The following is a 65,339-nucleotide window of genomic DNA, read 5'->3' as shown; positions in this document are numbered from 1 at the left end:
TTATCAAACCATTACTCAATTCTTAAAACCTATACATACACAAATAAGAACAAACACATACACACACACACACATACATACATATATATATATATATATATATATATATATATATATATATATATATACAAGGCAAAATTAGGCATTTACAAACTTTGCTTGCACAAATTGAACATCCAATGAGGCTTGAGAAAGCCAATTAGGGCAAAGTCACTTAAACTACCGAGAAGTATAGAGTGAGTAGTTACGTGCATTGGCTATATCATGATCCCAACTATAACATTATTGCCCTAAGTCCTAGATCCCGTTAGATACTCACCTAGGAGTAAGTCACTTCCCTAGTGCCTCTTTACCAATTTATAAAACCTTACAAAAATATCTACTTAGCTTAATTTCGTCCATCATTAGTATAAAATTAGAAATAGAAAACAAACAAAAGAATGATTGGAAGTGCAATCAAGAGCATTACACACTGCTAGATTAGGTTGGAATCCAATACCAAATACATCTTATCTCCCTGTGGATTCGATCCCGACCTTCTCGGATAAAAGCTGTATTTACCGCTCTTGTCACTCTATAGTGGTGTAGGGTTGGCTCCGATCAGCTACACACGTACATGGTGAAGACAGTCCATGTGTAGCTATTATTATGCTCATTGTCCGGGTAGTTTAGGACCCTTATCATGTTATACATGCAAATTCCTACGTCTTTGCTTGCTACTGAGATCGCTTAGGATATGCTAGGAATTGTAAATAATTATAAACGAATGTATGCACTTACTTGAAAACTTGTATGAATTTATTTGACTATAAATGAGCAATGTATGCTTACTTGATAAAAATTGCTATTTGTGGATCAGGCCGATCGCCTCGGTAGAAACAGATGCACCTATTGTTCGCGCCATTCGACCCTCTGGCAGTGCACAGTTTAATATTATGTTGGACCGGGCCGTATGACCTTGGCATAATGTGCGCATGTTATTTATGTGAAATTTATCGATGATTTACTCTGTTTAAATGCTTTGAAATGCAAATTATTATATGACATGACTGAAATTGATATATCGTTCTCTCGTTGATTCTGAGACTGTCATTATATTCATGCTATCCATGCTTAGCGAAATTCTTAAATATTATTGATATTGACCTTAGTAAGTGTCAAGTTGACCCCTCGTCACTATTTCTTCGAGGTTAGACTGGATACTTGCTGGGTACATGTTGTTTATGTACTCATACTATGCTTCGGTACTTAACTGTATAGGATCTGAGGCAGGTGCATCTAGTTACCCCTCCGGCACGTGTTCCTGATTCATGATCGAGATCTTACGAGCTGCCCCTTCTGAGTTGTTCAGCAGCATACCAGAGTTCTCTTCTTTTGTTGTTGTTATGTATTGTCTATTCTGTTTCAGGCAGTAGGATAGTGGTATTTTGTACATTTTACTAGTTGCCCTAGTACTTGTGAATTCCTGGCACACATTGTAGACTATTATTTTGGGATGTATTTATATTATTACACACTTGTTAATTATCGACTGTTTAAAAGCTTAACTGTTAAGAAAATGCTTAGGATGTGTTGGAAAAATAATGAGAACTCACTAGTTGATTAGGGTTGGCTTGCCTGACAACGGTGTTAGGCTCCATCATGACCTATAATGGAATTTGAGTCATGATAACATGGAATTAGAGCCCTAGGTTCACGTAGGTCTCACAAGTCATAGGCAAAACTAATAGAGTCTTGCGGATCGGTACGGAGACATCTGTATTTATCTTCGAGAGGCTATAGGCTGTTAGGAAATTACTCTTTGTTCATCTCCTATCGTACAGTTGATGGTATACTAAATTTCCTTCTTCTAATCTCTCACAGATGGTGAGGACGCGCGCGATAGATATTCTAGACCCGGGAGGAGCTGCTCCCCCCATTGCTAGAGAACAAGGTAAAGGAAGGGGGAGGTCACCGGCCCAAGGTAGGGACGAGGGCATCCAGAGCTGCCCCAGTTGCACCACCGGCAAATCCTGATGGGGATGCTATCATTGAGGAGCAGGGTGAGGTGCCCGTAGCTGAGCCTACCCTGCCGGACTTCGTGATAGCACCGGGTTTCTAGGAGGTCATGGGCCGTATGTTGCGGTTCATGGATACCATGACTCAGGCTGGTTTATTTCCAACAGACTCAACCATATCTCAAACGGGAGGGGGAGCACAAACCCTTACTACCCAGGCTCCTGGTCACGCAACTGTAGTGTATCAGACGCTGGGTGCACTACCCACAGATGGGGCTCAGCCAGTTGTTGTTGTGGTACCTGAGCCCAGACCAGCTGCGGATGATGATCCGCAGAAGTTGTTGGATAGATGGACTAGGTTACACCCTCCCATCTTCGGAGGTGAGCATCATGAGGATGCTCAGGATTTCATTAATAGGTGCATGGACAGACTGCACAACATGAGGATATTGGAGTCTCATGGGGTTGACTTTACTATATTCCAGCTGGAGGGCAAGGCCCGTAGATGGTGGTAGTCTTATGTTCTTGGCAGGGCAGCGGGTTCTCCTCCCATTACTTGGGGTCAGTTCACACAAGTTTTCCTAGATAGGTATATTCCACCCTCTGAGAGGGAAGAGTTGCGGTATCAGTTTGAGTAGCTTGAGCAGGGTCAGATGTCGGTGACCGACTATGAGGCGAGGTTTTCTGAGTTGTCCCACCATGCACTGATGATACTTCCTACTGATGCAGAGAGGGTGCGAAAGTTCATTGTAGGATTGCATTTTGGTATTAGGGCCAACATGGCCCGAGAGGTGGAGATGGGGACTCCTTATCAACTGATAGTGGAGATTGCTCGAAGGATTGAGGGCTACCATCTGAGAGGTAGAGCACAGATGCAGCAGGACAAGAGAGCCCAATTCTATGGAGAGTTTAGAGGTACCCCGGCTAGGGGTAGAGGTCAGTTTGGGAGGGGTGAGCCCAGTAGGCCCCCATATTCAGCACCACCACCTCCTTAAGGTGCTCCAGCGCGCCCCTATTTTAGCGTCATACCAAAGAGTTCTTACTGCCCGCCAGCTATTCAGGGTTCTTCCAGTGGGTATTCAGGTCCCCAGGGTTCTTTTGGCTCCTATTTTAGTGCCATACCAGAGAGTTCATACCGCCCATTGGCTATTCAGACTTCTTCCAGTGGGTCTACAGGCCATCAGGGCCAAACATCAGGGCAGCAGGTCACCGCGCCGCGGGGTTGTTTCGAGTGCAGAGATCTTGGTCATATGAGGAGATACAGTCCTAGGCTTCGGGCCGAGGTAGTGCAGCACGGTCAGTAGCCCATGATTACAACACCGGTTGCCCAACCTCCCAGAGGCGAAGGACAGACTGGTAGGGGCCGTCTTAAAGGTGGAGGCCAGGTAGGGAGAGGTCAACCAGCTACTGCTCAGTCAGGTGGAGGCCAGCCAGCCGGCTCTCCAGCCAGATTCTATGCTTTTCTGGCTAGACCAGATGCATTGGCCTCAGATGTTGTCATCACATGTATTATTTCTGTCTGCGGTAGGGATGCTTCAGTGCTATTTGATCCAGGGTCTACCTATTCATATGTATCATCTCTGTTTGCTCATTTTCTGGATATTCTGCGTGAGTCCTTGGGTACTCTGATTCATGTGTCCACTCCTATGGGCAATTCTGTGGTTGTGGATCATATCTACTTGTCCTGTGTGGTCATATTTTATGGTTTTAAGACTAGATCAGACCTCTTATTGCTTGATATGACCGACTTTGAGGTCATCCTGGGCATGGATTGTATATCGCTATATCACGCCGTCCTAGCTTGCTATGCCAAGACTATTACTTTAGCAATGCCAGAGTTTCCAAGGTTGGAGTGGAAGGGTTCCTCAATTAGTACCTCTAGTCAGGTTATCTCTTTTTTGAAGGCTCGACATATGGTCGAGAAGGGTTGTTTGGCTTATCTAGCTTATGTTCGGGACACTACCACAGAGTCCTTGATGATTGATTTAGTTGTAGTAGTCTGGTAGTTCGCCGATGTATTTCATTCTAACCTTTCTGGCATGCCATCGGATCTTAATATTGATTTCTGTATTGATTTGGCTCCAGGCACCTAGCCTATATCTATCCCACCGTACCGTATGGCTCCGAAAAAGTTGAAGGAGTAGCTTGAGGAGTTGTTAGCAAAGGGGTTTGTTAGACTGAGTGTGTTACCTTAGGGTGCACCAGTGTTGTTTGTGAAGAAGAAGGATGGGACTATGCGGATTGTGCATTGATTACCACCAGTTGAACAAGGCTACCATTAAGAACAAGTACCCGTTGTCGTGCATTGATGATTTGTTCGACCAGTTGTAGGGTGATAGGGTGTTCTCTAAGATCAACTTGAGGTCGGGGTATCATCAGCTGAAGATTCGGGACTCAGATGTATCGAAGAATGCTTTCCGTACTAGATATGGCTATTATGAGTTTCTAGTGATGTCCTTTGGCTTGACTAATGCCCCAGCGGCGTTTATGGACTTGATGAACATGGTGTTTAAGCCTTATATTTATTCCTTTGTTATTGTCTTCATTGACGACATTTTGATATACTCACGTAGCTCGGGGGAGCACAAGCAACATTTGACAGTAGTGCTTCAGACCTTGCGAGAGAAGAAGCTATATGCTAAGTTCTCCAAGTGTGAGTTTTGGCTAGAGTCAGTAGAATTCTTGGGGCATATTGTATCAGTAGAGGGCATTAAGGTGGATCCCAAGAAGATTGAGGCAGTTTAGAGTTGGCCACGTCCTACTTCAATGACTGAGATCAGGAGTTTCCTGGGGTTAGCAGGTTATTACTGCCGATTTGTGCAGGGTTTTTCATCCATTGTATCACCTTTGACTAGATTGACCTAGAAGGGTGCTCCTTTTCGTTGGTCCGATGATTGTGAGGCGAGCTTTCAGAATCTCAAGACAACTTTGACTACAGCCCCGGTTCTAGTGTTGCTTCTAAATCAGGGATGTATACGGTATATTGCGATGCTTCACGCGTTGGCTTGGGATGTGTATTGATGCAGGAGGGGCGAATTATTGCATATGCTTCTTGTCAGCTAAAGATTCATGAGAAGAATTACCTCGTGTACGACCTAGAGTTAACAGCGATTGTTCATGCTCTTAAGATATTGAGGCATTATCTATATAGGTTGTCATGTGAGGTTTATACTGATCATCACAGTTTACAGCATTTGTTTAAGCAGCGTAGATGGCTTGAGTTACTAAAGGATTATGACATAACCATTCTTTATCATCCGGGTAAGGTAAATGTGGTCGCGGATAACTTGAATAGGAAGGCAGAGAGTATATGTAGCTTGGCATTCATTACAGCGGAGGATAGACCACTAGTTTTCGACATTCAGTCCTTGCCTAACAGACTTGTAAGGTTGGACATTTTAGAGCCCAGCCGAGTTCTTGCATGTGTTGTTGCTCAGTCTTCATTATTGGGGTAGATCAAGGCTCGGTTGTTCGATGATCTGCATTTGGCAGTTCTCTGAGAGACGGTGCTACAGGGTGGTGCCAAGGAGGTTTCTATTGGCGAGGATGGTGTTTTGCGACTCCAGGGTCGCCTATGTGTTCCTAATGTTGATGGCTTGAGGGAGAGGATTCTAGAGGAGGCACACAGTTCATGGTATTCCATTCATCCAGGTGCTACGAAGATGTATCGTGACCTGAGGCAGCATTATTGGTGGCGGCAGATGAAGAAAGACATAGTTAAGTATGTGGCTAGGTGTTTGAATTGCCAGTAGGTTAAGTATGAGCACCAGAGACCAGGTGGCCTACTTCAGCAGATGCATATACCTGAGTGGAAGTGGGAGCGCATTACTATGGACTTCGTAGTTGGGTTACCGTGGACATTGCGGAAGTTTGATGCAGTTTGGGTCATTGTCAACAGGTTGACCAAGTCGGCAAACTTCATTCCGATAGTGACTACTTATACTTTAGAGAGGTTGGCTCAAATCTACATTCGGGAGATAGTTTTGTTACACGGTGTGCCTATTTCCATCATATCAGATAGAGGCCCTCAGTTCATTTCCCATTTCTGGAGAGTCGTACAGAGTGAGTTGGGGACCCATGTAGAGCTCAGCACAGCATTTCACCCGCAGACCGACGGGCAGTCGAAACAGACAGTTCAGATTCTGGAGGGCATGCTCAGAACATGTGTGATTGACTTTGGAGGGCAGTGGGATCAATTCTTGCCTTTGGTCGAGTTTGCTTACAACAACAGTTATCAGTCCAGCATCGAGATGACTCCATTTGAGGCTTTAAATGGTTGGTGATGTCGTTCTCATATCGGGTGGTATGAGGCGGCTAAGGCTAAGTTATATAGTACAGATTTGGTAAAGATGCCTTAGAGAAGGTAAATTTGATTAAGGAGAGACTTCGTACAACTCAGTCCAAACAGAAGAGTTATGTAAATTAGAAGGTGCAGGATGTATCATTCATGGTCGGTGAGAAAGTTCTCTTGAAAGTCTCATCGATGAAGGGTATTATGAGATTCGGGAAGAAGGGCAAGTTGAGCCCCAGGTTTATAGGCCCATTTAAGGTGTTGAGGCGAGTTGGGGGGGTTGTTTATGAGCTTGCTTTACCTCCCAGTTTATCGGGAGTTCATCCAATTTTTCACGTAACTATGCTTCAGAGGTATCACGCCGACTTGTCCCATATGTTAGACTTCAGTACTATTCAACTAGATGAGAGTTAGGGTTATGAGAAGGAGCTAGTTTCCATTTTTGATAGACATGATCGCCAGTTGAGATCCAAGAGGATTTCTACGGTAAAGGTCCAGTAGAGAGGCCAACCAGTCGAGGAGGCGACCTGGGAGTCCTAGGAGGACATGCGGAGCAGATATCCACGCTTATTTGACACTTCAGATATGAATATAATTCGTTCGAGGACGAACGTTTATTTAAGATGTGGAGAAACTCGACTAGTCGTTTTGCTTTCTAGAACCTCGTTCTCCTAAATAAAACTTCCTCTACTTGCTTTAACTGATTTATGACTTGCGAGGATAGTTGGTTCAGAATTTGGAAGAGTTTGGGTTGAAATCGGAGCACTTGGTTCCTTAAGGTTGGCTTAAAAGGCCAAGTTTGACTTCGGTCAACATTTGAGTAAACGACCTCAGAATTGGGATTTGACGGTTCCAATAGGTTAGTATGATGATTTCAGACTTGGGCGTATGTCTAGATCGGGTTTTGGATGACTCGGGAGCGTTTTTGCTCATAATAGTAAAAGTTGGTTCTTGAAGGTTTTAGAAGTTCTTAAATATTTGGTTTGGAGCGGGTTTTGTGTTATCGAGGTTCAAACGGAATTTTGAGACCGGGAATAGTTCTGTAATGTCATTTAAGAGTTGCACGCAAAATTTGGTGTCAATCAGAGTAGTATAAGTATGTTTCGGCACGTTGAAAGTAAATTTAAGAACTTGAAGTTCTCAAGTATGATTCATTGGTTTTGGGTGGCGATTCTTAGTCTTTGATGTTATTTCAGTGTTTACATCACGCGAGCAAGTTTGTACTATGTTGTTAGACTTGTGTGATTCGGTGTGGAGCCCCGAGGGCTCGGATGAGTTTCAGACATGTGTTGGGAGTGAAAACACTCCAGTTTTCTGGTATTCCTGGGTAGGTGTTGCAGGTCTCGCAAATGCGAGGATTTTTTTGCATTTGCAATGACCGCATTTGCGAGGAAGGCTTTGCAATTGCGAAGAAGCTTAAGCTGGGCAGTCGTCGCATTTGCGACATTTCCTTTGCATTTGCGAACCTAGCATGGTCCGTATTTGCGACCCTTTTGTCGCATTTGCAACCCTTTTGTCGCATTTGCAACCCTTGAAGAGGGAGCCCATGTTTGCATTTGCGATGGTTTTGTCGCAATTCCGACCTTTGCATTTGCGAAACTGATGTCGCAAATACGACATCAAAGGCCTGAACACATCTTTTAAAAATGGGACTTAGGCCATTTATTTCATTTCACTTCAACACTTGGGCGATTTGGGAGCTTCCAAAGAGGAGATTTCAACCTAGCATTATGAGGTAAGTTATTTCTACTTAATGTGAGTTTAATACTTGGGTTTTGGGTTGATTAACACATAAAGATTAGTAAAAATTATGGGATTAGTGTAAAACCTAGGGTTTTGATAAAAACAAGATCTAACCACGAAATGTGTTATGGAATGGAGTAAAAATCATATATTCTTGATCCTTAGGTTATGCGTAACAACTTTCTTCAAAACATTTCCGAAATCCGGGCACGTGGGCCCGGGGATGAATTTTAGGAACTTTGCATTTAGGGTTGGGAAATTACCCTAATAGCTAAAATATGAACTATTGAGCTTGTATTGACTAGTTCTTACCCCATTTGATTAGTTTTGGATTGTTCGGCTCAATTGAGGGTTTTGAGCACGTTCTTGAATTTAGAAGTGAGCTTGGAGCAAGGTGAGTCTCCTTTCTAACCTCATAAGAAGGAAATAAACCCCTAGGTGAATTAAATAAATACTTGTGACAATCTGTGAGGGCTACGTACATACATGGTGATGAGAGTTTATGCGTAGCTACTATTATGCTAATTGTCCGGGTAGATTAGGAACCGTATCATGCTATACATGCAAATTCCTACGTTTTTGCTTGCTACTGAGATCGCTTAGGACATGCTAGGAATTATAAATAATTATAAATAAATGTACGCACTTACTTGAGAACTTGTGTGAATTTATTTGACTATAAATGAGCAATGCGTGCTTACTTGATAAACATTGCTAGTTGTGGATCGGACCGATCACCTTGGTAGAAATAGATGCATCTATGATTCGCGTCATTCGACCCTCTGGCAGTGCACAATTTATTATTATATTGGACGAGGCCGTACGACCTCGGCATAATGTGCACATGTTATTTATGTGGAATTTATCCATGATTTACTCTGTTTAAATGCTTTGAAATGCAAATTATTATATGACATGACCGAAATTGAAATATCTTTCTCTCCTTGATTCTGAGACTGTCATTATATTCATGCTAGCCATGCTTAGCGAAATCCTTAAATATTATTGATATTGACCTTAGTAAGTGTCAAGTTGACCCCTCGTCACTATTTCTTCGAGGTTAGACTAGATACTTGCTGGGTACATGTTGTTTATGTACTCATACTATGCTTCGGTACTTAGCTGTATAGGATCTGAGGCAGGTGCATCTAGTTACCCCTCCGACACGTGTTCCTGATTCCTGATTGAGATCTTACGAGCTGCCCCTTCTGAGTTGTTCAGCAGCATATCAGAGTTCTCTTCTTTTGTTGTTGTTATGTATTGTCTATTCTGTTTCAGGCAGTAGGATAGTGGTATTTTGTACATTTTACTAGTTGCCCTAGTACTTGTGAATTCCTGGCACACATTGTAGACTATTATTTTGGGATGTATTTATATTATTACACACTTGTTAATTATCGACTATTTAAAAGCTTAACTGTTAAGAAAATGTTGGGGATGTGTTGGAAAAATAATGAGAACTCACTAGTTGATTAGGGTTGGTTTGCCTGACAACGGTGTTGGGCGCCATCATGACCTATAATGGAATTTGGGTCGTGATAGTGATGTCTTCGATTACCTTTATTTTATCGGGGTTTATTTCGATTCCCCGATTTGACACCATAACGCCGAGGAACTTGCCTGATCCGACTCTGAATGCACATTTCTCGGGATTGAGCTTCATGTTGTATTTTTTCAATATGTCGAAGGTTTCCTGCAAATGCGTCAAATGGTCCTCTGCGCGCAGGGACTTAACTAGCATGTCATCAATATAAACCTCCATTGATTTACCTATGTGTTCTTCAAGCATTCATTTTACTAGGCGTTGATAAGTAGCACCAGCATTTTTTAACCTCAAACGACATTACATTATAGCAATAAGTACCGTACTTAGTGATAAATGAAGTCTTTTCCTGGTCCTCCGGGTTCATTTATATTTGATTGTACCCGGAGTAGGCATCGAGAAAACTGAGGGTCTCGTGGCCGGCCGTGACATCGATCATGCGATTGATATTCGGCAAAGGAAAAGAATCTTTAGGGCATGCTCTGTTTAAGTCTTTATAGTCTACGCACATACTGAGTTTATTCCCTTTCTTAGGGACTACGACTACGTTTGCTAGCCATTCGGGATATTTTACTTCCCGAATGGACCCTATTTTGAGAAGTTTGGTTACCTCATCCTTGATGAATGCATGCTTAACCTCGGACTGTAGCCTTCTATTTTGCTTTACCGGTCTGAATTTCGAGCCTAGGCTCAGTCGATGAGTGGTAATGTCCTGTGGGATCCCTGTTATGTCAAAGTGGGATCAAGAAAAACAATTCATATTTTTAATAAGGAATTTAATGAGTTTTTCCTTGAGCTCGGGAGTTAACCCCGTGCCCAGGTATACCTTTGGATCAGGTAGGTGCTTAATCAGTATGACTTGTTCCAGCTCTTCAACCGTTGACTTCGTGGCATCGGAACCATCGGGGATGACGAAGATTCGAGGTATCATATAATCATCATCCTCGATGGTTTCCTATTGTTTCAATCTGGTCGAGGCCATCGACTGTGGTTGCTATTTGACTTACTGTTTTTCCTTCGATCCTGGTCCCTTTATTGATGTTAGAGTCGATACTGGTATCACCTCATCAATTGCAAACATCTCTTTGGCTGCCGGTTGTTCGCCATACACCATTTTGATTCCTTCCGGCGTTGGGAATTTCAAGACTTGATGAAGAGTTAAAGGTACCGCCCTTATATTATGGATCCAAGGTCTCCCGAGTAGTGCGTTGTATCTCATATCACCTTCGATTACATGAAATTTTGTTTCCTGGATAGTTCCGGCCACGTTTACTAGCAACATGATTTCCCCTTTGGTGGCTTCACTTGCCATGTTGAAACCGTTGAGCACTCGATCTGCAGGCACGATTTGATCCTGAAGGCCGAGCTGCTCTACGACCCTCGATCGAATAATATTTTCCGAGCTACCTGGATCAACCAACACACGTTTAACTTGAATTTTATTCATAAGGATAGATATTACCAATGCATCATTGTGAGGTTGTTCGATTCCTTCTGTATCCTCACCGTTGAACGATAAGGTATCCTCGAGTAAGTAATCCTAAGTACGTTTCTCCCTTGTGATCATCACTTTGGTGCATTTGAATATCGGGCCTTGAGGAACATCGACCCCACCGACGATCATGTGAATCACATGTTGCGGTTCTTCCTGTTTACATCCCAGTCTTTGAAGTGATTTTTAGCTCGGTCGCTCAAGAACTCTCGAAGGTGACCCTCGTTGAATAAATGAGCTACCTCATCCCTCAATTGTCTGTAGTTTTCAGTTCTATGACCATGGGTTCCATGGTACTTGCACATTTGATTTGGATTCCTTTGAGCGGGATCGGTTTGTATGGGTCTGGGCCACCTAGTATCCTTAATTCGTCCAATGGCTGACACAATACCTGAAGCATTGACGCTGAAGTTGTATTTCGATAACTGTGGCGCTTCTTTAGGCTCGACATGTTTATCGAAGCCACTCTTACTCATGAGCCCTCGGGAATTTTGACCTTAATCATTCCTTCGATTATTTCGCATGGGATTACGTCCTAGTCTGTTATTTCTACGATCTGCGCTATATGGTTGGTACTGATCCCTGTTCGATCGGGGCTCTCTATCGATGTCTCTTTGAATCCTGCCTTCGGATCTATTTGGGTAAACAGAATCGCACGGGGTTCCTAACTAATCATCTTCGACTCTGATCTTTGACTGGTACCGATTATGCACATCGACTCAGGTCGCCGCTGGATACTCAATCAAATTCTGCTTTAGTTGATGTGATGCTACCAAACTTTGCTTGTTCAAAGCCTGAGTAAAGGCTTGGACATCCCAATCATCGGTAACCAGGGGTAGGTCCATGCGTTCAATCTGAAATCGAGATACGAATTCCCTTAGCATTTTATTGTCCTTCTGTCTCACTTTGAAGAGGTCTGACTTCCTGGTCGCGACCTTTATTGATCTGGTGTGTACCTTTACGAACGAATCGGCGAGCATGGCGAAAGAATCGATGGAATTGGGCGGCAAATTGTGGTACCATATCATTGCCCCCTTCGATAGAGTCTCTAAATTTTTTCAACAAAACAGACTCAATCTCATTGTTGATACCCAATTTTTTCCTGTATATTTTCAATATGCAAAATCCTCTCAAAATAGCATGTATATGCATATATAAGTATGTCCCAAGGTTTCAATATTTTTCTCTTATTTTTTAAGATTTTTTAATCAATTTATTGCGTTATTTTAGCAAGAAAAGCCCAATAATTATTCCCAAAATTGTCATTTTGGAAATTCACTTATCAGATTCTCATATTTATACTAAAATGTATCTAACATAATTTTTGCATATTTTTACAAAATTTATTTAGTATTTTTTAAGCTAAAATTGCATATAATTGCAATATTAACCTATTTCAAGATTTAATTGTGTTTATAATTATAAAATTGACTCCAGTATTTTTTATTTTCATCATTATATGTTATTAATCATTTTAGTACCTTTAATTTACTCCCAGAAATTAATTTACTATTTTTTATAATTTTAAAAGGGAAAAATTAGCTATTTAAATAATAGCCCAATTCGTTTCAATTTTAGCCTAAAATCTAACCCCAAATTGGACCCCAATTTCAATTAAAACCCGACCCAAAACCTTATTAAATCCTGGCCGTTAATCTAAAAGATCAACGGCCCTCGCTCGTTCTTACCATTTTTAATTCCAAACGACCCCCCAATACCCCTCATTTCCTCACTCGTCTTTATCTCTCTACCTATGGTTCTCTCTAGAACCTTCCCCCTTTCACCTCCTCTCCGATGAGTTCCCTTCATCTTTTCCGACCACCTTCTGGCCTGAATCCATGGTGGTTTCACCACCCACCAAGCCACCTATGGCTCCTCGCGTTTGGCTACTGGAGCTTCATGACTCGACCACAAAGAGTTGGGTCCAGACCTATGTTGATTCACGTTCCACGGCCATCTCCGGCCTGCTCCGGCGAGCCATGCCTGTTTCGAGCCTGGCCTCGACTCCTCTTGCTTAGATCCAAGCCTTTCTCATCGTTTGGGTTCCTTTGAAAACCCTAGCTTTTGAGGTTTTTCTGATCTTTTTAGATTTATTCCAGATCTGTGCTTTCCCTAAAGTTTTTAAACGATTTTCTTTCCAAAAAAACTATGCTTTCAAAACTATTTCTTTTTTCGATCTAGGGTTTTCTGAGTTATTTAGATATTTCTCCGATTTTCTCTTTCTTTCGTGTGTTTTTTCTACTGTATTTTTTCTTTACTGTGTTCTTTTGTGTTTCTTATTAAGTTTCCTTGACTGTGTTCTGATTAATTTTCTTCTACTATGTTTCGTATTAGTTTCTTCTACTATATTTCTTCTACTAGATTTCCTCTACTGTATTCTGATTAGTTTTCTTCTACTATGTTGTGTATTAGTTTCTTCTACTATATTTTCTTTGAGCGCTTCTACTGTGTTTCGCATGTTACTCTTCTACCATGTTTCTCATGAGTTTCTGTTGCTGAAGGAACATGTTAAATGTTTCAGTTCTTTTCTGAGACCTCTGAACCTGTTTTGACTTAATTACTTGCCCTCTCATCTCCGCACTCGATTGATAGTAAAAACCCTAGAATTTGGGGGGGTTTTGCAAGTTTGGAAACCATTGGCTATGTGATTTGCTTGAACTGGTTTTATCTCAAAAGAAACCCTAACTCTTTCAAACCTATTTCGAGTCTCTGAACTGAGTTTTGAAGTCCTTGTTTTCATATGATTCTGACTTTTGCTAAACTCTTGTAAGGTCTTTTACACTAGATTTTTGTATGCAACTGGATGCTACTTCTCCTCTACATTGCTAACCTATGTGATAGTCATGCTCCTATAGTCTATTATCTACTGATTTTGCAATGACACGACATCTTCTTTCAGCTTAACATGTTTGTATGCTCTTTATATGTGTTGGACTTCCCCTCTAAAATGGCTTTCAAATCTTGATTAGTTTCAGACTTCCTTCTGTATAGGTTTGATTGATTTCTTTCCTTATTTGTTGATTTCCCTATGACTCAATTTAAGTTACTTGATTTTCCTTAACTTTTCTGACTCGGTTCATTCATGGACCATTGATTACAAAATCTTTGATCCTTGATTTACTGGCTACTAATTGATTTTTCTTACCTTATTTATGTAACCGGGTATTTCAAAATTCTGCCCTTAAGTAACTTTTTATGTATTTACCCATAATTGCATGTTTTGCACAAGATGTTTATTTGATTTCTTCCCTTAAATAGTTTTTCCGTTTGAATCTGAGTTCCTTAATTAAAGGAAGTCTTGTGTGAATGATTCTTAATTTATATTCAGTTCCTTAACTATTTTCTTACCTTATTTCTGCATGTTTTTCATACTATAAATACACGACTCTTTTATTGACACAGACAATCACTCACTCATAGTTTTCTTCTGAAACTACACTTACACGCAATAGTATTCTCTCTTATTTGCTTCCATTGTGGCATGTTTACAAGACCTACTGCTTTTCTCTATTTGTTTCTTTGAAACTGGTATGTCCTGATTTAAGCTTTAGCACCATAACAATGTGTTTATTTATGCTTTTGTATCCATGTCTACTTACTGTTTCTGTATAGTTCAACACTTAAATTAGTATGCTGATTTCTTTCTGCCTGTTTCTATTATGAATCCCAAACCCCTACCCCCTATGTGTTTGAGCTACGGTTTAAGGCATGGCAATATGTAAATTTGATCCCTTGGGATCCTAGCCTCTAAATAGTGTGTTCTAACAGGCTTATGGGTGTGCTAGCATTCTCCATTGATGGGTATGCCCACAACCTGCCCTTGCCTCTTTACAACCTCCCCATTCCCCTGTACCTCTATGTGTACTTATTTGTAGCTGTATTCATTCCCCTTTCCCCCTCTCAGAATTTTGTTTCTGCACTTGCACTTTCTCTTAGTCTTTAAGTTCTTCCCCCCTCTTGTGAGCCTTGCCTTGGGACCTTGAGTTCCCTCTGAACTTGGACACTTGAGGGCTGGCTTTTCCACATTGCACTTGTCTCAATCTGGTAATACGTTTGGGTGTGAGCACTGCCCGGGGTTCATTTGAGACTCTTAGGGAACTCTGACCCACTCAAATGGGAGAAAGTCTTTGGATCATGAATCTCTTGGAGTTGGTTTACCTCATATTTCAGACATGAAGTCTGAATCAGGCTCTCCTTGGTTGTACTTTTAATTTCTAATGTATTCTTTTACTTTATTCTGGGCTGTAATAATTTTGTAATAAACATTTGGGGTTGATTAGTGAAAAGGGCGGGTAATTATGTATACAAAAGGGTAGATACCATATCTATAAGAATTCTGAATTCTGCATTCTCACATAGATACCACGTCTGTAGGAATTTCAAATTCTGCATAGATACTACGTTTATAGGTTTTCGAATTCTGCACATTCAAATGCATATGGAAGCATGTCTGTAGGGAATTCTGAATGTCCATTTTCATATAGAAATCATGATCATAGGTCTGCTACTCTCGTCTAGAAATCATGCCTATAAGTCAATCTGAATTCTGCATATGCATATAGAAAATATGCCTATAGGTCTTTCTGAATCCTGTATATCCATTTTCTCATATAAAAATCATGTTCTTAGGTCTTAAAAAAATTTCTGTACCTAGATACCATGCTTATAGGACTTAAACATTCAATTGCACTTAGGTATCACGTCTTAAACAAAATTCTGCATCTAGATATCATGTTCATAGGTTTAAGACGAGTTTTCTGCATTTTTATACTATGTCTACAAAGTTTTAAAATCAGTAACGCCTAGAAAGCATGCCTATAGGAGTTTCTAATTGAATCTGATTCGCCTCACTTAATGTTAGATATAAAAATCAGTAACAATAGATACTGTCAGTTGCAAAGCCTATAATCAATTTGTTTAAATTCTGCCTTTCTTTTAATAATCTGAGTCCCTCACTTAGCCAGTTTAACGAGTATGCATATAGGGTTTCAAATAATTCATTTCAAGTTTTACTGTCTTTTGAATCATACCGATAGGACCTTGTCCTAACACTTAGGCAAGCCTTAGGGTAATAACTGTAAACTGAATCTGTGCAATTAACTACAACCAGCAGAAAGGCCTGACTCGGGCTTCTTATCTGAATATGTAATCAATTAGTCTACCTCAACCTTTAAGTTCTTTATCAGACCATAAATAGTATGTGAAAGTCATGCTAATTATGTGTTTTCTTTGTCCAAGGAGGTATATTTGAGCCTTTTACTTGTTATGTGCTTTCCCCAACTTGCTATATATGTTTTTGTATGTCGCCTTAGAATTTTGCCTTTGAAACTACAAATAAGCCTAATATCCCTCCCTCTTAGGATTAGTAGTCCTAAATGCCTCCGGACTGATAGGATTGGGATGGGTAATAGCATGCAATGAGTAAACGAGACCATTCCGCGCTTTAATACCTTAACGAGGTGGGAAGGGTACATATGGATATGATGACCACGCGATAATGCAACGATAACCCCTCATTGAGGGGTGATTACCGGGCATTGTGTGGGGTGATCCATATTAGTAATAAAGCTAGTACCCCCTTTCCTTTATTTCTTATCTCTTTTAAAGAATTTCAAACTCTTTTTTAAGAAAATTCAGCTTTCTTTTAATTCTTTCCAACTTTATTTTTTTGTAAACCCTTATGTAAAAATCCCCTCTTATTTGAACCTTTATTTTTTTACGTGTTATTTGCACCTAGTTCACAACAATAGTTTGGCCGGGAACCACACTAGTGGATCCTGAGGGGTGCCTAACACCTTCCCCTTGGGATAATTTCAAGCTCTTACCCTATCTCTGGTTACTCAAATCAAACTCTCTTGGTGTCCTAATACACCCTAATCATTAGGTAGCGACTCTCCAAATTCAAACCCAATTCCCAAAAGGGAATGAGTTGTCCTCCCAAATGTCATAAACCCAATTTTGCTCGAGAAAAAGGGGGCGCGACACTCATTATATTCCAAGTCATTTCCTTTTATTTCGCATGTGTACAAAGTGATGTGTTCATTAGGATCGGTGGTCCCGTTGTACTTGGGGATGTCCGACATATGGAACTTCTTAGGAATGGGCTTCGGAGCAGCACTTTGAGGAAAAGGCTTCTGCACGAACTTCTTCAAATCCAAACCCTTTAGGATCGGGGGTGCACCCGGTATTTGGTCAACTCGTGAGTTGTATGTTTTTACCTTTTTGTCATTATCCTCGATTTTCTTTTCACCTGATTCTATTCGTTTAGTGAGCTCCTCGAGCATCTTCATGGCGGCGGGTTCAGTTCCCGATCCATTATCGTTCAATTTCTCTTGTATAGGTTCGACCCTATAAACAACTTCTTGTGATGTATCAAGTTTGATTCTGCTTGGTGCCCGTATTCTGGAGTTGTGCTATTGCAGCCTACTGAGCTTATAACATTTCAAATATCATTCGAAGGATAATCTCACCTTCTTCACCGCTCTGTGCATTCTGATCGGCTGCCCGGGTGTCTTTGCGGAGGCTATTTTCGGGGTCGGAGCCTAAATTTCCATGAATCGCAACACAAGAATTAACATAGATTGGATTTACAGCCTTTGGTCCATCGAGATTAATTGAAGGTACTCCGTTTCTAGGGGCGATTACTGCTCATTCTCGCCATGAAGACCAAGACCGGTGTCTGTGTGAGTGGGCACTGCTTGAGAGTTTGACATATTGATTCCTGAAATCAAAGACACTTACAAGAACAAGTGTAAAAGCAGTGTGTGTTATGAGGATTAGTACTGGGAAATCACTATTATCCTTAGCCCCACGGTGGGCGCCAAACTGTTTACCCTAAAAATTGAGTAATAATTAAACTTGTAATGTAGTTTTAAGGATACGTGATTTCACCTGATACTAATTGATTAACTTAAAGATAAGTTATGGGAATTGAAAAGAATGTAAAACAAACCAATGCGAGGACAGTGCTCTCGAGCTTAGTAAAACAAGAACAATTAAAGAGCAACAAGTTGATAAACAAAAGAACGTGAGTTAAAGAGAGAATATTATATTGCTTTGATCTGTATGAATGTAAGGTATCTACAAATGATGGGGAATCCCCTTTATATACTAGAGGAATCCTAATTATGGTGCAATTCTATTATAGAAGTAATCTCATGATTGGTACAAATAATCGCCCTTGATTTGATCTGTTCCGAGATTTTCACTGTGATCTTCGACCGGTTATGAATATCTCATTTTTCTGTTATTGCACTTCACTCGAAGTCGGTCATACTTAGTCTCGATCGCTGTTGGCCTCGGTCTCGACGGATACCCCGATTCTTGAACTCGACACCTCGTCTTCATGCTATAGCCTGATCCATTACGAGGCCGAACCTCGACATGATCCCCTGGTCTCTATTAAATGGCAAAATCGGGCAAGCTCGATTTTAACCGTGTACATATTCTTTTCAAAAAAAAAATCTCGTTGTTTTCCGATAAGTAATATTTGTCTTTGTTCTTTTATACTTTTAAGCTTCATAATTAATTAAGGATGTTTTAATTTGGTTTGTTTATATCTAGAGAAAGAAACATACTTAGTTACAAAGCTAATTTTGTATATCGTACGTTCTTTGTGTGGAATAAAACATACTAATAAATACATGCTGCTTGTTATTTTATTCATTCCAAGTGAGGAAAGAATTTACATAAATAAAAGCTTATTAAGTTTTAAATTCTTAAATATTAGGACTTTCTAAATAGTTCAAATAAGAAAATATTTAATAATTATAATTTTAGTTGATTTCGAAGTCCTAAATATTAGGAAAATAAAAAGTCCTAACTATTAGAAAAATAATTAAATTACTATTTTGTCTAGTGTAAAATCTATTTTTAAAGGGTAAAAAAGGCAAACGACATTTCGCTAAGGGTCTTCGTGCTTTAACATAGTAATATAATATAGATAGATTGAACAAAGAGATACATGTAAACCATTATATCTGTTATAAAATATAACCCAAAATAACAATATAGAACAAGCAAAACAAACTAAGAGATATAGATAGAAAGAGAGGAAGAAAGATTCTTATTTCTTCTTCAATTGTGTGTATTTTCCTATCTATTACAAGGTCTTTATACATGCATAAAAAGTGAAGAAAATATGTCATTGAATATATCATTAAACATTTGAGATGAAGATCATGGAAGAAGAGTAGACATCCACCATAATGTGATATTTATCATAACACTCCCCCTTGGATGTCCAAAGATAATGTGCCTCGTTAAAACCTTATTAGGAAAAAAAAATTCTATGAAAAAAAAATCCTAGTGAAGGAAAAAGAGTACACATGTTTAGAAATACGCCTTTTGGTTGCCTCGTTAAAAACCTTGCAAGGAAAACCTAGTGGGACAAAACCTTGTAAGGGAAAAAGAGTACAACGCGTATTAACTCCCCTGATGAGAGCATCAACTCACATCCTTGAGTCTTCGCATCCCAATTTTGTACACCAGTTTCTTGAAGGTTGATGTTGGTAGAGATTTGGTGAACAAATCAGCCATATTATCACTTGAACGAATTTGTTGCACATTGATATCACCATTCTTTTGAAGATCATGTGTAAAAAATAACTTTGGGGAAATGTGCTTTGTCCTATCTCCTTTTATGAATCCTCCCTTCAATTGGGTTATGCATTCTGCATTGTCTTCATACAAAATTGTGGGTAGTTTTTCACACTTCAAACCACATTTGTCTCGGATAAGATGTATTATAGACCTCAACCAAATACATTCTCGACTTGCTTCATGAATAGCAATTATCTCAGCATGATTAGAAGAAGTAGCCACGATTGATTGCTTAGTCGATCGCCAAGATATGGCAGTGCCGCCACATGTAAACACATAACCTGTTTGAGATCGAGCCTTATGCGGGTCAGATAAATACCCAGCATCGGCATAACCAACAAGATCGGGATTGCAATCATTCCATAAAATAAGCCCATATCGGTAGTCCCTTTTAGATAGCGCAATATGTGTTTGATCCCATTCCAGTGTCTCCTTGTAGGAGCAGAGCTATATCTTGCTAAGACATTAACCGAAAAAGTTATGTCAGGCCTTGTAGTGTTAGCAAGATACATTAGTGCACCAATTGCACTAAGATATGGTACTTCAGGACCAAGAAGCTCTTCATTCTTTTCTTGAGGTCGAAACGGGTCCTTATTCATATCAAGTGATCGAACAATCATCAAAGTACTTAATGGATGTGCTCCATCCATGTAAAACCGTTTCAATACCTTTTTAATGTAGGCAGATTGATGAACAAAAATCTCATTTGTCAAATGTTCAATTTGCAAACCGAGACATAATTTTATCTTTCCAAGATCTTTCATCTCAAATTCCTTCTTTAAATAATCAGTTGCCTTTTGGAGTTCTGTAGGAGTTCCAATAAGGTTTATGTCATCAACATATACGGCAAGTACAACAAATTCCGATGTTGTTTTCTTTATAAAAACACATGGACAAATGACATCATTTATATTTAATAAATACTCACTAAGACGGTTATACCACATTCTTCCTGATTGCTTTAGACCATACAAAGATCTTTGCAATTTGATTGAAAATGTTTCCCGGAAATTTGAATTCTGTGCGTTAGGCATTTTAAATCCCTCGGGAATTTTCATGTATATCTCATTATCAAGTGAGCCGAAAGGTAGGCTGTAACTACATCCATTAAATGCATGTCAAGCTTTTCATGGACAGCAAAATTAATGAGATAACGGAATGTTATAGCATCCATAACAGGAGAATATGTCTTTTCATAATCGATACCAGGCCTTTGTGAAAATCCTTGTGCAACAAGGCGTGCCTTATATCTTTGTACCTCATTTTCTCATTCCTTTTGCGTACAAAGACCCATTTGTAGCCAACAGGCTTAACACCATTAGGTGTTTGGACTACAGGCCTAAAAACTTCACGTTTTGCAAGTGAACTTAACTCTAATTGGATTGCTTCTTGCCATTTTGGCCAATCAAGTCTTTGTCGACATTCTCCAACAGATTGAGGTTCAAGATCCTCACTTTCTTGCATAATGCTAGATGCAACATTATATGCAAAGATGTAATCTGCCACTATATCCATTTGATTCAAATTTGTCTCAATATCGATTGGATTTATTGATAGTTCCTTATTTTCTTGAGTCTCAGGCTCATTGATTTCCTCATGAATCTCAGGATTGGTTAAATCGTAAATTTCTTTATGAGACTCTTTCGTAGTGTCATCTTGATCATTTGTTTTTCTTTTTCTAGGATTTCGATCCTTAGAACCTAATGGTCAGCCACGTTTTAGGCGTGCTTTTGACTCATTAGCTATGACACTAGAAGATTGTCCAATAGGGACATCAATACGGATTGAAACATTCTCTGCAGGGGTATGTGATTTTGTTATCCTTTTCAAATCTGTAAATGCATCTGGCATTTGATTTGCTATTTTCTGCAAATGGATAATCTTTTGCACCTCTGTGTCACAAATAGATGCACGTGGATCAAGATGAGACAATGATGTATTTTTCCACAAAATTTTACGTTTTGTTTCACTAATTTCTCCCCCTAGTTTTGGGAAAAATGCCTCATCGAATCGACAATCTGCAAAACGAGCAGTGAACAAATCTCCCTTTAATGTTTCAAGGTAACGAATAATGGAGGGTGATTCAAACCCAACATATATTCCTAACCTTCTTTGGGGACCCATCTTGGTGCGATATGGGGGTGCTACAGGCACATATACAACGCATCCAAATATTCATAGATGAGATATATTAGGTTCATGACCCAAAACTAATTGCAACGGGGAATATTTGTGATAATTTGTCGGTCTGAGATGAATTAGCATTGCTGCATGTAAAATAGCGTGACCCCAAACAGAAGTGGGCAACTTCGTTTTCATGAGTAACGGTCTTGCTATCAATTGCACACGTTTAATTAAAGACTCTGCAAAGCCATTTTGAGTGTGAACATGAGCTACAAGATGTTCCACTTTTATCCCAATTGATAAGCAATAATCATTAAATGCTTGGGATGAAAACTCAGCAGCATTATCAAGTCTAATAGACTTAATTGGATTATCGGGAAATTGTGCCCGTAATCGGATTATTTGTGCCATTAATTTTGCAAACGCGAGGTTGCGAGATGACAATAAGCATACATGAGACCATCTAGAGGATGCATCTATTAAGACCATAAAATATCTAAACGACCCACTAGGTGGGTGAATAGGTCCACAAATGTCCCCTTGTATACGTTCTAAAAACGCAGGGGACTCAATCCCAACCTTTGTTGGTCATGGTCTTATAATTAACTTGCCTTGATAACAAGAAGTGCAAGAAAATTCATTATTTGAAAGAATTTTCAAATTCTTTAATGGATGCCCATTTGAGTTTTCTATGATTCGTCTCATCATAATTGATCCAGGATGGCCCAATCGATCATGCCAAAGTATAAAAGTATTGTAAGCAGTAACCTTTTGGTTTAAGGTAGAATGTGCCTCAATTGCACTAATTTTTGTCCAATACAGGCCACAAGATAAAGATGGGAACTTCTCAATAATTCTTTTCTAGCCAGAGACATTCTTGGTAACGATGAGATATTCCATATTATTCTCATCTATTGTCTCAATATGAAATCCATTTTTGCGGATATCTTTAAAACTCAACAAGTTCCTCTTGGACTTGGAGGAGAACATTGCATTCTCAATGATAATTATTGTTCTCATAGGTAGAGTTATAATAGCTCTTCCAGAGCCTTCAATTAGATTACTACTACCAGAAATTGTAGTAATATTTGCCTTACACATATTTAAATGAGAGAAATATTTCTTCTCTTTGAATATTGTATGTGTCGTACATGAATCAATTAAGCAAATATTTTTATAATTGAACTTTGATCCAAGTTTGCTTTGAAAGATATGCATATTTGCTTCCCATAGTTTGACATACAAAAGAAGTATATGAATAAATATTAGTATTTTTAGAGAAAAATGGAAAAGAAATAAAGTTAAACCAATAATTCAATAGTAGCCTTTAATGCATTTTCTGGCAAATTCTAATTATTATACAAATAATTATGCAAAAAAATAATACAAGTACACATATGACTAATACAACTACAACAAATTTATTTACAAGTATAAATTATTTGCATTTTCCTACACATTGTATAAAAAATAATTGATCCGTGTAAGAAAAGAAAAATACTCATAAAAAAAATTGAGGGTGAAGTAACAAAAGTTGTTCTAGGGTGCTTGTAAACCTTTTCTTAAAGAGAATTAAAGCAATGTATAGGAAAGTTAAAATCGTTAAAAGATCACTGAGACTAGAATACTAATTAATAGGATATTACTCATTGTTTGTGAAATTTATAAAATTTCGGAAATAAAAATATTCTTAAGAACTACATAAGAAGAATTGTAGAGTGCAATAAAAATTACGAGATGTTTATTCATTACATACTACGAATAGAAAAGCATAAAAATTAAATTGCTCAATCATCTCTAACCACAGATCCATCACCGACCAAGTGGTTTATTTTTTCATTAGGGTGCTCAAAAAAAGCAATTCATTGTTTCTTTCAGCCACAAGTAGAAGAGAAATCAACTGAGAGTACTTTGTAAAGCCTTTCTCTCGGTACTGCTGTTGTAAGACCATATTGGAAGCATGAAACGTTGTAAACGTTTTTTCAAGCATATCATAGTCACTGATATTATCTCCACAGAGTTTCAATTTGGAAGTAATTCTAAACATAGCAGAATTATATTCAGAAACAGACTTAAAGTCTTGGAGCCTAAGATGAGCCCAATCATATCGTGCTTGTGGAAGAGTGACCAACTTTAAGTTGTCATATCTTTCCTTTAAACCATTCCACAAAACAAATGGATCTTTCACTGTGAGATATTCAATTTTCAACCCTTCATCAAGGTGATGGCGCAAGAAAATCAAGGTCTTTGCACAGTCTTGTGTAGATGCTTTATCTTTATCTTTAATGGCGTCTCCAAGACCCATTGCATCTAAATGGATTTTAGCATCCAATACTCATGTCATATAGTTCTTTCCCGAAATTTCAAGGGCAACGAACTTTCTTTTCATAATATCAGACATTTAAAAAAAATACAAATTTGAGAAAAATTATACCTTAATTTTCTCAAAGATCTTCTTGAGATGGTAGAGCCTCGTGCTGATAACGTGTTATAAAATATAACCCAAAATAACAATATAGAACAAGCAAAATAAACTAAGAGATATAGATAGAAAGAGAGGAAGAAAGATTCGTATTTCTTCTTCAATTGTGTGTATTTTCCTATCTATTACAAGGTCTTTATATAAGCATAAAAAGTGAAGAAAATATGTCATGGAATATGTCATTGAACATACAAAATATGTCATTGAATATGTTATTAAGCATTTGAGATGAAGATCATGGAAGAAGAGTAGACATCCATCATAATCTGATATTTATCATAACAATATCCGATATATTGACCTTTTCTTAAGTATTTTTTTGAAGATAAGTTGGTCCGAAAAGTTAACTTTGTGTATCATTAAGTTTAAACCCTAATTGCTAAGGCAAGTCTAACAAATCAATCCTCTACGAATTAAAAACATTGTTGTTGTGCTTTCTCGGCGCAATTTAAGCTAACGTGCACCGACATCGTCAATGGCAGGAAAGAAGTCACGCGGACGTCCTAAAAAGCAACAGATCAAGGTTGATGACAAAATACCCAAGCTCAAAAACATCGGAAGTAGCTCGTCTGCAGCCATGGAGTCAATCTCTGGAACTTCAAAAACACAAGTAGGAGGTGGAATACTTACCCAGATCCCTTATGTCAGAGTCTCTACATTTGCAAGTCAGCAGCAGAAACGAGCAAATCAGAGCCCTATTCCTATGCATGTTAACTTGAAGGACAGTATAGAACCTCATCCATCTAGGGGTGTTACTGTTTCATTGGGTAAGGAGCTGGAAATCAAACTTCAAAATTGGTTTCTGTTTCACTGGGTAAGGAGAAGGAAGTTGAGAATTAGTCACCAGAACACAATACTATTCCATTGTCGGAAATTACTAGGGAATCAACTTGGGATGGAGTTCTTAATGGAAATCAATCAACTCCTAATGGTATGCCTTTGCACTACATTACCCCTGAATTAGTAGAAGGTAGTCTTGTGGCCAAGCATGAGAAATCAGACTTAGAAGCTGAAACTTTAAAGTGGAAGTGTGCCCTAATCATCTATGTAATTGGGGAAAAGCCAGGGTATAACTACATGCACAGATATATAAACCAGATGTGGACTACAATTACTATGCCAGAGCTCTATTCTCATGATGATGGTTACGACATTGTTAGGTTTCATTCCATGGTTGATATGAAGAAAATTCTGTGTGAGGGTCCTTACACAGTCAACAATAGGCTCATGATAATGAAATATGGAGTCTACAGTTTGATTTTGATGCTAAATTTTTCACTGAGATTCCTCTGTGGGTAAGATTTCCCAAACTTCCCATGAACTGCTGGGGAGGTAACTCCTTAAGTAGAATTGAAAGCACAATAGGGATTCCACTATTTGTAGATGAGTGCACTGCTAAACAAACTAGAATCTCTTATCCCAGAATTCTCATTGAGGTGAATGTCACTAAACCTCTTCCAAGCAAGGTTCCTATTATGGATGGCTCAGGTAGATTTTTTGATCAGATAGTGGAATACTGGAAACCTGCATTCTGTGAGAAGTGCTTGAAAATTGGTCATGATTTTACAAAATCTCGTAAGGAAGAGGTTAAACAAGATCAACAGCCCAAAAGAAAGAGGCCACGGCCTTTGAAGCAAGTGTGGAAGAGTACAGGAGTTGTATTAGCTCCTGCACACCAAGACTAACCAGGGGCAGGCATGGATTCTGAATGAACAAAGGATCACTACTTGTGCTGATGAGAGCAGGGCAGCAGAGCCAATACCTGCAGAAAGCCAGCAACAATCTTTTGATAAAGGGAAGAAAGTAGCTGACGTAAATGGCATGTCAATGAATTATGCACAAGCAGTTGTATCACCTGGTAAGCAAAGCCCTATCCAGCAGACAAATGTGGCTGGCCAATTTGTCAGTACCACCTGCAGGTGGTACATCCAAACCTACTTGGTGTCTTGGTTGGTTTGGAACATTAGAGGTACCAACAAACGATATAAACAAAAAGAGTTGGGTACCTATATTAAAGAGAATAATATTAAACTAGGTTTAGTAGAAACTAGAGTCAAAAAGTAAAAGGCAGATGGCATTGTTAATAGGGTGGTGCCAGGATGGCAAGCAAGATTTAACTATGAACATGTTGCTAATAGGAGGTAGCTCCTTCCTACTATGATATAACAGTGATAGACCAGACTGCTCAAGCTATGCATTGTGATGTTAGAGGAAGGAAGAATCAAATGAACTATCTCATGACAGTTATATATGGGTTTAACACAATTGAGCTGAGAAAGCCTCTGTGGGTGCATTTGCAAAATCTTGCAACACAGATCATCAAGCCTAGGCTCATCTGGGGAGATTTTAACTCAGTGTTAAATGTACAAAACACACTCCATGAGAATCCAGTAACGAGTAATGAGATCCAAGACTTCACACCCTGTATGCATTATTTGAACTTGTGTGAATTGCCTTGGAAGGGGGAAATACTATACATGATCTAATAAGCAGCAAGGTTCACATAGAGTTTTTAGCAAGATTGACAAAGCTATTGGAAATGATGAATGGATGAATACGTTTGGTCATATGGAGGTGGATTATAAATGCCTTTTATCTCAGATCATGCTCCATGATGATCAATTTAAGGAGAGCTAAATCTAGTGGCAAGATCACATTTAAGTTTTTCATTGTCTGGGCTAATCATGAGGATTTCTTATCATTGGTTTAGGGAGTTTGGCAGACACAACTACATTCAGACACCATGAAAGATGTCTAGTACAAACTAAAGGCTCTTAGGCTAGTACTGAAGCAACTTAATAATACAGAGTTTAGAGGAGTAACAACTAAGATGGAACATCTTAGACACAGGCTACAGGATACTCAAGAGCAGCTGGACAGGGGCTACTCTGATGCATTAGCATTAGAAGAGAAAAGATTACTTTAAGATCTGGAAAGATGGTCACCAATAGAGGAAAGCATCATTCAGTAGAAATCCAGAGCTAAGTGGATAAAATTTGGTGATTCTAACATCAAATATTTCTCAGTTGTCATGAAGGAAAGAAGTCATAGAAAAGTTATTACATAACTAAATAATGTCTTTGGAGATTGACTCACTGACCAGAAGCAGATCCAACAAGAAATAATTGCCTTCTACAAATCCATGATGGGATCTAGATCAGCTCACTTGCCTGCATTGAACAAACAGATAATGAAACTAGGACATGTCCTCACAAACTCCCAGCAGGTAAGCCTTTGTGTTGTTGTTACTGACCAAGAAATATTTGAAGCTCTATGTGCAATTGGAGATGACAAAGCACCAGGTGTTATGTCTATAATGCCTTATTTTTCAAAAGATCTTGGACACTTATCAGACCTGAAGTGCCATGCAGTGAAGGAATTCTTTCATTCAGGCAAGCTCTTTAGAGAAATTAATTGCACAGCCATCACACTGCTTCCTAAGGTTCCTCATCCTACCAGTATCAAGGAATATAGACTTATAGCTTGCTGCATTATTCTGTATAAACTAATTGCCAAAGTCCTTGCAAACAGGCTGCAATAAGTTATTACTTCTGTTGTGTCAGACACCCAAGCTGGCTTCATTCCTGGCAGAAAAATAGCAGATAATGTTCTATTGGCTCATGAGTTAGTCAAGGCTTACTCACGGAAGAATATTTTTCCAAGATGCCTCATCAAAGTGGACATTCAGAAAACCTATGATACAGTCGATTGGAGGTACTTGCATCAAGTTCTGGAAGGTTTGGGATTCCCAGTTCAGTTTACCAATTGGATCCTAGAGTGTGTGTCAACAGTGAATTATACCATCCTCATCAATGGGGAGACTACTAAGACATTTGATGCAGCTAGAGGGCTTGGGCAAGGAGATCCTATGTCTCTATTTCTCTTTGCCATAGCAATGGAGTATTTGAGCAGGAACATAAAGACACTTAAGCATGAGAAAACTTTCCATTATCATCTTATGTGTTCTAGATTGGATCTAACTCATTTGAACTTTGTTGATGACCTTCTCCTCTTCACAAGAGGAGATGCTACTTCTGTATCCTATTGCACCAAAAGTTTAACACTTTTTCAGAAGATTCTAGACTTAAAGCAAATCTAGTCAAAAGCTCAATATATTATGGAGGAGTTAGCAATGAATTGAAGCATGAGATTTAACAAGCCTTGGGGTACAGTCAAGGGGTACTGCCTTTCAAATATCTGGGCATACCTATTGATACTAAGAAGCTACCAGTCTTGCAGTGGCAACCTCTCATTGACAAAATTGTGAGCAGAATTTCATCATGGACAACAAAGAAACTGTCTTATGCAAGCAGAATATAGCTAGTCCAAACAGTAATCTTTGGCATTCAAGCTTATTGGGCTCAAATCTTCATTATACCTGCTAAAGTCATCAAAGAAATTGAAGCACATTGTAGAATCTATATATGATCTGGGGTGAATACAATAACCAAAAAGTCATTGGTGGCATGGGATAGGATGTGTGCTGCTAGAGGGCTGAACATGATTAACTTAGCCATGTGGAACAAAGCTGCTATCAATAAGACCTGCTGGGAGCTGGCTAACAAGAAGGACAAGTTATGGATCAGATGGATCCATAACTTCTATATCAAAGAGCAGGAATTTATGCATATGGGAGTACCAAAACAAGCCTGTTGGATGGTTCGAAAAGTGTTTGAGGCAAGGGGCGGACTACACCTTATTAGCAATTTGTCGCAAGTCACAGTTATAAAACAAGTGTACCTGCAACTACTAAGTGCACTTCCAAAAGTCCCATGGAAAGGATTGATATGTCAAAACCAAGCAACACCAAAAGCCATCTTCACTATGTGGCTTCAGGTGCAAGGAAGAATGTTAACAGCTGATAGGTTGAAGAAATGGGGAATGCAGATAGATGACACTTGCTGTTTCTGCCATCTAAGACCAGAGACACGAGATCATTTGTTTGTTGAATGCGAGTATGGTAAATGCTTATGGCACAAGCTCATGCAACTGGCTGAAAATTCAGTATCCTCCTATAGACTCATGGGCAGCAAATCACTAATAGAAAACTAAGGGCAGATCTCAGATGGCAAGAGTACTTAAGCTAGTCTATGCAGAGTATATTCATGCGCTGTGAATTGAGAGAAATTCATGGATCTTTGAGAAGCAACCTACTGCATGGGAGGTCCTAGCTAGGAGAGTGGTTTGCATGTGCAACTTCAGAGTTGAAGGCTATATGCGAGTGTTGCTTAGTAATTATAAATATTAGTCATTAACAGGTAGAGACTAGAATGTTTATAGCGAGACAGAGAATGTAAGGTTTTCTTTGTGATGCTTTCTTTTATCTTGTAAAGCAGACCATCTTGGTCTGCTCTGATTTGTAAATGTTACCTTGGTAGTTAATACAAAAAGTTTCATTACCAAAAAAAAAAAAAAAAAACATTGTTGTTTTCCCTCATAATCATAGTGTCCACATTTTCATTCATTGTACAACTTTCTCGAAACCAATTGTTTCAATTTTATTGAATGTCCCACAAAATACTCATCCTTGCTTTGCTTAATCGACAGCCACGAATCAAGAATTCAAGAAAAGTAATAGGAGACCATGTCATAAATAGATTTGTAATATCTTGAATTAAACACTAGGATAAATAAACTAATACAAGGAGAGCTCTTAAAATTTAGTTGAGAGATCTTCAGTGCCAACAACATTGAATACTGAGGCCCACTAAATAAGGTAATCTTTAACGACATTCACACATTAGGTCTTGTCATAGTCCCCAGATAGTACAATATTGGATTTTACCTTTTCGGCCAATACAGAGAAACACATGCATTTTATAGAAGAATTAACTCAAATGGCCGCTCATCCAATAACTTAAACTTAAAATAGTCGATAGAGATATAATAAAGTTATATCTTACGTATTATATATGTATAATTGTGTATAATCAATGTATATAGCTAAAAAAAAGTAAACAGTGAATATGGCCGGCAAAAATGCCTTTTCTATAACTGCAGTTCCCGGACTAGTTTGTGTGTGGCTTGATCATTTTACCAAGTACATCTACCTACTAGCATAGATATCAGGTAATTTTGTCCATCAATGCGTAGACAATAGATTTCTCTACTGAAATTTGAATATTGATCACCCATGATTTTTATCTCATTTCATTGATCGTTAGGCCATACTCGGGAAAAACCATGCATTTGCCTGGCCATGACATAAAATGAGAAGGTAAACATACCTGTCTTTCTACAATTATTGTTCAAAAACAATTTATGTTTCGTTATAGCCACAAAATAATCACTTGGTCAAATCAATATTTACGTGGTATTATTTTGAATTAGACTTGTCACAAGACAATATTCCTTCTGGTTCTCCAGAGTATTACTGAATTGTCTCTAACTAAGAACCAGCAATTCTCTGACCCTATACATTAATGGAATTTAAGAAGCCACCCACCAAACTCCTTCATTGTACTTCTTCTTCTAGCCACAAACTCGATTCTCACATTTACTCCAAACTGTCCTTCCTATCAAAAGTTTATCCGAGATCTATATTAATAGGTTCACAATGAGTGTGATCTTATTAAACGTATAAAAAAGGGGCAGTTCGGTGCACAAAAGAAGGGCAGTTCGGTGCACAAAATATCCCGCGTTCACATAGGGTAGACTACCCTAATGCAAGCGCCAGTGGCTAATTCTACGGCTCGAACTCGTGACCTATAGTCCGTATGCCATTGGTCCATGGGTCCCCTTCATCTTATTAAATGTATAAAACAAAGGGCAGTTCGGTGCACAAAATATCCCGCGTTCACATAGGGTAGCCTACCTTGATGCAAGCGCCCGTGGCTGATTCCATGGCTCGAAATATGTAGACGACTTTATCATTACTCCAAGGGTCCTCTTCATCTTAATAAACGTATACATTACAATATTTTCTTTTCTTGCATAGTTATATATAGTTCGAGCAGAAAACAATAGGTTCAGTAACTCACAAAATGCACCCTGCCTCCGCTTCTGCCTCATAGAATCCTCATATTCCTTCTTATAATCATAGACTTCCTTTTATGACTTAGTATGCAGTAAAAGGAAACTCGTGAAAATGCAGAAATTGATTCAACTTGATCAGCTGGAGAACACTGGAGATGTATCTGATGACACTCGCCAACTTCATGATCAACGTATAGTTGTCCCGACCATCCTCAATCAAATAGCTGATGGATTTGAGAAGAAAGAACAGTCATGGTAATACAACTCTAATATCATAAGCAATTGCAGATTTGATTCCAATGTTTCCTCATTTATGCCTTAAATACTTAGAACTATATGTGAGCTGTTGTTATATGCAGGTTTGCTACTTCTCAGCTTCCAAGTGATTTATCAATTCGAGTTGACGACATCACCTTCTATGTTCACAAGGTAAGTAAAGGACAGTAGGACATTCTGCACAAACTAATGCAAGAATTATTTATCTAAAGTTCTATGCAAGAAAATACAGAATAGTAAAGCCTCTTCTTTACTACTTTTCTCTACTATGTAGGACATTTTACACAAACTAATTAATACAAGAATTATTCAAACAATCACTCATTTTTCCTCTGCCATTGAAATCCTCATCTCTATTTCTAATTATCTACCTCTTTTTTGCTTCTTTCTTATACTCTCTTAGCATAGTTACTAAAGCAATTAACTGTGAAACTTAATGTTGTAAATAAATTAATTCTTCCTATATTTAGTTGAAAATTAAAAAAAAAAATTGTGTCTAACGTTATTAATATTGTCATTATTGTATAATTAGATGTTGAAATTAGGAGATTTAATTGCAATTTTATGTTATAAGTACTAAATTCAAATATGCTACATAGTTTTGTACTTTCGACACGTTTTGCTTCTTGTTGCCTTATTGCTTTTTTGCGCTTTTGGGCTTTTAAGAACACTGCTCCATGGTCAAATTTAGGGTTCTACACTAACATTATACCAAATACTCCTTTCATTCCAATTTATATGACGCTCTTTCCTTCTAAGTTAGTCCCAAAAAAAAAAAACTTTCTATATTTAAACCACAAGTGTCAAACATCTTCACATAAATTGGGAGGGAGGGAGTATTACATAGCTTCATAAAACATTAATCAATTAATGAGAAGTTAACTCAAGTTTATTTACTTACAGTATCCGCTGGTTGCAAGGTGTGCTTACCTAAGAGAAATCGAATTTCAGCCTCAAAATTCACACTTAGGTTATGACCTCAAGCTCGAAAAATTTCCAGGCGGATCAGAAAACTTCGAGATGATTCTAAAGTTCTGTTACGGCCTACCAATAAGCTTGAACCCTGGAAATGTAGCAGCATTAAGATGTGGATCAGAATTCCTAGAAATGACAGAAGCAATGGAAGAAGGAAACCTGATTTCAACAACAGAAGCATTCTTCACATTTGTAGTCCTTTCGTCGTGGAACGATTCCATCACCGTCCTTAAATCATGCGAAATGCTATCTCCGTGGGCAGAAAACCTACAAATTGTGAGAAGATGTTGTGACTCAATTGGTTGGAAAATCTTCAGAAAAAATTCAACAGAGGAAATAACGAACGAAGGAACCTGGTGGTTCGATGATATTGCCACTCTCCGTATTAACTTCTTCTTGAGAATTATTACAGCAATAAGAGTAAAAGGAATCAAACCAGAAATCATTGGTTCATGTATCATGCATTATGGAGAGAAGTGGTTGCCAAATATGAATAGTGAAACGAAAGGAACGGATAAATATGGTAATATAAGAAATGACTCGCAATGGAGTATCACCAGTGGGAGAATGCAAGAAAAAAGCATTGGACAGAATAATAAGGAACAAAGAATAATAATAGAGAGCTTGATTAGTATACTACCTCCTCAAAAGGAAGCTGTTTCTTGCAAGTTTCTTCTACGACTGTTAAAGATGGCGATGCTGTATGCTGCATCACCAGCTCTGATTTCAGAGCTTGAGAAAAGAATCGGCATGGTGTTTGAAAACGCCGGTCTGAATGACCTTTTGATCCCTAGTTATGCAGTAAGTGAACAAACAATAAAGTGAGTTTCCATCATCTCTGAAGTTTCAACTTTCAATTTTCATCTAATTGCAACATATACACTGATATACATATATTATAAGTATATTTATGTATATTGTATGTATATTTGCAAACCCGGTGCACTAAGCTCCCACTATGCGCGGGTCCGGGGAAGGGTCGGACCACAAGGGTCTATTGTACGCAGTCTTGCCCGGCATTTCTGCAAGAGTTTGTTTCCATAACTCGAACCCATGACATGCTGGTCACATGGCAACAACTTTACCAGTTACTTCAAGACTCCCCTTCATGTATATTTATACTTAATATACAAAACACATACATTTGCCATCTATTATTTTTAGGGCGGCCCAAAAATGTAATTATCCCCCAAAAAAACATGACAGTCTGCTCAGTCTTAACCAGTTTCTTTGATACAGTTCAACTGAAGAACAGACTATCTACAATATCGATGTGGTGCAAAGGATATTGGATTATTTCTTGCTATATGAACAGCAAAAACTGCAGCAACAAGAAATGAAGTCGTCGACAACAGTGAATATCAGTAAACTGGTTGACAGCTACCTAGCAGAAATTGCAAGAGATCACAATGTATCTATCACAAAGTTCCAAGTCTTAGCTGAATCTCTGCCTCGACACATTCGGACTTGTCATGATGGACTCTACAGAGCCATCGATACATACCTTAAGGTTATTTTAGTTTCTGCATCAAAAACATACTAGCACTTGATTTCTACAATCAAAGAATACAATGCAGCTTTATATCTTCTACAGACTCATCCTTCACTATCAGAACATGATCGCCGAAGGCTATGCAAGATCATGGACAGCGAAAAATTGTCACTTGACGCATGTATGCATGCAGCTCAAAACGAAAGGTTGCCCCTGAGAATCGTTATCCAGGTAAAATAAACATTTGATTGAATCAAATTATGTTATAGATTAGAGAATAACATAGTTGAACTTTCATCTTATAAAAATGTATCTAGTACTGCAATCTTAGCAAGCATTATGCTGGCCTCAAACTTAGGTAGATTACACTTCAGTTTCCAACTTAGCGTCGAGTATATATGAAGATGCTAAAAAGGTTAAAATATATGAGGCGAGCTGCCAGATTAGCTTTCATTCAAATTCGCAAAATTGGATGAGAAACCAGTGGATATAATAGAGCTAAACCAATCGTAGAAATGTAAACAAAAATCACAAACATCTTACAAATGACGATCTGAATGCTCATGCCCTTTGTATATTATCATACTAAATTGCTATTATCTTAATTTTCATGCTACAAACATCCCTATAGCCAAGGAGTGTACATGTAGAAGTAAAAGGTTTTTATTGAAATTATTCTAAAAACTACAGAATGATCAATGAAAGCATTCAAGAAGCCTAGCATGGATTCTAAAAGTCATAATACATAAACAGGCCCTCAAACTTGGCTGTTCAAACTTGGCCTAGCCAGCAAGTAAGCCCTCTAACTTAGGGTGTGTACAAGTAGACACCTCAAATTGTATAATGTTGAACACGTAAATACAAATGCTGATGTGACACTGACGTGTCACATAAATTTTGGAGGTGTCTAGATAATCATTTTGTAAGTTGGAGCGTTCAACTGACAAAGTGAAGACAAGTTGAGGTGCATACTTGTGCACACCCAAAGTTAGAGGGCATACTTGCCGGCTAAGGCCAAGTTTGAGGGCCAGTTTATGTATTATGCCAGTCTAAAACCAGGAAAAAAAGAGGTTCTGTTCCGTCACCTAAGCTTGTGAATGAACATAGAAGAATAAGTATTGAGTACCACCTAAAACCTTATAGACATGCTGATACAATTCTAAATTTTAAAGAGAATATTGCAGGTTTTGCTCTCGGAGCAAGTGAAGATGAGGGCTGCAGTACAAGGGAAAGATATTATAGCAAGTGATGACTATAACTTAGACAAAGAAAATAATTGGTTATCTACAAAGAAGGAGGTCAAGTCCCTTAAAGAAGAACTTGAAAAAGTGAAGATACAAATGACAGGTCTTCAGAGGGATTACTCTGAGCTGCAACAAGAATATGAAAAGTTAAACAACAAGCCTAGAATTCCATGGACATCTGGATGGAGGAAGATAAAAAAGTCTGCTCTTTTTAATAGAAAAATGGTCGAGGAAGAAACTCAAGAAGGCGAAAATAGAGTTAAACCAGGCCGCAGAGGAAGCATCAGTCGAAGGCAGTCCATATCTTAAGTCCCACAATTATAGTTCTTATGTATCTGGTAGGTAAGAACACCCCTTGGGCTTGGAGTAGGCTGCCTGCATCACACCCCTAGGGGTACGGCCCTTCCCCGGACCCTGTGTGAATGCAAAATGTTGTGTGCACCGAGCTGCTTTTTTTTTTTTTAATGTATCTGGTAGATGAACTGATAAAATTACCGAGTTTTATGTAGACAGAAGGCTAGTTTGGCATTGACGGAGATTGGATACAGCTTGTAATCAATCCTGCTTGTAAAAAATGTGTAATCTTGGTTATCTATAGTGATTGTGAATTAGTCTTTTCAATATTATGTTTTACCATTACATACTAGAGCACCATCATTTCTATTTTCAAAATAATGTACTAAGACTCCCTGGCGAGAGTCTATCGGAAACAGCCTCTCTACTCCTCCGACGCAGGAGTAAGGTCTGCGTACACACTACCCTCCCCAGATCCCACTTGTGGGATTCCACTGGGTTGTTGTTATTGTTGTTGTTGTAGTACTAAGACTCCCTCTTTTCTTGTAAAGTATAGTTTTCAATAATCACATTTGCAGTATAAATCGAATCAAGCAATGAATTAAACCTCAATTCTAAACTAGTTGGGGTCGGCTGTGGATGCTACATGAGGATGTCGGAATCATCCATCCTAGCACTACTCTTATCCAAAGACGCTTAACTTCAAATAGCTGATATGATTCAGTGCATTAGTGTTGGTATCGTCTAAAGTATTATTTTACTGGCAAAGAATTTACTCTAGTTCCTAATTTACCAGCTCGGAATACGTTATGCTTTTGAGTCATAATTCCACTAAATTTTGATAAACTTCTTCTTGCTCAACGTAAAGAACGTCACGAACTCTCTCATATCATTCCTGGCTTCAACATTATAGAGAGAAAATACTAATCCTTGATATGTCTTCCATTAGAAAATATTTCTCATTTGCATATACCATACTACTACTACTATACAATTTCAACTACCATACAGGCCATCCATGTAAGAGAAAAAAACTCATGTAGATCAAGCTCTCAAGCTACAAAAATCAGCATATCTCTAAAAAATGATAGAAGTACTATTTAATTACTAGCATAGAACACCAAAACATTTGCATAAGTACAAATAACTGGTATGTTCCATACAGAGGCGCATTGGCGGAGCCACATTCAATCAAGTGGTGTCAATCGACACTCCTTCACCGGAAAATTACACTGTATTGCTAGATATATTTTTTTATTATGTATATTTACTATACATTGACGCCCCTTGACTTTTCGATGTATTTAATTTTTTATATTTTGAAATCCCTTGGTGGAAATTTTGGCTCTACCACTACAGAGGCGGATCCAAGATTTGAACTTTATCAGTTCAGATTTGTAATTCGACCACCTTCATCTAATTTAGTGGGTTCAATATCTACTACTTGTACATATTTAGTGGATTTTTAAACACATATACATGGTCTAAGTCAAAAGTTATGGGTTCAGATGAATCCGTAACTTGTTCATTGGATACGCCCCTGTATTCCAAGATACATAGGTGAGACAGAGCCAGGATTTGATTTATTGATTCTGAATTTGCCGCGGAACCCATAGCTTGTCTTAGTCATTGGATTCACAATCAAATATTTATACATTTTTAATGGATTTTCTAATATACAGAAAGTACTAAACAAATGTTACTGGGTTGGCCGAACATATGCCAACAAACAAGCACACAAAAAGAGCTCCTATTAGCATAAGACCTCATATTGTTCTAAGGGAACTTTGACGCTAAAGCACCAAAACGATACCTGTCCTCTTCTATTCGTCAGACAAGTTCATCTTCTTTGTCTCATCACCTTCGAAAATGCTCATTTGGATTGCATGCTCATATTCTTGTTTCTCCTCATTCAATTTCCGTATTGGGAAAAGATCCAGCAATTTATGTGTTTGGTACAATGAAAAATGTCTTTTTGCAAAATAAGTTATTTCTCTGAAAATTAGTTTGGAAATATTATTTATTAAAAAAATGATCATAATATCAGCAAATTAGATGGCGTTTCGATGGATTTTTTTAAGTACTTATAAATATTACAATAATGTTTTAGTGTTGGTTGAAGCGATTGATATAAAGTAAGAGTTGAGACAAGTTGCAAAAAAATAAAATGATATCGGTCAAAGAATGAAATAAGTCATTTTTCCTATTAATACATTATATATTCGAAAAATATATTTTGATAACCAAATACTACATTTAACTCCTTGAATGAGTCGTCATGCTAAATGTGCTTGCATCTGGTGTTTACACAAAAACAAGTAATTTAATTTTAATAATAAAAAATTAAAGTGAAAATACATATTACGTTTAAGTAATAAATGTGTATACGAAAAATACTTGTTTAGCCTTTATTGATTTGATGTAAATGCCGAGTACAAATAAATAACAACCTGGTTTAGCAATCAACAACAGCCCCGCCTTTCTTCTTATGGTAGGAGTCGTTGTTGTGCTCTACTAGCACGGGTCAGTGGCTACCATCAACTTATTACTCAAATGTTTGAATAAACTACAATTGATACCGAAAAATCATATAGTCGACCCCAACAGATTTGGAATTAAGGTGTAGCCGTGTAGGGAAATGAAACTATCAGTATACCGTCTCTGATTGAGAGAGCATTTCCATTCCTTGAAAAGCCAGTGAAAGGAAGTAGACAATTTAGCTGAAATTAACACCACCTGCATTAGTGGATATGAGCTTTTACCAAATTCAGCTTTCCAATAATAATAAGATGGCAAGGGGAATTGGAGTTTGAGACTAAGAAAGTTGACAGTGATAACTATTCCACACAGCTTTTTTACTCATAAGGTCTTTAACTCCACATCCCTTTGTATCCAACACAACAAATATAATACGCAGAAAAGAAAACATACAGAAGAATAACATGAGATAACAATATGATTTGGCCTTTCTTTTTACACCCAAATTCGAGTTCAAAGTAAACCTCAACTCGTGGATTCAAACAATTAGCTGGTAACCAAAGCACCAACTTATCTTTCTCAGAAAGGCCATAAGGAGTATCCAGCTAAAGATTTCATCCAATTCCTTCTATCCAACACTGAATCATGCTGAAGGTATCAATATACATCAAATGCAGGTATATCTACTAGTAAAGCTACAGACTTTACTCAATGTCTCGGTTCTGAGGTAGAGTTGAACTCCTCAAATTGATCTGTCAACTCTCTTTTCCTGTTAGATAAGTAAAACCAATTGTCCATTTTGCCAAATGTTGGCAAATATACTTTGATCCATAATATGGCATGTTCAAGATTCACACTTGCTTCTTCTTAACACGGTATGGGTATTTTTGGTATATGCTTATGCTAGTCATAACCAATGGAAGTGCCACAAGGCAGTATGGCGAAGGAGGTTTTCCATCAAAGATGAATTGGAGCAGAGCAGTGACAAGAAGCGCAGACACAATGATAAATCCCTGCGGCAATTTAAGACAAGCAGGAAGAAATAACATTGTCAAGAGAAGTATGGTAAAGGAACCGTTACAAAAAATACAGCATGATATACTCTTTAAGGTAGCACAAAACTAATATTCCCTCATCTTATTATACTTGATCTTAACCAAAAGGCCGAGAAAGGTATATGGCTTCATCTCATTATAGGCCAGACAAGTTTAAAATAAAATAAAAATACAACCATACCATTAACTGTTTCCTTCCACCATGAACAATCAAGAAAATATGTTACGAGTTAGAAAATAGAAAATATTCTAGGGCTCCATTTTAAGTGGCATAGTAATGTGCCAGAGCTACAAATGCTACAAATAAATCAAGGGAAAAGGCGCAAAAAATGCCAAACTATAACAGAGAATATCAAGAATGTTTTTTCAAGCCTATTCAATTTCTGCACAGCTTCTAAAGCATAATAAGTTCAGTGGACACTTACCTTCCTTACACCACCAGCATACGAAGTCACAAGACCAACAAGAATTCCACCAACCGCATTTAAAATAACAGGGATCTGGAACAGAAGAAATAGAAGTATCACATAAAAATCATGAGTTGAACCCGGACGGATCTGATTCATTTCCCAAAATGAACAAAGAAAAAGAAAATGAATCCAGGTCATTTGATATTTGATAAACAAAATTATGTAAACGACCAACTCATGGGACAATTTATTTCCTCAACAAACCAATTTTGAAAGTGACAGTTGGATCTGACCAGAGGAGAAGATGCATATGACAATGAAACATCGGGTAAATTGATACTCCCTCCGTTTCAATTTATGTGAACCCATTTGACTGGGCACGGAGTTTAAGAAAAGAGAGAAGACTTTTGAACTTGTGGTGTAAAATGAAGCACATATATTTTGTGTGGCTATAAATCATTGCATAAAGGTAAACTGTTTCCAAATAGGGAAAGAGGCCATTCTTTTTGGCACGGACTAAAAGGGAAATAGGTTCACATAAATTGAAACGGAGGGAGTATAAGATATCTCCAAGTAGAAACTATAAAGTTTTTTTTCTCAGAAAACTTAATATTCAAGGCGGTTCCTGTTTCTGAATGTTTTAAGTATTGCAATACCAATTTAACCAGCACCCATGACATAAATGATAGAAAAAGAATTGTATATTGGCGAAACTGATTTACCAAAGTTAATGCAGTCCACCCGTAGAAGAATCCGTGCTGTCGAATAGCTTCTCCATCTGGAGACTTGGAAGTACTACTTATCAAGCAAAGACTCCCAATAATGGACATCTCAACAGTCATCAAGTAAGATGAATGTTTCTTAACCTGTTATAGACAAGAAGCATATCAAAAATGGAGGAAATGCAAAATACCCTTTCATAAAATAGCAGTGTTCACTTGCCTGAGATGCCCATTGACACAAGGCAGAAGCCAGACCAGAGAGCACAGATGCAAGCAAAACTGGTACAATTCCATAGAATAAGACCTCATCGGGGTTACTACTACTACTTGAAGCTTTGCTAGAGCCTTCACCAACACTTAATAGGACAGCTGCGAGGATTAACAAGAAAAGAGCCCCAATTTGTTGAATGGATTGCTTCTGCCTGAAAAAGGATAAAGCATTTTGGGGGGCAATCAAGGCTCTCAGGACTCACCTGATACACAATTAGTGTACCTAACAAGACAGTTCGTCTCAAAAAAAAAATTGAGAAATTAAAAGAAAAACAAGAGTTGGTCTACACAGAGACCTCGGAATGTCATAAAATTATTAATTCAAATGAAAAATATTGCAACCAACAGCTAAGTGAAGCAGATGATGCAGAAGAAAAAATTCTATGAAAAAAAGAGAATGATGTAAAAGAACAGTTTATGTGGAAACAGAGAATGTTTACCAGATCTGTTTGACATCCATGTCGAAATAATAAAATATTACCATATTAATTATGTACAATCTGAGAGACTAACAGCCTACGCAATCGCACTGTTGCCAAAGGTAACCAAAAGGTACACTTGTTCAATAATCTTTTTTAAGCAAGGACAAAGAAAAGAATATAATAATCAATTAAAAAAACTTTCAACAATGTTTCGGATCAAACATACTAACTTGCACAGTCACCTGGAAAAGCCTACCTCAATAATATGTAAGTAAACAAGGCTGTGAAGAACAGTTTTGTCTGGTTCAAGATTGAAAAGGTCAGTGAATCAAGATTTTTATATGAAATCTGCAATAAGCTGTTTTGGAGTGCATAGATAGCAGCAGGCAGCCCAGATGCAGTCAAAGAGCCAAATAAGGTCCACTCCCTGTACATTTTCTTCAAACTGCCTTCTTTTGCCATGAGAAAAAGAGCACAAATAACCTGCAAAGTAAAAGGAATGTATGTAAGTAAACATGTGGAACCATGGAGTGGAAAACAATGCAGAGAAGAAAGTAGAGAAATTTACCTTGACTACTTCACATGTCAAAACAGACGAAGTAACTATCACTTCACGCCTGTAGGAAGAACAGAACATGAAATATTGACGTCATAATATATAAATCTTACCAAGGAATACAGGAGCATTTATCACCAAACAATTCATATGAAAGAATAAGCACAATATTTCCTATATCAATATAGTAAAAAGTAGCAAAATAGACATAATAAAAAGCATCTTTGAGACAACGAGAAAACAAGAAAAAGGTGGAATCCAGTCAACCCATAGGTGCTCTTAATTTGATATTATTTTTGCATGCAGTTTTGCTCGTCAAACCGTTCCATTTGATGTTACCATCCTGACCTGGACCTCTAGCTAAGGAGCTCCCCCTCCCCCCCCAATTGGAGCTTTCGGGATGATTCAAGGGTGGTCCCACATGCCTCGCTAACCTCACGATGATGTTATGGATTTATTTTATTATTCTAGAGTATTCGAACTTGCGCCTAAGCCCATTGTTTAGCTAGTAGTATAAATAGGAGTAGCGGAGGATTTTTACCCAGCTTTGGATTAAAGTTTATGTAAGGCTCCATGAAGACCTTTGGGTTCTCGAAGAACTCCTTGATTTAACATTGAAGGTGGATATCTTCTTCGGTAATCTACTCCCATATCTTCGACATCTTTGGGATAATAGTTAGGTAATTAGGATGTAATTAGTGTTATATACTAATTGTGTCTAATACTATCAATTTGGTTTCTAGATCCTATTTTCTCTCTTTTTATTATAACGGTAGTGCCCTGACCAACTTGCGTTCACCTCGACTAACTCCACCGGGATACCTGCTACCTCACACCAGCACAGGTACTAGGTAACTCTGCCCACCAAAGCTTGGGTACAACAACAACAAACCCAGTAGTTTCCCACCAAAGCTTGGGTAGATGAGAAGAAATCACCTAATGTTTTTTGTCTCAAATGAGAGTTGAACCTGAGACCTCATGTTTCTCCTCGGGTGTCCTATTTTCTATCTCTTCTTCCTCCTTCATTTCTATTTTCTATGGGATTGCCCATGTTTGCTATTTCTTCCATCGTCACTATGGTCGTTGCCCGTTGTATAACCTATACGTCTAGAGAATCTCTCCTTATCCTTCAAAATTCCATTAAAACAGACTTTCAAAGACTTAGGCCTTTTCCCAAGGTACCATCCTTTATCTCACTCCATATTTAGTAGATTTATATTTCTCCAAAATGCATTCTTCTCGCAACATGAATCTCCATAGCCATTTACCAAAAAAATTGGATTGAAAACTGATAATTCCTGGTCCCATTTCCTCACAAATAATGTTCTCTTCTGCCACATAAACCTCTTTGCCGTACTTACAGTCACACAAATCAAATACAAAATAGGTGGGTGCATTAAAGAGTGTTCTCACTAAAGAAATTGGAAGATGCCCTCCAATGGACCTCTCTTTGCAACTAGCAATTCTTAAAACTTTTGAAAGCCTTGTAACTAAACTTATAATGTTTGCTACATACTCATACTAAACATCAATAAGAAAAGTCCGGATAAACAGATTCCACGTCTATCCAATTTGAAATTTAGAATGGTGATGACCACCCAATAAACTCGAACACATACGATGCTAGCTTAATATGAGGACGAGCCCTGGCAAAACGTTATCATTACTCCTTTAGTGACTTGGTTATGCGTTCAATATGCGGCATATGGTATACACACTTTCCCACTCCCATACACTAGCCAGGAGTCCGAAAAGCACTTCATGCAAGGGGTAAGCCCTTATTGACAACTACATTATACCTTTCTCCGAAAACTTTCAATACCTTTCCTTAAACGGGTGAATAATTTTGCCAAGGATGTTGTACAAACACCAATTCTATATTCTAAATCGAGAACACATCCTCACTACTTAGACACTTACTTGTGACATATACATTCATGCCTATAATTAAGTAAAATTAATATGGTGTTGGTACTGTTCCCCCTTTTTATGAATGTTTAACAATAATTCTAACACCATATATTTGTCCCAAAATTTGCAATATGTTTCCTTAAATAAGTAACAAATAATGCTTACGATATTGTACAAGCCAAGGGCGGATGTACCATATAAGTTACTGTTAGCTTTGGCCCAGACCCAATATATGTGTTAAGAAATTTACTAAATATGTACGAGATATTAAATTTCGAACCAGTAAGCACCCCGAACCCATAAAGTTCAAATCATGGATTCGCCTCCGGTCACTAATCAGGCACATCTATATCATAGACAATAAGTTACACCTCACACACTTCACATTTGAATTTAAATACACATTAATATGTTCAAATAACTGAACTGCATTCTACACAAAAAACACTAATAATTAAATAAAATTATAGTGAAGGGGGAGTAATTTGAACCTGACAAAGCGCTTGGAGATGAGGGGCTGAGCACCATACTGTAGGGTGAGAAGCAGGGAATAAAACCACACTTTACCGCCCGTTTTTGCCGTCGTCGGGTTCTCGGAGTTTGCTTTCGGAGCTGCTTTGGATACTGTAACAGCCATAACGGGTCAACCCGAAATGTAGACACGAATCGGGCTGTTTTTATTCGGATCCTTCAATAATTGCTGTTATCGAAAAGCCAATTAGAAATGGTGAAGGCTTTTTGTAAAGCTTCGTATTGCTGGTTGGTTATGCCGTAACTGAGTCAGTTTTACGATGTCGTTTTGTGAAGATGACTGAAATTGACCGTACTTTTGGTTGAGTCTTCTAGAATAGTAAGTAAGAGACTTTTCTTTGCCATAACTCATAAGGAAGGAATCTTTCAATTAAATTTGAAAAAATACATCTAATTTTTTGGATTTAATTTAAGTCAGTAATAACATCAACGTATTATAAAATAGAAACTATAAAATAAAAAGAAGAAGACTCTGTGGCCCAATAGAGTTTGTATTTAAATAAATTTAATTAGCAGCTATTACAACAACAGGGACTCTGTGGCCCAATGGATAAGGCGCTGGTCTACGAAACCAGAGATTCTGGGTTCGATCCCCAGCAGAGTCGCACTTTTTTTGATAAGTCCCGCAGCTGTTTTCTTTTTGCCCTTTTCCCCCACTTCTTAGGGGAATTTTCAAACGGTAAAAGATTCCTACAAAAGGAAATAAAAACTTCTTGAAAATGTAGCTTAACATAACAAAATGTAATAAAAACGAAATACTTGAAAATTCTTTAAGCATTTGTGAACCCAATATAACTAAATGGGTAAAGTGTTTTTGAAACCTAAAGAATTTTGAGAAGAAAGAGGGGGGAGGAGGTAGAAGAAACGGGAACTTTCTTTAAAACGGATTTTTGGGCCCACCTATGCTGAATAATCTTGCAAAGAAAGGAAAAAAAAATTCAATGGGATATTTTATTAAATAGTAGGTCGCTTGTTTCTTCTGCGACGTTCACATTTTATTGAAAAATTAATGGATGTAAACTTGTCACTTTCATAATCCATACCACACTTTCCTTTGACCCTGCTTTTCATAAATGGGTTAATTTCACGTATGCTTGTTGAATTTTACTTATTGTAATAGTTAAATTGTAATAGTTAAATCACAAAGTTATTTCTATAAGTAATAGAATTTTATTCGCAATAATCGTAAAATCATAAAGTTTTACTCATTGTACTTATAAAATTATGCAGTGCCACATCAAAATAACTGATTTATACACATTATAATAGCAATGTCACTAAACTTTGCTCATTATAGTGAGACAAGACCTGCTCATCAAAGGTAACTTTACAATTTTATGATTTTAATATTATAGAAGGTAAAAAATCAGTATTTAATGTGAGAAAAAATAATTTTGTATCTTTAAGTGTTATAGTGGTAAAGTTCAAAGACTTTACTACGTGTAATGCTGGTGAAAAAGAGCTGCACGTGGAATATTAGACTACCGATATGGCATAACACGTAAGAGCAATAATATAGCAACACGTGGCAGTCTTATTTGATAGAATAAGAAAAGACACAGGAGGAAAACACCCACGAGATAGTACCGAGCCCAACAGCTGGCAAAGATTGAATCAAGACAGTAAAAAGGGAAGATTCATGAACCTTCAATTAATGAGGAGGGGAATCAAAATCGTTACAGAATCCTCGTGGACAGTTACGATTACCAATTATAATGGATTATTAATACCATTAAAGCTTATAATGATTTAGCCATAAATGGAAGGAAACGTTATATGTGTAAACATCTATATAAGAGGAGAGAATTTCACTTGTAAGGATATATGAGACAATTGAATATATTCATTTTACTTTTCTGCTTTTCTCGAAATTCACTATATTGACTTTGCAATCAATTATTTCTTTATTTATTCTTGTTAGTTTCCTTTGATACCACTAAGAAAGTGAGGCAAAACTTGGTTATCAGAAGCCCATTTTCTTCTAAAATTAATCTTTGACCGAATGATATATTTTTTGTTAAACAAATTGGTTCCGTTGCCAGAACTCTGATAATCTCTTCACTTTTCAAATTTATTTTTCTGTCAAACAACCATGTCGACTGCCAATTACAACAACCAACAAAACCAACTGAACCAACATAATCAACTAGAGGGTGGAACTCCAATCCCTTCATCCAAAAATTCCCCCCCAACACTCCCGAGAGGGGTCCCTCTCAAAGATCAACATCACATACGAATAATCAACAAGGGGACGATCAAACTGCCGAAGACGCATTAAAACAGCTAATTGCAGAACACGTCAACAATGCCCTTCAAGCTTTCGTTAGTGGATTGCCAACTGTACCGCCAACTCCGCCTCTAAACAACACTGCAACCCTAGAAAACCACGCTCAGGACTTGCTAATTCAGGCAGCGGAGGAACTCCCAGCGAATCTCACGATGGAAGGTCAGGTACCCCAAATAATTCTGATTTACAAAGTTTAGTACTAACTTTGCAGAAGCAGCTCAAGGAGCAGAATGGTTGCATTTTACAAATACCTGGTGTGCCACCCGTGATTAAAGGAGTTGATATTGACAAATATTCACAACAGCCCTGGAAGCCAAGTGTCACCCCCTTGCCGATTCCAAAAAAGTTTAAGATGCCCGATATTCCGAAGTAGGATGGAACAACCGACCCACGAGATCATGTAACTGAATTTACAACTGGCGTGAAAGGTAGTGATTTAACCAAGCAAGAAATTCAGTCGGTGCTGGTCAAAAAGTTTGGCAAAACACTCAGAAAAGGTGCACTAACATGGTATTCTCTTTTACCGAAAAATTCTATTGATTCTTTTGCTGAGCTTGCAGATTCATTTATAAAAGCATACTCGGGAGCTCAAAAAGTTAAAAAGAGGATGGAAGACATATTCAAAATAAAACAAGGAGATACAGAGCTACTCAGGGAATTTGTGGATAGATTTCAGCGTGAAAGAATGATGTTACCGCGTGTACTTGATAACTGGGCAGCCATGGAATTTGCAAGTAACTTAAAAGAAAAAAGCTCAGAAGCCACGATGAGGCTCAAGGAAAGCTTATGAAATTTCCCTGCTACAACTTGGAATGATGTTTACAACAGGTATAGTACGAAGCTGCGGATAGAGAAAGACACTAGCACTCAGCCACGAGGAGATGAAAGAACAAGTTCGAGGTGACCAGAAACTAAAAAAAGGTTCAGTAAGAACATGTACGAACCTTACATAGGACCAGCAGGTCGGGATTCACGTTCTAAACATGAAAACCCGAGGTATGATTTCTAGATCAAGAGAAAGAGATGCAGGTTCATCATCTAAGTTTAGGAAAGAGAGAGATACGCGGGACAACAATGTTAATATGAAGGCAAAGATTGGTGATTACAGTTTCAATATTAGCACTTCTGAGTTGGTAAATGTTTTAAGAAGTATGGGAGATAAGGTGCGGTGGCCAAAATAAATGAGATCAAACCCTAGCAGAAGAAATTCAGATTTCTGGTGCAAGTTTCACAACGACCACGGTCATCAAACAGCAGATTGCAGATTTCTACAGGGTGAAATAGAGCATTTGTTAAAACAAGGTTATTTAACTGATTTGTTTAGTGAGAAGGGTAAGCAAACGTATATGAAGAATAGACAAGATTCACCAAAAAGAACGGTTAATATGATAAGCGGAGGAGAGGAGGTCAACAGTGTGATATATACGGCTGCAAAAAAGACATCAAAAGTCATGGTTACCCATGGAAAGCGAGTTCGCCAAGTTTTGGAAGACGACATCATAACGTTTGATGATGCAAACGCAGATGGCGTGATGATCCCTCATAACGATGCACTGGTAATATCTTTACTTGTACATGATACTAATGTAAAATGAGTTTTGATTGATCCAGGTATCTCTGTAAATATCATTCTTTTAAGAGTGGTAAACGAGATGCAAGCTGATGACAAAATGGTGCCCAAAGCACGTACCTTATCTGGATTTGACAATTCAAGCGTTGTTACAAAAGGGGAAATAGTGTTTACCACATTTGCAGTAGGAGTTGTCAAAGATACAAAATTTCAAGTGATAGATACAGACATGGCATATAATATGATTCTCGATAGACCTTGGATTCATAATATGGATGTTGTTCCATCAACTTTACATCAGGTTATTAAGTTCCCTTCACAATGGGGGATTAGAAAAATCCGTTGTGATCGGCAGGCTACTAGAATTATCAATTCAGTGGAGGATTCGAGCATAAAGAATGATGTTGCAGACAAAAAATAGCAATTACAGAATTCAGTCGAGGATTTAGCAACACAAACCTCAACTGGAGATGGGCAAACAGATGTAGATTCAAGGCCTGATATCATTCAAGAGCCAGAAGAGAATGAAAACATCAAAACAACAATAGAAGAACTCGAAAAAGTGGTATTGTTTATACATTGGCCGGACAGAAAAGTTTACATCGAAACCAACCTGAGTGCAGAAATGAAAGGTAAGTTAATTGAATTCTTAAAGCTAACGCAGACTGCTTTGCTTGGTCGCATTCATATATGACAGGTATACCACCATAGGTGATGACCTATAAGCTAAATCAAGATCCATCATATCCACCTGTCAAACAGAAGAAAAGGAAGCAAGGATCCTTCAAAAATCAGGTGATTCAGGATGAAGTACAAAAACTTTTAAAAATCGGGTCTATACTAGAGGTAAAATATCCTAATTGGCTAGCTAATACTGTAGTGGTACCGAAAAAAAAGAATGGGAAATGGCGAGTTTGTGTAGATTATACTGACTTGAATAAAGCTTGTCCTAAAGACTCTTTTCCTTTACTGCATATAGATCAACTAATTGATGTTATTGCAGGACATGCATTGTTGAGTTTTTTAGATGCCTATTCAGGGTATAATCAGATAAAAATAGATCCATTAAATGAGAAAAAAACTTCCTTTATTACAGACAGGGGGACTTACCATTATAAAGTCATGCCTTTCGGACTAAAGAATACTGGAGCCACGTACCAAAGGTTAGTAACAAAAATGTTTCAAGAACACTTGGGAAAAACTATGGAAGTCTACATCGATAATATGCTAGTCAAGTCAACATAGGAAGGGGATCATATCCAACATTTGTGAGATACTTTTCAAATTCTCCGTAAATTCAATATGAAGTTAAATCCCGAAAAGTGTGAATTTGGCGTGTCCTCAGGTAAGTTTTTAGGTTTCCTTGTTTCTAACCAAGGAATAGAAGTAAACCCTGCACAGATCAAATCCATTGAAGAAATACCAGACATACTCACGAGCAAAAAAGAGGTATAGAGGAACAGCTTTGGGAAGATTTATTTCTAAATATTCGGAGAAAAGTTTTAATTTCTTTTCAGTGTTGAAAAAGCAAAACCAATTTGAGTGGACTGAGGAATGTCAACAAGCACTCAAAAATCTAAAAGCATAATTGTCAAACCCACCGTTTCTGGCTAAACTAAAGGATGGAGAAAGGTTACTCATCTATCTCGCAGTATAAGAAATGGCGATAAGTGCAGTGTTAGTAGGTGAAGACAAAGGTAAACAAATCTCTAATTTATTATGCTAGGAAATCTTTGTTGGACGTTGAAACTCGATATCCTCATTTGGAAAAACTTGCTTTAGCATTAATCATGACATCTAGAAAGTTTAGGCCCTATTTTCAATGTCACCCTATCTCTGTAGTGATTGCTAACCCTTAAGAAATATATTGCATAAGTAAGAACTATCAGGTAGATTAGCCAAGTGGGCTATAGAGCTCAGTGAATATGATATTACATACCAACCTAGAATTGCGATAAAATTACAGGTTTTAGTAGATTTCGTGGCAGACTTCAGCCCAGGGATAGTACCTGAAGCAGAAAAGGAACTACAGGTGTTCAATGGGTCTAATCCGGGTACTTGGACCCTATTTATTGATGGCTCCTCGAATGTTAAAGGAGCGGGTTTAGGCATCGTTCTAATCCCACCTTCAGGAGAAACCATAAGGCAGACAATAAAGTGCCATTCCATTACTAATAATGAAGCAGAATATGAAGTTGTAATTGCAGATTTGGAATTGGCATGAGAACTAGGAATAGTGCAGATTATAATCAAAAGTGACTCGTAGTTTGTAGTTAATCAAATACAGGGGACTTATATAGCTAGAGAGGCGAAGATGCGGCAATATTTGGAAAAGGCACGAGACTTAATCAGACAATTCCAATCTTGAAAAATCATGCAAATAACCAGGGAGGAAAATGCTGAAGCAGACGCGTTGGCTAATCTCGCATCCATTGCAGAAGTAACAAATGAATAAAATGCTTCCGTAATATATTTGTTTCATTCGGCACTCGATCAGGACAATAACAAGGTAAATTTCAATAATTTAACATGGGATTGGAGAAACGAGATCGTTAATTTCTTGTAGTGTAGGATTATACCTGAAGATAAGAAAAAGGCTCAATCACTTCGACGAAAAGTTACCCATGGAAACCTGTATCGAAAGATGTTCGGTGGGCCTTTAGCAAGATGTCTCGGACCTTCTCAAACAGAGTATGTGATGGGAGAAGTACATGAGAGACACTGTGGAAATCATTCAGGAGGAATATCCTTGGTAAAAACTCTAATTAGAGCAGGATATTATAGGCCAAAAATGGAAGAAGATACAGAAAGTTTTGTGGCCAAGTGTGATAAATACCAACGATATGGCAACAACATGCATCGCCCAACGGAGCTATTACATCCGGTTATTTCACCATGACTTTTTATGAATTGGGGGATGGATATCGTGGGTCCACTACCACAAGCCAAAGGAAAGGTATGATTTTTATTAGTATTAACACATTATTTTACCAAGTGGGTAGAAGCAGGTGCCTTTAAGAAGGTGCGGGAAAAAGAAGTTAGGGGCTTTATTTGGCAAAACATCATATGCTGGTTCGGAGTTCCAAAAGAAATTGTATGTGACAATAGCCCGCAATTCATAGGTGCGAAAATCACAGAATTCTTTCAGAATTGGCAGATTAAAAGGATAACTTCAACACCTTATCATCCTGTGGCTAATGGACAAGCTGAATTGACAAATAAAGTTATTATTAATAACTTGAAGAAAATATTAGAGGAGTCAAAAAGTAAGTGGCCAGAAGTGTTACCAGGAGTCTTATGGGCTTATCGAACGACAACAAAAACAAGTACGAGAGAGACTCCATTCTCACTTGTGTATGCCTTAATCCTAGTTGAAATAGGTGAACCAAGTACAAGATACACCCAAGCAATCGAAGAATCAAATGAGGAAGAGATGCGAATAAATCTCGATTTGCTTGAAGAAAGAAGAGAAACGGCTCTAGTAAGGATGACATCACAGAAACAAATTATTGAGCAATATTATAATCAGAAAGCTCATCTTAGATACTTCAAGATTGAGGAATTGGTCCTCAAAAAAGTTTTTCAATCAACAAAAGCAGCCAAAGCAGGAAAATTGAGTCCAAATTGGGAAGGACCTTACAGGATTCAAGGCATTGCTGGAAAGGATGCATATGAGTTAGAAACAATGGACGGTAAAGTACTTCCATCAAATTGGAATGTTGTTCATTTAAAGAAGTATTACTTTTAAAGGAAGAACCCCCGGTCAGGTATCATTTATGTATGGTTTAGTTTTTTTTTTTTAATTATACTAACCATTTAGATGATAGGCACAAAGCTAGCCCACACCAAATGATGACATTAGACCTAAAAGACACGCGAGATACAAAATTATCCCCTGCTTGGGTTACAACCTTTCTGATGGAAATAAAAATGATGAAGCAGTCATCATCTAAAAATATATCTTGGAGTCCTGTATGTATTTTCCTTTTCAGGAAATGGACCAAATGGAAGGAATAATCAAGTGCTCGAGATTTCATACTTCAAAGCTCTAACACTTGGGGGACTATAGATAGAAGGCAAAGAAGACTAAAAGTCAGAATTCAAATCTGGATTAACCCAAAAATCAAAAGTCAATAGCCAATCAAGAGCCAAGAAACAAGTCTGAGTCAAAAAACCTCTGTAATAAGCTTTGATAAAGTATAAACTCGCAGACATAAATTACAAGATCCTGTGAGTACTGAGGTTAAGAACAATGATTAGTCATGAGTTGCAAGATATACCCTAGAATTTTTGAAATCTGTTATAAGAAAAACAGTTATGAAAGAGTTGTAAATGTTAATTGAATACTTGTAAAGTGCTATGTAATTTGAAAGTTCAAGATATGAAACTTCCTCAAATTATTCATGAAACTTCTTCAAAATATGTATTTTCCTACTTCTCTCATATATTTACATCAATATGAAGTTGAGACGTCTTCTTCATTAGTGTCGTTATAAAAGGGTCCTCTTTTATAAAATTCGTGTCTATGCCAAAATCACGAAATAGTAAAACATTTTTAAATGCAAGTCAGAGAGTTTAAACAAAAAACTCAAATTAAACGAAAGATCATATATTAAACTTGGCTAAAACTAAGTATATACTTAGTTAAAACCAAAATGTTCAAACAAACCCCAACACGAGCCAGAGGTAAAAACTAACTACCCATTCCAAAAAGTAAAAAAAACTTCTTATCAAAAGTTCCAAAAACAAACTAAAAGAACACTAAGGAGTAGAATCTAATACGACATTATTAGCAACAGCAGAGGCGGAATCCAATAAGGCATCATCAACAGCGGGAGAAGATTCAACTTGAGTAGAAGAAGCTTGAATGCCAACTTCACGAGGAGTAAGTTCATCACCTTCGAAAATGCCGACCTCAAGTGAATGAAAGTCTTGACATGCTGAGTTTATTCGATTGCTTCTTTAGCTTTATCAATCTCAACATTGAGATCAAAACCTTCCTGGCTAGCCTCCATCAAAGTCGAGGCGGGTATTCAAAAAAGTCCAACTTATATCAAGTGTCGATTTATCTTCAAGGGCTTCGTAATCTTTCTCTCACTGGTCAATTTCAGCCTTAAACTCTTCTTTCTCAATCAAAGAAGTATCATAAGAAACCTTCAGAGGGGCGAGGGAACTCCCCAAGAACTGGATCTTATCAGAAGAGACACGGAGGTCTTCTTGAACCTGAGTGAGTATTTGAACTAGCTCCCCTGCATAAGTCTCCTTCTGATTAAGAAGTTCTTTCAAACCTCTTATCTCCTAGGTAGCTTTAGAAAGTTGCTCTACAAATAAAGACTCAATGATGTTTTTGTCTATGCCAACTTAACTTGAAGAGGCTTTTTCAACTGCCAATTCTGCTGCCATCATCCTTACTTGTTGTTCCAAAGCACTTTTCTCTTCAGCTAAAAATTCTTTCTCCAATTGAAGACCCTTATATTGTTCCTTCCAGTCCGTTTCAGTATGGTAATCATTGAATAGCTAGCTCAGTGTGAACAATTCTTTTCATAAGCTCTGTGCGTATCAAGTTGATCTACAAAAGAAAAGAAAGAAGCCAAACAAAAGTAAATAACCACGAGGAAAAGGAAAGGGTAAAGCTAAAACTTGAACCTTCAAAGATAAATGAACAATATCATTAATCCACATCAAGGAGATGTGGCTTTCCAACTTAGACTTCTCAACTGGGCCAATTAGAGGTTTTAACCATGCATTGGCTTGACCAGATTTTTTCAATAGATTACTGTTATACCCCATTTTAACATGGGTCAAACTAGAGTCTAACATATTGGTAATTCTGAAGCTTTATTAATTAGGAGAGTCGCCACCTAATTATTTCTAAGGTGAATTAGGACACCTATTTTAGCTAAGTATTGCTTAAAATTAACTCTATTTTTATGGTCTCCTAAACCTTAGAAATCTAAGTAAAGATTCTAATTATCTCAAAAGGAAGGGGTAAGGCACCTTATGAAATCCATTAAAAATGGTTAACCGACCAAACTTAGGTTAATTGATTTTAAAAATTAAGTAGTAACATTTGTGTGCATTAAAAATATATTTGTTAGTTGATTTAGAAAATACCTGTACAGTAATGCCATGAAGAGAAATGGGTCACTTTAGAATTGTATAAATTCATAATTGAGAAAGAAAAAAACCTTCTTGTCTTTCAAAAAAAACCTAGTTAGTTATACTTAAGTGGCGCTGCACCATTTATGAAGAAAACTCCAACTTAACAATATTGGAAACAAATTTGACGACAAGCTCTAAAAAAGTATCACTTTAACCAATTGACCTTACTTGAAAGAGTGTTAGGTGTATAATAGCTTACTTAGAAAAATAGACACGTTCGTGGCAACTAGGTGGAAAGTTATTACTAATTTTAACCTTCTTATTCTAAGAGCCATATCATGTGAGATAATATTAAGTTCGAGATAAAGAACCTAGATGATTAAATTCCAAAATTGAGATAAACACCAAACACACATAAATTAACAACAGTGAAAGATTAGGTACAATAAATAATAAAAAAGAATAAGAACGCCATAGGCGTCCCCAAGCGTATCGCTTTTTTTCTTGTTATTTGATGCATCTATGGAATATGGTATGTGATGACTCCATGCTCGGGTATGGGAAACAGTCTTGCATTAAGACTCCAAGGTTTGCTCCAAGTGCACATGCAAAGAAAGAAAACAAATCAAAGGAATTAGAGAAGAGATTCGAGTTCTAGAGCGACAAAAAAAAATGAATGTACAAGATTCATATCTTATTTTGTTGTTATTGACATCATGAGTTCAAACAGTGCATCATTTCTAAGTTTACCAAGATTAATAAGTTACTGCTAAAAAAAGTTTTTAGTGTCTTTCAAATAACATGACAGGATATAATATTTCCTATATTTACTTGAGATCCAAATGGGTTAGACTAATTACGCTAGTATAAACATATCATTTCTTTACGACAGTGAAGTAATAAACTTCATTATTAACACATTTGAATTGAACTAGTACATATACTGTCTAATATTTCAACACCATACTTAACAAAGTACACACATATTCCACAAAGTATTGGCATGAAAACTATAGGCATGGTTTTAAAGTGATGAAAGTCTCATATACAGTAATCATTTTTCGCTTAAATACATAGGTGATTAACGCCTAATTACATGCTTTATACTAAATACCTTAATCGACATATTAATTATTAACATGGTCTAAGCATACCTTCTAATAAAAGTCAACTTTCACGTTTTGAAACAAGGATCAGTAACAATCTATGCCTAAAATTTATGCTCAATATCATATATGAATATAACATGCTACTTACAGATTTATTAACGATAAATAAATAAATCCTAACGATATGATTTGTAATAGGATTAAACACACAAGCAAAGTACCCGATCCTTTATACATACGACTTGAAAAATATCAGTGGTAATAAGTTTTAAAGCACGGCTTATATTAAAATTACATACTCGTGATTTGCTTCTACACATTGCTTAGAATTAACAGAATATATGACCACCACCTAATGAGTACTAAACTAAATCGGTAACACCTAAAAACACACTTTAAAGAAAAAGCAGAATCATCACAAGAAGAAGAGAAATTGACCTAAATCCAAAAGCAAGAACGGCAGTACTCCAAAAGGATACAAAAACTTGAAAGAGAAAGATCGAACAAAAAATCTTTCGATCTCTAATTCCTAAAGCCAAGTTTCGGACGAAAAATCAAACCCTTTTTTTATTTATTTTTCTTGCTTTCTTGCAGTGCAAGTGCCAATTCTTTGGCATAAAGTTTCAATTTTTTTTGTCTTTTCATTTCCAAGAATTTCTGACACCTCAATTTCTTGAGCTTCTGTTTTCTCTCTATCTTTTTACATATGTAAGCACGTGATTTTTGCCCAATATGAGAATTACTCCCAAAAATTCAAAAATAAAATAATTTTCCTTGGTGTGCAATTTTGTGATATTTTGAATAATTATTTGTATTTGTCTGTGCATGTTTATTTGCTAAATTAATAAAAAATACAAAAATATATCGCATTTTGTATGTAGGATTTAATTCTATAATTTGTTAGTAATTAAGTTTGTTTACAAAAAAATAAAAATTTACAAAAATAGGCATCGTTTGCATTTTTAGCATTTAATGTCCAAATATACAATTTTATGCTTAATTATTACTTAATTGTGCGTTAATTGTTATTGGAAGTTAATTTGCACTTTTATAACTTAATTTAGTTCTTAATAATAATTTAAGTATTTTTATAATTTAGTTTTAGAGAAATAAAAAGAAGAAAAGAGAGCGAAAATATAAAGAAAGTCGGAATTGGGCCTCTTCTTCGATTTCAAGCCACAGGCCCAAAAAATGGCCCAATCTTCCCAAACGACCCAGTCCATTTCAAACCGGGTCAACCCGGTCCATAACCCAACACCCCCTATCTTGCATTTCAAAAAAAAAAACAAAACAAAACAAAACAAAACAAAAAAAAGAAAAGGAAGAAAACCCTAAAAAATCCCTCTCTCTCATCCGCCCCCCCCCCCCCTTCTCTTTCTCTCTTTTCTTCTTCTTCTTCAAGCATCCAAACACCCCATCCATGGCTGCCCTTCCCCCACCTCTTCTTCTTCACATACACACACACAACCACGGCAACACAACACACACACACCCGCCGCCCGTGTTTCTTCTTCTTCTTCAAGATCGCGAGTGTTTCTTCTTCTTCAAGTTCACGTTGATCGTTGCTTCTTCTTCTTCCTCACTTCATGATGCTGCGTGACTGCTTCGTCCAGCATCTACTGCTGCTCACGTTTTGCATTGTTGCTGCCCCGTCCGGCATCGCTTTCACGGTTGTCTGCTACCTCTCCTTCAAGCTCTTCGTTTGTCCGTTCGTGATCGTCTTCGGCGTCAAATGATTTTGGTGCGATATTTGTTTCCGGGCAGATTTGTTTCCGTTCAAGTTCGTCATTGTTTCGATCCGGTTAGTGGGTTTTTGAGTTTCATTTTTTGCCCGTAATTTGTTTGATATTTTTCGGATCCAAAATCGATAAATGATTCAATTCTTGTTTTGTTTGTTCATCATTGAAATAATTTTTTTTAGTTTGTTTATATGTTTGGTTGGTTTAATTTTCAGATTCAAATGAAAATTTAATTAATTGATTTTCAGTTTATTTCATGTTAATTTAATTTTTGCAAAAAAAGGAATTGTTAGTTTAGGTTTAATATTGTTAGATTTAGTTTAAATCGCTTGAATCCGTTGTTTGTTTAATATAGATTTCATTCATGATCATGTATCTTTGTTATATTTTTTTTGTTGGATTTAATTAAGAAAGATTAATTGATTATTTGAAGATTAGTGATTTGAATATGTTTATTTGTTTTGTTTAAGTTCAATTCGAAATTTGAATAAAGTTTGTTATTGTGGTTGAATCTTTTCATTCATGTTCATACTTTATTTGATTGATCTTGAATCCGAAATTTGTATAGTTTGATTTTCTTATTTCTTGTTTATCATTTGTGATTATTTCTTGAATTGGTCTCATAATCTTGTTTAAAGTTTAATATAAGAATTGTTTGTTGTAATGTTGTTAGAGTTGATTTTAAGTTCAATATTATTGAATTTAAGAATCTAAATATACTTGTTTGATTGTTGTTGTTTAAATCCGAAAAATAGGTTTGTTGTTGCTAAAAATATTGTTCAATCAAATTTTAGTTGTTCTTGGTTGTTCAATTTGTGTTCATGTGATTTGTTGTTGAAATGTTGTTAAAATCATGTTCATGTGATATTGTTGTTATGATGTTCATCCGTGTTCATATTGTTGTTTGAACATTGTTAGAAATTGATCATATTGTCTATATTTTGGTTAAGTTTGATTAATTGATGTGTTATAGCTGATGGGTAGTTTGGTAAATTTGTAATACGTTCAGGGGTAGTTTGGTAATTTCAGTAAGGTCGGAAGGGGTAGTTTAGGAATTGTACATTTTGTAATTGTTTATTTGAAGCATGGGGGACAAAATGAAATGGGGTGGGTTGTGATATGATTATTTAATATAAAGGGGGGACAAGATTTAATTTAAAGGGGAATCTTGCATTATTTTAAATGAAGCATGGGGGACAAAATGAAATGGGGTGGTGTGATATGTTTATTTAATGTAATGGGGATGAGTGGAAAGATAATGGGTTGGGTAGAGAAAAGTATGGATTTTAATTAATTGAAAGGTTTATGGGATGGGTTATATATGTGAGGTCTTGAAATCAAAAAATATAGACAGAGAGATAGAGAAAAAATACACAGATACGAGAGAGAGAAACAAATCTGAAAATAAGAGAGAGAAAAGGGCTGAACATTTAAGAGATAGAAAATTCCGAAAAATATTTAAGCTTTCAAAAAATAAAAATAAAAACTAAAAAAAATATTCTGCTTTCTTTTGTTGTTTGAAATCAGAATTAATTGTTGTTTCATCAAAGCTGGAAGATTTTGTTTTTTTGGATTACTACTCCACTGGTTTGTTACTGTTGCTGGGCTATTGTTGCTGTGTTGTACTGATTTTACTGCTGCTGCTGATACTCATATTCATTTTCTTTTGCTTCCAATATCAGGTACACAACTGAAAAGCTGGTTATTGTAATCCGAAATATGAAGCATGAATACATATGAAGAATGAAAATTTGAAGTTTTAATTTCGTTTTTTTTCTTTGTTTCTTTTGTTGATTGTATTTAAGCTATTTCATGAATTACTAAATAATAGCTGGAATAAGAAAATAATATCATAAGTTAGTCTGTAATAAATCAGTTCGGCAAAACAGGTTAATTCACTAGCTATGAAGGCTTCAAGATTGTAGGTTGATCATGAACAAGTAGCTAAATTTAGTTAAAACATGAATTTAAATTAAACATCGTAAATTAGGCATTAAGGCATGACTTGAGCTTAAGCAAGATTAGAAGAACGTTTAAGTCTAATAAACTTTCTAATAAGCTTTAGTAATTATGGTTAAATCTAGTTTCAAATGATTGTGAATAATTAATCTCAATAATATTTTTTTAAAAAAATAATAATAACAATGCTGAGTTTTAATCTAGCTATATTTGTTTATTTTGAATATTAGTTGTTGAATTTTTATTTTATTTTAAATTTCAAAATTAAGAGTAATTTTTTTTCATCAATATTTGTATTAACCAAGCAATTAGCATGTCATGTTTTCTTAAAATTATAAAAGCTAGTAATTAATTAGGATTTTTCTTTCTTTATTTTAGAGACTAATTTTTATAGAAAAAATGTAGTCGCTTTAAGATTTGTCCATTTAAAATAAATGAGATGAGCCTCGCTTAATGAAATGTATAGATTTCGGGGCCCTCAATAAATGTACAGTTAATTGCTTAGAATTAGGGAGGAGCCGTTTTAGCAAATTTCACGGCCCTACCCAAAATAATGACACGCTAGTCGCTCTAGACGCGTATTTAATAATGTTATTTCCTTAAATACGGGTGTGCATTTATGTAACCCAAATCTAAATCTCAACGGAGTCGAAATGTGTCGATAACCACGGGTGCAATTGATTGCGACGTGATTTGAAATACGTTTTCACAATGTTGCAATTTTTCGTAAAATACTAACAATAAATAAAAAGAATAATAAAAGCGGCTAAGGGATAAAATTTGCACATAAGTTTATAATACGTATTATATTAGATAATCAAGCCGAATATAACAGTTAAGCGACCGTGCTAGAACCACGGAACTCGGGAATGCCTAACACCTTCTCCCGGGTTAACAGAATTCCTTATCCGGATTTCTGGTGCGCAGACTGTAATACAGAGTCATTCTTTTCCTCGATTCGGGATTAAAATAGGTGACTTGGGACACCCTAAATCTCCCAAGTGGCGACTCTGAAATAAAGAAATAAATCCCGTTTCGACTGTCCTTTAATTGGAAAAAACTCCTGTACCCTCGCGAGGGCGGAAAAAGGAGGTGTGACAGCTCTGGCGACTCTGCTGGGGATGACGACCCAGAACCACTAGTTCAGGGTTCAAGAATTCGAGCTTAGAATAATTGTTATATTTGGCTTTATTATCTGATATATATTGCATGTTCTGACATAACATACTAAATGTTGTCTTTTACCGCTTTGATATTATCTGAACTGTATATAAACTGTGCCGAAACCCTTCTCTTCTTACCTCCGGGGAGAAGCTCGCTGGTCGAGGCTCCCTATTCTGTTAGTGTCAATACCTGAAATAAGAAAGAGGACGGATAAGTTACGAAGCCGGATGGCCTTTTGGTTCCCGGTAAGTTGCCCCCTCCTCGACTCGAGTTGTCCGCTCGGGTACACAGTCTAGAACATATACCCAGGTTATAAACCTAGTATAACGAAACCTCATGCCGGATCCCTAATAGGAACGATTATTTGCATCACGTTACATATGACTTAGGGGACTCAACACAGGGGTTGGGTCCGTCTAGGACTAGCAACCTGAAATGAAAAGACCATTCTGATGCATCCTACTTGCTCTGTACATATATTTGTTCCGAACTTGCATGTTGACCGGTTTCTGAATCTCGGGAATGTTGGAAAATTGAAAAAAAAAAGAAAAAAAAGGGAAAAAGAATATATCAGTTAGGGAGTTAATTGATTATTTTAGAAAAAATCAATGACCAATTACTGACGAAACTCTGCCGAAATTTTGAAAAAAAAAAGGAAAATATTTTATTTTGTTTTACCTAAATATAGAAAAAAGAGTCTTTTATTATTATTTTTTTTCCGGAAAAATAGATTGTTTTATTGTTTGTTGAAAATGAAAAAAAAATCGTTATTTTGTCTTTTTCAAAAATAGAAAAGGAAAATAGATTGTCTTGCCAGGAAAAAAATAAAAATGAAAAAGAGTCATGTTTTAAAATAGTTCGGTTAATTTGCCCGAACTACGCGGGTTTGATTCTCACCGGATGTGAGATACGTAGGCAACCCTCATCGGGTCCAACCCCCTTTTTGCTAAAAAAAAGCCAAAAAACAAATAAATAAATAAAAAAAAAAACATGTCAAGAATTTTAATTTTGCCATAAATAAGTCGGGTGGTGTCCAACCTCCCCTTTTGCTAATAATAGCAAAATATATATGTCAAATTTCTAAGAAGTCGGGTGACGCTGTTTTATGAAGACATAGCCGAATGTTCCCGAAGGGGACGCCGGAAGGCTGACTTTGCATAAACAGCCACATTTGGGTCATATTTAAGATTTGGTCCAGTTGACCCACACAGCCTTAAAAATCTTCGTCCCCGAGACGTTGAAAGGCTGTGTTTGCAATAGTGAGTTTCCTAATTTGAAAAACGATAAAAAAAAGAGTCATAAATAAGTCAGGTGATGTTGTTATGTCATAAATAGCCAAATATTCCCAAACGGGGCACCGAAGGGCTGACTTTGCATAAACAACCACCTTTGGTCGTATTTTGATTTTTGACCTTCACAGCCTTAAAATTTTTGCCCCTGAGGCGCAGGAAGGCCGTGTCGCAATATCGGGTCTTTTATCTAAAAATATTAGAATTAAGAATTGAGTTCTTCATTTAAAATATAGGGTTAATTTTGAGTCGATAATATAGATAGTAGTTTTTGGAGTTAAATAAAAGTTTTCTTTTGCTTAAACGCTTTAATAAATGTGCAGGATGAGCACAACAATAAATGAGCCTTTTTCAATAATGACCAAAATCCCTTTTGAGCTGCAATTGTGGTGGAATGATTTGGGCAAAGAAGGGCAAGACGAAGTGAGAAAATATTTGAAAGACCTTCCGGATTTATTAGACATTCAGCCTCGGGGGGATATCATCAGGGCATTGGTCGCCCATTGGGATTCGGCACATAATGTGTTTCATTTTTCAGACTTTGAACTCACCCCAACAATAGAAGAAATAGCGGGGTACATTGGAAGTGACCAAGCTCCATTGAGATTCAAATACTTGATTGCTCCTAGAGCCATTACCATACATCGATTCCTGGATTCCTTGAAAGTACCCCGGACAGTTCATCACCCAGATTTTGCAAAGGGTTTCTGCAGTTTCCGCTTCGTGTATGATAGATATGGACATGTGGGCGGGTTCAATAATCCAGACTTTAAGCTTTGCAGCAGAAATAGCCGACAAAAATGGGAGAAACACAGGCGAGTGGCATTTATGGTAGCTTTTTTGGGTCTCGTAATATTCCCAAGGAAAGATGGTAATATTGATTTGAAAATAGCAGGCGTCGTCAGTACTTTGCAAACCATGGGGAAAAGCACTTTAGCACCTATGATTGTGGCTGATATCTTCAGAGCTCTCACTGCGTGCAAAGCTGGGGGCAAATTTTTTGAGGGATGTAACTTATTGTTGCAAATATGGATGATTGAGCATTTGTGCCCGCGCTCTCAGTTATTGAGTTATGGCTCGGCTGAGAAAACTTGTATAGGGGAATTTTGTACGAGAATCAAAGGGGTTGGTCTACCTGAAGGAGTCACAGCTTGGGCATTATTATTTCGGAACCTCGAGGCTAGCCAGATACAGTGGGTGCTTGGATGGTTGTCTGTCGAGGAAGTCATATATATGCCAGCAGCCCGACCTCATTTTTTGTTAATGGGACTCAAAAGCATACAACCTTATGCACCATATCGGGTTCTGAGGCAACTCGGTAGATATCAAGTAATACCGAGAGATGAAGATTTAAGTACCCAAGTGATCGAAATTAGTCCTGACGGTCGATTCCCCGAGGAAGAGGTTCGTCAAATTTGGAGTGAGTGTCAATATCTGATGGCAAACACTTGTGTGTCTGATAGGGTCAGAGGGGAAATTGCTCCAGGGTATCACGAATGGTTCAGAGGTGACGTGGCATATGGAAGACCGGCTAAAAGACCTCATCTCGAAGATTTCGCCAAGTCGTCCCAAGAGCAGTGGGATTGGTTAGCAAAGGAAGAAAGCTATCGGGTTGAGATTGGTGAATTAAAGCAACAAGTCGAGAGTCTGAAATTCGAGAGCAGTGTACAGGTTGCCGAGGATCAAGGTGAAAAGAATAGACTAGCCAGAGAAAATGACGCTCTTAAAGCCCAAGTCCGACAGTTGAAGATAACCATCGATAAGCAACCGAGGAGCCGATCCGATGAACAATTGGTAAAAAGATTGGAAAGCGAAGTCAGAGAATGGCGGGATGAGCTAGGAAAAGCTGAAAATGTCATGGCAGAACTCAAAGCACAATGGGCGACAAGAACCGAAGAGCGTCGCCAATACTTGAATCAGTTGAAGAGGGACCATGAGAAAATTGTTGCCAATTTAAAGAGAAAAGTAGTTGCCCTTGAAGGTAGAGCGGTTAGGCAGGCTAGAGACTTCGAAACTGAGAGCGGACATTGTTACAACTTGTTAGCCCAAATGGAGGCAGAAGTGCAACAGCTGCAAGACCAGCACTTGCAAGACTCCCGAGCTTTAAAGACGTGCAGCGATCAGATAAGACGCTTGCTCATAGAAAAGAAGCAAACAAAAGACAGGATTAGAGCCATTGCTCATGCTATTGTCAGGAGATGTCGGGTTTGTGAAGACATGACCCGTACTACTTTTATCTCAGCAGTGATGATCTATGTGAAGCGAACCATGAATGAGTTAGAGCAGCTTGAAAGGGATTTGGATCCTAGACCCGCGGCGAGGCCGAACGACGCCCCGCGGATACCTAAGTTTGAAGCACTAGAATATGCATAGTCCGTGTCTTTGAGTGTCTACCATGTCGAGTCAGTCTTTTGTACGTCCGGATTGAGTATGTTTGCAGCTTAGAGTTTTTGTTTGCTTTCAGATTGTGTTTGTTAGTTTCTTTCCAAAACAAAAGATGTCGAGTTTGTAAGAGTCTGTTTATTAATGAAAGTTGAGCATTTTATTTCCACCCATATTTTTACATTTATCTGCACGAACTACGCTTGGTCTGATTCGTGCGGGGTCACGATACGTAGGCAATCTCTATAAGATTCGACCGTAATTTAAAAAAAAAAAAGAATATATGTTTGTCAGAGCAAAAATAAGCTGGGATGATGCATGAGGTCAGAGCAAAAGCATGTTAGAAATGATTAACGTGCAATTACAATATCTGTTAAGACTCTAACACTGACAAGTTTGTTGTTTTTCCAATATCAGTTAGTTGTTAGAGCGTACTGGCACCGTACCATTATCAAACAAGATCAAAAGGTCCTATACCAGAAAGCATGACTGGGTCAGACAACAGCGTTGAGTCAGAAAAAACGGCCAATCAGATGCTGAAGGAAGCCCTGGAGAAAATGGAAAAAATGAGGCTAGAAATGAATGAAATGCAGATAGCCTTAGCTAGAGCCCAGAAGGGGCAAGAACTACCCGTTACTCCTACCCTCCAACCAGTACACACGCCGGAATACCCCTCTCCCGGTCCTTCAACAAGTTTCCCAAGCCATCACTATTATCAGGGAAGAGAGGCTTATGATTCCCAAGCTCCACCTCCCACTCAAAACCCTCCTCCACCAAATGTTCCCGTCTTTGTGGCACCTCCCCCAGCTCCACTACATAGATCATCCAGTGAGCCGCTATTCCAAGCTCACGACACCCAATATTACCCTCCCGAACCCACTTTCAAAGCGCCTGAGCCATATACCTCCTCTCCCCATTTTGAAATCCCGGGAGAAGTTGAGAAACCAGTTAAGAATGCAGAACAAGAGGAGGTGATTCGTAAAGTCAAAAGCCTGGAGCAATCCTTCAGGAACATGCATGGTTTAGGAAACCAAGTTAGTGTCGCATACAAAGATTTGTGCCCTTTTCCTGATGTACAGTTGCCTGCGGGGTTTAAAATGCCGAAGTTTGACTTATATGAGGGGCACGGTGACCCAGTAGCCCATCTGCGTGGTTTTTGTAGCAAAATGAGAGGGGCTGGGGGAAAAGATGAGTTGTTGATAGCATATTTCGGGCAAAGCCTGAGCGGGTCAGCGCTAGAATGGTACACGAGGCAAGACCCCGGCCGATGGTATACATGGGATGATTTGGCCCAGGCATTCATCGGCCATTTTCAATATAACCTCGAAATAGTCCCTGATCGTCTGTCATTGTTGAAACTAGAAAAGAAGCCTGGGGAAAGTTTTAGAGAGTTTGGTTTCCGCTGGAGGGAACAAGCTGCAAGGGTTGATCCTCCCATGCGGGAAAGTGAGATGGTAGATTACTTCTTGCAAACATTGGAACCTACCTATTTTGGTCATCTAGTGACATCTGTCGGGAAGTCGTTTAATGAAGTGGTAAAGATGGGAGCCATGATTGAAGAAGGATTGAAATCTAACAAGATCTTGAGCTACTCGGCTTTGAAAGCAACCACCCAGGCCATCCAAAGCGGTACTGGTGGTGTGCTGGGAAAGAAGAAGAAAGAAGAAGTTGCTGCAGTTGAAGCTAATGTTTGGTCCAGGCACAATAACCGTCCACTCTACTACAACCAACCCAGACCCCATCACCCAAACTATCAATATACCTCATATGGTCCACCGCAACACTATTATCCACCACCAGAACCACAATTTTCTATTCACCATGCCCAGACCTACACTCAACCCCCAGTGCACT

At 37.6% G+C, this 65,339-nt stretch overlaps 3 protein-coding genes, 1 long non-coding RNA gene and 1 other non-coding gene across 6 annotated transcripts; 2 read left to right on the top strand and 3 right to left on the bottom strand.

The window, feature by feature from the left end:
• Window positions 1–23,619: 23,619 nt before the first annotated feature.
• On the bottom strand, window positions 23,620–24,096 carry LOC138868295 (uncharacterized). Its single transcript, XM_070145840.1, has 2 exons — window positions 23,924–24,096; window positions 23,620–23,830 (listed from the first exon to the last, which is right to left on the bottom strand). The coding sequence occupies exons 1-2, from the start codon at window positions 24,094–24,096 to the stop codon at window positions 23,620–23,622; spliced, it is 384 nt and encodes a 127-aa protein (XP_070001941.1).
• A 7,264-nt stretch (window positions 24,097–31,360) lies between these two features.
• On the top strand, window positions 31,361–35,856 carry LOC104248184 (BTB/POZ domain-containing protein DOT3). Of its 2 annotated transcripts, none has more exons than XM_009804384.2 (6): window positions 31,361–31,503; window positions 31,608–31,677; window positions 32,428–33,320; window positions 33,739–34,009; window positions 34,094–34,222; window positions 35,176–35,856. In XM_009804384.2, the coding sequence occupies exons 1-6, from the start codon at window positions 31,361–31,363 to the stop codon at window positions 35,542–35,544; spliced, it is 1,875 nt and encodes a 624-aa protein (XP_009802686.1). In that variant the 3' UTR covers window positions 35,545–35,856. The 2 variants fall into 2 exon arrangements, with proteins under 2 accessions (XP_009802686.1, XP_009802685.1); XM_009804383.2 differs by having other exon boundaries at window positions 35,164–35,856.
• Window positions 31,362–37,485, bottom strand: LOC104248185 (uncharacterized). Its single transcript, XR_716398.2, has 5 exons — window positions 37,343–37,485; window positions 33,140–33,289; window positions 32,659–32,766; window positions 32,455–32,587; window positions 31,362–31,472 (listed from the first exon to the last, which is right to left on the bottom strand). It is a non-coding gene; the product is annotated as an uncharacterized lncRNA (long non-coding RNA).
• An 868-nt stretch (window positions 37,486–38,353) lies between these two features.
• On the bottom strand, window positions 38,354–44,119 carry LOC104248183 (UDP-N-acetylglucosamine transporter ROCK1). The gene is made up of 7 exons (XM_009804381.2): window positions 43,845–44,119; window positions 41,455–41,503; window positions 41,143–41,369; window positions 40,415–40,616; window positions 40,195–40,338; window positions 39,488–39,562; window positions 38,354–39,020 (listed from the first exon to the last, which is right to left on the bottom strand). Exons 1-7 carry the CDS (start codon window positions 43,988–43,990, stop codon window positions 38,859–38,861), a joined length of 1,005 nt encoding a protein of 334 aa, XP_009802683.1. The 5' UTR covers window positions 43,991–44,119; the 3' UTR covers window positions 38,354–38,858.
• Window positions 44,120–44,416: 297 nt separating this feature from the next.
• TRNAR-ACG (transfer RNA arginine (anticodon ACG)) lies at window positions 44,417–44,489 on the top strand. Its single transcript has one exon. It is a non-coding gene; the product is annotated as a tRNA-Arg (tRNA).
• The last annotated feature ends 20,850 nt before the right edge of the window (window positions 44,490–65,339 follow it).

This window comes from Nicotiana sylvestris, chromosome 5 (assembly GCF_000393655.2).
Source record: "Nicotiana sylvestris chromosome 5, ASM39365v2, whole genome shotgun sequence".
NCBI classification, from domain to species: domain Eukaryota; kingdom Viridiplantae; phylum Streptophyta; class Magnoliopsida; order Solanales; family Solanaceae; genus Nicotiana; species Nicotiana sylvestris.
Note: the sequence above shows the minus strand (reverse complement) of the source record. Positions and strands in the feature narration are given on the sequence as shown.

What these genes read in the sequence shown, in the direction of transcription:
- LOC138868295 (XM_070145840.1), bottom strand. Translation starts at nt 24,096, where the DNA reads ATGGGTCTTGGAGACGCCATTAAAGATAAAGATAAAGCATCTACACAA. An exon ending in GAAAGATATGACAACTTAAA is followed by an intron (nt 23,831 to 23,923) that starts GTTGGTCACTCT and finishes TGCTATGTTTAG; the next exon opens with AATTACTTCCAAATTGAAAC.
- LOC104248184 (XM_009804383.2), top strand. Translation starts at nt 31,361, where the DNA reads ATGCAGAAATTGATTCAACTTGATCAGCTGGAGAACACTGGAGATGTA. An exon ending in TCACCTTCTATGTTCACAAG is followed by an intron (nt 31,678 to 32,427) that starts GTAAGTAAAGGA and finishes ATTTACTTACAG; the next exon opens with TATCCGCTGGTTGCAAGGTG. An exon ending in CCCTGAGAATCGTTATCCAG is followed by an intron (nt 34,223 to 35,163) that starts GTAAAATAAACA and finishes TAAATTTTAAAG; the next exon opens with AGAATATTGCAGGTTTTGCT.
- LOC104248183 (XM_009804381.2), bottom strand. Translation starts at nt 43,990, where the DNA reads ATGGCTGTTACAGTATCCAAAGCAGCTCCGAAAGCAAACTCCGAGAAC. An exon ending in ATCTCCAAGCGCTTTGTCAG is followed by an intron (nt 41,504 to 43,844) that starts GTTCAAATTACT and finishes TTCTTCCTACAG; the next exon opens with GCGTGAAGTGATAGTTACTT. An exon ending in GGTGGACTGCATTAACTTTG is followed by an intron (nt 39,563 to 40,194) that starts GTAAATCAGTTT and finishes CTTCTGTTCCAG; the next exon opens with ATCCCTGTTATTTTAAATGC.